Genomic DNA, 67867 nt, shown 5'->3' with positions numbered 1-67867 from the left:
TTGTGTTCTCCGTCTCTTGCTCTCCCGCCCTCGGTCCCTGGCATGCCCATCACACGCCCGTATCATGCACACCTCGGTTTGTACACTAAGCATGGTCTCATAGAGATGTAGAGAATACACTGAACACCACACTGAATGGCCTTTCAGTTGCTGTATCACGTGTGCTGTATTCTAATTAAGTTCAAGATACGGCTGAAAGTTAACTGCAGCATCCAACAACCAGCCAGCGCCACCCTTCGATGATTTTTTTTTCACTTCGATATTCACTTTTTCGATAAGCGTTAGATTTTTTTTTCTCCGTAGTATTCAATTGTGATTATATAAATCAACGACAAAATTAATTTTCCTCTACTGAACGTACCTCGATGCTTCCTTTGATTGTGTGTCAGTCGTAGGAAGGGAGGAGAACAATAAAATAGAGTAATGCATACTTACATAATTGCTGATCACTTAGATAGGTTTGCTGCCCCTCCTCCCCGCATCCCCGTCTCCTCCCTTTCACTACCCAAGTCCCCAAACTCGGTAAGTTTCACCAAGAGAACTTGCACAACTACTGCACTACGTATGTGTATGTTAGTATGCCGTTCATAAACAGTTTCGATGCTCTTCCTTTGTTCTGGTGGAGCAAGACGAAGGCCGGCGCCCCCACCACTCCAGTACCCCGGTGGCTGCTAAGCGGCGTGGGCTCTTCGACCTCGCCGGGTCACGCAGCGTACCTTACCGGCCGCGCCCATTGTCTACAGAATAAACATTAAAAGAAATCATCAAATAATACTGACATAGCAGTGTCCTCACTCTCGCGGACAAAGGAACGGGTCAACAAGCCCCTCCCGGGCCCCGACCACAACACCGTGCTAATGCCGCGCGAGGAAGTACATGGGAACATTTGCACTCTGACATGATGGCTCGTAAAAACCCGGCTGACGTACACCGGAGAAAACGCGGACATAAAAAGGAAGAACATGAGGGAAGAGTTACGCTTGAGGACGCCGCTGTGGGCCAAGACCCCGCTAGGCGGACCCGCCCCGCCCCTTGGAGTATCGCGCCGCCAATCACCCGACTCACGGCTATAATTAAGATAAATCCTGGCGTGGCGGCCCCGGGGGGGGGAGGGAGAAGTTGGAGGACAGGTGACGGGGGACCGGGCGGCAGTCAAGCCACGGCCGCCAAAGGGGTAGTCAAAGGGTTCGTGGAAAGGTAGGGACTCCATGGGTGGCTGGGGATGGTGGGAAGGAGATCGGCTGCACCCTCCGTCACGCTGGCAGTTACGTGTACTCCTCTTCCCAGACCCCCATTCCTCCCCCTTCTCCTCTTCTCCTTCTCTCTCGCTTTCCCGCACCCTCCTTTCTCCAACATTTCAATCTCCTAAAAGAAACAGACCCTGACAGCCGCGGTGTCACCGGCAGTGCCACACAACCCTTGTCCTCGTTGTCCACCAATGAGAATGTAAATTGAAAATTAGCCAACAAGTAGGCTGGGCCGCCCCGCCTCACCCACCACGCCAAGCCGGATTTGAATTTCGCGCCTGACCTGCCGTGACCCCTGGCGGGCCTTGCATATATTACCGGACAGGAGCGAGCATCCTTGTCCGAGAAATTCAGTTTTGTTCGGGTCACTCAGACCTGCTGCAATAATCTAATAGTTATATACGTCCGACGCACGCACTCAGGTAAGAGAGTGTACGAGTGTCTGGCCACCCTCTTAATGGCAGCCACCGGACGTATTTTCAAAACTGAGCTTCGAAAATCCTGAAGAAAACTGCCTCACTGACAATTCAACATCAAAGAATGAATTCGTGGCAGCGTCTTTTCACCCCAGAGTTTAGTGAGGGCTGGCGGCGTGCCTGCTTTTGGACCCGTGGCAGGTGCGTGGCCGGGAGTAGGTGGTCGAGACATCAGGATGTTGACTTAAGGAAGAAGAATGGTGAAAGCAAAAAGTTACAAATGTGAATGACTAAAGCGTAGAATTTTTGTTTATATTTGCTGTCTGATAATAAAATAATTAATAAAAAGTGTTAATAGCACAAAAACTGGCTGAAAAGTAAAGATAACGCCACATAAACACTTGCCTGCGCCACAACGGGCTGGGGCCGACCATCAGGCCCTACTATGAAGGCCTACCGGCGCCACAGGCCAAGACGTTAAAAAAAAAATCTATAATGCCATGTTGTAGGGTTTATCGGGGCTAACAAATGTTATTATACAGTGTCATGTCTACAAAGCATGGGTAAGCCAGGAAAACAACTTGAAGAGAACAACCACAAGAAGATGGGCAATCTGTTGATCGGCGTCAGCGACGCCGATAAAAAGTACAAATGACAAAATCAGTAACGAAAAATATAAATGATTACATTGCTGAAAAATGTCTTAGAAAGGGATTTCAATTCCTTTTGTTTCCTGCCGTGATGGCATTCTATTTTTTCCCCTTTTGACCGTATGATGCCAAAGCTGCAGCATAACCCACATGTCATAAATGAGCCCTTCGATGCATAAATAGTAACTAGGTCAAGATTAGTGTACGCCGTTGTTCACAGCTCGCCCCATAGTTGAAAGTTTGTTCAAAGTACCTCAGCTCTCACCATGCTTAAATGGCATGGTAATTACCCGAGATTAAACATTACCTAGAATATTTTGAGAGAGAGAGAGAGAGAGAGAGAGAGAGAGAGAGAGAGAGAGAGAGAGAGAGAGAGAGAGAGAGAGAGAGAGAGAGAGAGAGTTTTCTTTACAAAAAATTTAATTAGGAATTTCATCAGACGTCATTAAGATAAGAAAAAAATACTCTTTTCGGTACCGGTACCGGTACCGAACTAACGGTACCTGAGTTTTCAGCTCCGGTACTACCGGCACTCAAATTAACGGTATCTGCCCATCCCTATTTGAGGCTAAGTAGAATAACGTACCGGGCAACATTACCTAACCTGATGGCCTTTTCCGGCAACATTTGGTAAGGAATTTAGAGTGTTGCCATACCCATCTCTTCCCCCTCTATTAAATCCAAGTCACCGAGGTGTATTCAAATTTCTTGGGAAAGCTTAGAGGAGCTGTGCAGATGGTCTCGGCGTGTAAGTGGTGTAGATTAAACATATATGTCTAATGTCTGTCTGTCTTCGGGGTGTATGTGTTGGCTGTGATCGTGTGTGTGTGTGTGTGTGTGTGTGTGTGTGTGTGTGTGTGTGTGTGTGTGTCCCAGGGTCCCAGGGATACTACGCCCTTGTGCACTATACTCCCACCACCTGGATACTTTGTGCTTGACCTCTGCATGAACCTGTAAAGTAATGAGACTTAATTACACTTTGTTAATCTAACTTGTGTACTTGTTTTCTTCTGTGTTAACAAAGATCAAGGACCCTCATTAGCTATGCAACAGAGACTAGGGAGACCCAAGCCTAATGAGAAAATGAGAATTAACTTTAATATAATTCAAACATACCTTTAAATTTTCCTGAATATAAGCCCCAAGCTTGCATAATAAGCACCATTTTACTTATTTATTTTTATTTTTAACGTAACATAGTCTTCTTGTAAGACCCCCTCCACGCCGTGGCTTCCTGTCCTACACATTCCTGAACACTTCCCTCAGACTTCAACGCCATCCTTCAAGTCAATCAACAGGTAAGTCACATATACATTTCCCTGTACCATAACCATTGTACAAACCGTAATAAACAATGCAAATTTAAATTCACCAATTTTACGAGAGCATGAAGGTGAAGTAAACGGAAAACCATTATCTTATGTAGCCACGGTAAATCTTTAAGAAACATTTCTTGGAACACTACTTGGAATGCTTTGCTGGGACCTTCCCTGCATATTTAAATCATTCTTTTTTTTTCTTCTTCTTCTCTGCCATCACGCAACATCTTTTTCCTTTTATTATTTCGAAGGAATTCCAAACATGCTTTGTTCAATCGGTTTACTTAACATAATTTTTAGGAATATCCTTAGGAAATAATGTACGATCAAATGACTTATGTAATGGTTCCAGTTATTTGTGACAAGACGTTTTTCTCCAAACAAACTTCCACTCTTCTGTCTACTAATGCCTGCCTTTTACATTCTCACGGGCCTCATTTCTACATCAAATCATCAAGGAAAGATGCTGTCTCCCTTTCTGCCCTCAACGAGATACAGATTAATGCTCTCGTGTGGAGAAACTTTCCTGAAATTTGAATTAACATTTATGAGGCGGGGAAGGGACCTGGGGAAACGGCTAATTCAGGGTAGGAAGAGAAAGATGATTTGTTGCGTCGGATTTGATTGGATGCCAAGTTTTTATCATCATCACAGGGAAGAGGAAGTCAAGCAAAGATTGACTGATGCAGCTATGAGGGAGGAAGGGAACAAAAACTAAGATAAATGTATTCTGTGGAGGAAGGGGAAGTAGAGAGATGAAAATCGCAAGAAAAATATGAAAGAAGGAGGAAAGGACTTAAACAGAGGTTAAGGAATATAAAATAAGAAAGTGGAAGGGATTTTGACTGTAACTAAGTAGGTGAATATGGACACTAAAATTCGTAGTAGAATTGGTGTGGTAGACAACCTAAAGTTATCCTGTAGCCTTCGTTGACGGAATACATACGTAGGAAGTTCTGCAAAGATGGTTTAGTATAATGAAGGAGAAAATTTTGTTTCCTTAATAAAAACCTTCTAGACAGGGTAACGCTCACTCAACTTTGCGATGTGGTAGTTTTAAGAAGGTATTGTAACTGCCTAGCGGCATTTACGCATGTTTTTATGTGTGTCGAAGCTTGTTTTAGTCTGTCTTTCTCTTTCCTTTCTTCTTTCTTTATCCAATTGATATTTTCCATCCAAGTACCCACAATATGAAGAGACTAATAACAATTCTACCTATGTCAATATACGGACAGGTAATCTTAGTAATACAGCCAGAGCATTGCAACGCATCCCATCAGACATAATTCATCGTAAAAGTAGGTAAAGTTGTGGGCATACGCTGTAGCAGCGCGTGGCCTCGGTGCTCATCTCCGTAACATTGACCCTTGAGCTTGTGGTGGGAGGGAGCCCATTACCCCGGGACACAGGGCCAGTGTGACATCCGGGTTACCACTGTTTACCTTCCCCAGGTTTCCCCAGGTACCAATTTATCGACCAGCCCGAGAGGGAGGATGAACAGCTGGGTGAGCTGCACGCCGACTGCCCGGGTCGGGATTCGAACCCGGGCCTGCGGAGTAGAAGCCAGGCACGCTGACCACTAGACCATGGAGGCGAATACAATTCATCGTACATGACACAAAAATCTACGGTTCAAGCGCACCGTGCCTTACGCAAGCGAATCGTCCCCCCATCTCATTCCCATCACCCTCCTTCCCTCTTCCTCCTCCTCCTCCTCCGCCCCCTCCTTCTTCTTCACTCTAACTATCCTTTTTTTTTCCTCATCTATGACAACCACCGCGGGGGCCACTACGTCCACTACCTCTCCCACTTCCTACCACCACCACCATCACAACCACAAATACCGGAACATCGGTACACAAGACGCATTTTCAGTATTTTTTATTTTTATTTTGCTTACTTTTTCAACAACCGGTTCTCCATTATAAATTTCACGCCACTGTAATTAAGGCAAACACGAAGAGTAAGGAGGAGGAGGAGGAGGAGGAGGAGGAGGAGGAGGAGGAGGAGGAGGAGGAGGAGGAGAGGAGGAGGAAGAAGAGAAAGGAGGAGGAGAAAAAGAAGGAGGAGGAGAGGAGGAGGAAGAAGAGAAAGGAGGAGGAGAAGAAGAAGAAGAAGAAGGAGGAGGAGGAGGAGGAGGAGGAGGAGGAGGAGGAAGAGGAGGAAAAAGAGGAAAAGGAGAATGAGAAGGAGGAAAAGAGGGAAAGTTAGTAATGAGAAGATCAGGTTCTTATAATCTTTTTTTTTAACAATTACCATCATCATCACCCTGCACCACTACCAATATCACTACTACTAACAATTTGACAATAGGAATAAGTACCACAATATCAACAAATATATATATATATATATATATATATATATATATATATATATATATATATATATATATATATATATATATATATATATATATATATATATATATATATATATATATATATATATATATATATATATATATATATATATATATATATATATATATATATATATATATATATATATATATATATATATATATATATATATATATATATATATATATATATATATATATATATATATATATATATATATATATAGAGGTAGAGATAGACACACACACACACACACACACACACACACACACACACACACACATATAAGCAGACGAACAAGTTTTGTTTAATGCTAACATCCTGCCATCTTACTTACCTCCAACCTTCGAGGAGGAGAAGAGGCCATTAGAAAGGCGCCACTAATCACCTGGGCGGCCTTCCGGTGTGTCGCTCTTGTTTACACACCTCTCACGACACAACAAGCTTATCACAGACGAGGAGGGGGATCAAAGAGAAAAAGACCGAGGGGCTGCATGAAGCATATATAATAGCTGACCTGCTGAAACATGCTTGCGACGCCTTAAATGTCCGCGACGCACAGATCAGGTAACACAGGCAATGCGGCTCCATCACGCCCTAACGCAGTGTACTCGTTGGGGTTGGACTGATTCAGCTAAATCTGATGTTGCTTTGCCTAAAAATATATTTTGCCTTACTCGTAATCTCACCAGCAGCTGAAGCTGCTTATAATTCTCATATACAGGAGGTTCTTGCAGGAACTACTCAACCCCACAAATGGTGGGGTTCTCTTAAATCCTCCTTGTTTGGTGTCGATTCTAGCATGCCTCCATTACGCGAGTCTGATGGTACAATGTCCTTTGATTCGTTAAGAAAGGCTGATTTACTTTCTGATATTTTTTTATTAACAGTGTGATGATGAATTATCCCTACCTTTGACTTGTTTCCCCTTTCGAAAACTTGGCTCAGTTGCATTCAAACTGAAAAAGTACCTTTTGGGTCTTGATATATATGGTGGGACGGACCCATATGATTTTTTTCCTCTATTCTTTAAGAAGACTGCCACGTTTTTAGCACCAAAACTTTATGTTGTACTTAGGTTACTGCTGAAGTCTGGTAGTTTTCTGTTCTCCTTCTTGCTGGCGCAAGGTCAACATTACTCCCATCCCGAAGGGAGCCTCAGCTTCAACATTTCCTACTGAGTACCGCCCAATTTCCATTACTCCCATCCTTTCTCAGATGTTTGAGAGGCTTTTGGCTAAAAGGCTTTTCATATACTGTAATAAATTCAATCAGTTACCTGATTCTCAGTTCGGATTCTGTAAGGGTTTGGGAACATGTGACGCTCTCTTAACTCTGTCTCATGACCTGCAGTCTTCTTTGGATCGTGGGCATGAGTCTCGAGTTGTTGCTATTGCTTTTAGTTCTGCTTTTGATGTTGTGAATCATAGGGCTCTAATTTATAAACTACAACTTCTCGGTACTGGTGGAAGTCTTCTCAGTATTTTTGAAGAATTTTTAGCTAATCGATTACAGTGTGTGGTTGTTGATGGTGCTGCTCTGCTTCTCTGCCTGTTGTTTCTGGTGTTCCTCAGGGCAGTGTCCTTGGAACTTTTTTTTAACAACTTTATTTCTGACTTGGGCATTAACCTCGAAAATAAGCTTATTTCATATGCTGATGACGCAACTCTATACTCCTCTGTTCATTCTTCTAGCAAAAGAAGTGAAGTTGCTGCATCTCTGAATAGGGACTTGGCAATGATCACCGCTTGGTGTCGACTTTGGGGCATGAAGCGTAATGCTAATTAAACGCATTCCACTACCATCAGTAGATCCCGTACCTTGAATCCACCTCATCCTTGTTTGCATATTTTGGGTGAACAGATTAAGGATGTTTCTAGTATCCGTTTGTTGGGAGTCACTCTCGATTCTAATCTGACATTTGAGAACCACATCCGTTCCATGACTTCCACTATTGCACAGAAGACAGGCGCACTTCATAAGTGCTTCAAAACATTTGCTTGTGACTCAACTGTAATCAAATCTTTTTATGCATTCATTTTGCCCCACTATGAGTATTGTGCTCTTGTTTGGATGTCTGCTGCCAATAGGCGCACCTAACATCACCAAAGCCGATCCAGGATTCAGAACGTTTCCTAAGTATAAGAAGGTAATGTTATACTTGTATTTCGTAAAGAATCCTTATAACCAAAAACTAACTAAAATTATGAGTATTCTTTTTCTTCAACGCAACATTCAATAAACAACATAACAATAATATGAAAATACGTATAGCCACCGTTGCCAGATTGTCGTACTCAGAGCATAGTATTTAACGGTTTCTGACGCCTAACTATATTGCCTAGAAACATCAGGATCTTACTCTTTTAACGATAACTATAAATTAGTTTTGTTATTGGAGCCCAGAAGACAGTTTTGGGGCAGGAACTCGGGAAATATAAGCGGCTGAGTACAACAATCTGGCAATAATCTGTGGCCGAGGCAGCAGTAGCCTGCCATATTGCGGGTATCATGTAACTGAAATAGCGTACTTTTACTGCGCAAAACAGATGATGTCACTTATTGTGACTTCGTGAGCTTTCATATTTGTCTATTTGTGTATATTTCATGGTGGCAAAACTTAAATTACTAGTTTCATTTTTACCAGTGACACGAATTTGTGACTGTTTATCACACTAGAATTTCACTCTAAAAAGTGAAACAGACTCCACAAAAATATCACCAATGTGTGTATGAATTAATACAAAGATAAGCACATGATTTGGTTTAACTCTAGGATGTCTCGTGCATCATTATAAATAAAAACAAAATATCCGGCTAAGCTACTCTTTAGCCCTTACCTTTAATGGCGCCCAAAAAACAGTCCCTCCGCCAAGGTTGTAGCCCACATTTGGTGATGTTAGGTGCGCCTATTGCCATTTAAAAGTTACTTGACACAGCTATCAATTAAATTAAATTTATTTTTCCGGTACTTGTTCTTATCGGCGTCAAGTTGGTGTCCTTAGCATTTTATTTATTTTGTTTTTTTAAGAAAAATCGGCATCCCACAATACTTTGCCTGATCCTTTTACTCCTGCCCGGGTCACGAGGTTTGCTCTTAGTCAAAACGATCTTGCTTTTAATCCTATGAATTTTTATTGGACACAATTCTCACAATGTTTTCTTCCGTCGTTGACAAATTTATATAATCAGTTACCCAATGAGATTGCCCTTTCTGCAGACATTTCTACATTTAAATCTCGTGTGAATGTCTTTTTGAAACAGTAATTTTATTTTTCCCTTTGACTGGCCAGTTTCTTAACCATTCGTTGCCTTTGCTTCTCTCCAGTACCTTTTGGTATTTTGTGTGGTTCAACTTGTTGTATCTGCACCCTGGAGGAAGGCTTTGGTTGCTTATCATAATGATAATAATAATAATAATAATAACAACAACAACAACAACAACAACAACAACAACAACAACAACAACAATAATAATAATAATAATAATAATAATAATAATAAGAAGAAGAAGAAGAAGAAGAAGAAGAAGAAGAAAAAGAAGAAAAGGCATGGAAATGGACGATGATAGTGAGCCCTTATCATGGAAAAACTAAGTTAACAACAATATGATTCCAAGAACAGACTAAAACTTAACGGAGTTGCTTGGGCGTTTTAAATATTTACTAGAAGCAAATACATGAGAAAATCAACGATCCAAGACTTGTAACAATGTGCAGAGAAAAAAGTGATTTAAAAAATCGAAACACGATTCAGAACACTGAAATTTCCCGAAACACTCAACGTTAAAAAATATAGCTTCTAAGAACTTCATTTGCTGGAACTTCAGGACAACTACATGTTCCTGTCCCCGGGAAACTATGGTTGGCTGCTGGCGATAGTGCTTAAAATGTGGAAACTCTGCATTTGTGACATTGTTGGGATAGACGGCCGAGGGTGAGGCTGTGTAACGAGGAGAAACATCCGATACCTATGAAAAAAAGAAAATGTGCTGGACTTGTCAAAAAAAAACTGTGTAATGAGAAATATTTATGGACAGCGCATATGGGGAACAACACGGTATATTAATCTTTTTAGGGAGTGCAGTTTTGTGCAGAAGGAAGATGCCATTAATTACTTTGGGTCATAGAAAGGGAGATAAGGTCTCTCAAGCAAATAACTTTATACTTATTAACAAAATTTATTCAGATGGAAGCCATAATTTACAAGGTATGTCATAACTCCTTTTTTTTTTTTTTTTTTTTTTTTTTTTTTTTTTTTAAGTCGTTGCCTGATGCGCCGGTAGGCATCTTCCTGGTGGGACCTGATGGTCGGCCCAAGGCTTCTTCCAGGTGGGGCCTGATGGTCGACCCAGCCCGTTCTGGCGCAGGCGAGTGTTTATAGTGGCGCCATCTTGCATTAGCTCATGCTGCCCCCCGGAACTCGTTCTTGATTCGCTTGGACGGCTTCCTCTAGAGTCCGGGTTGATGGGTGGTCTTCAGGACAGCATGTGGGTAGTTTTAAGCCACTCGGCGGTGACTGAAAAATCCGAGTGGTAGCATGGGGATTCGAACTCGCGTCGTCCATCACGCGGTGAATGTGGGCCCAGACGTTAAAACATGTCTGCTTATATATATATATATATATATATATATATATATATATATATATATATATATATATATATATATATATATATATATATATATATATATATATACAATGTCCTGCTTTACACACACACACACACACACACACACACACACACACACACACACACACACACACACACACACACACACACACACACACACACACACACACACACACACACACACACACACACACACACACACACACACACACACACACACAAGCACACACAAACAAACACACACACACACACACACACACACACACACACACACACACATATATATATATATATATATATATATATATATATATATATATATATATATATATATATATATATATATATATATATATATATATATATATATATATATATATATATATATATATATATATATATATATATATATATATATATATATATATATATATATATATGGGAGGCGGTGGCTGAGTGGTTAGCATACGGGTCCCGCGAAGCGGGTTCGAATCTGCCGCTACCACTTGGAATTTTTCAGTCACCGCCGAGTGACCTAAGACTACCCACATGTTGTCCTGAAGACCATCTATCAACCCGGACTCTAGAAGAAGCTTTGCAGCGCAAGTGAAATCAAGACTGAGCTCTGGGGAACAGCATGAGCCAATAATAATGGCGCCACTATAAACAATTACCGGCGCCATGACGGACTTGGACCGACCATCAGGCCCCAACGTAATAGCCTACCGGCGCTATAGGCCACATGTAAAAAAAAAAAGAAAAAAAAAAAAAATATATATATATATATATATATATATATATATATATATATATATATATATATATATATATATATAGATAGATAGATAGATAGATAGATAGATAGATAGATAGATAGATATATTTAGCTGGAGTAGGTAGGAAGACACCTACCGAACGGGCGCAAGCCACTCCCGGTGAGGTATATATGGGATGTGAGGAGGGTGCTGAAGCCCTCCAAAGACCCTTCCCATTACCTCACTAACCGTTTACCTATTGTCTCATCAACACCAGAAAGTAGTTCAGCATGCTCTCTAAAGACAGATCCTCTTCTATCCACACATTCTTCTATCCACTACATTCACACAACACACATCTTTTCCCAAAATTCAAATTTCAAAATGACGTTCAACAACCAATCCTCGGAGTCCCCCCCTGGAGGGGGGTTGGCACAGATTCCCCCTGGGAGGACTACCCTTCTGGCTGCCGACCTGACAGGTGTCTTGATAACTCCTTGAGCCTTTTTCTTCGCAATTTCTGCAACATTCGCGGTCTTCCTTCTAATTTTCATTCTGTGGAACACCATTTCTCCTCCTCTAAATCTCACCTTCTCTTCCTCACCGAAACACATGTTTCTGAGGCTACTGACAGTAATCTCTACTCTGTTCCCTCCTACTATCTCTATCCTAGATTTCAATCCAAAGCTGGATGCTGCGTCTACGTGCGCAGCGACATCACTTGCTCTCGTGCCCACAACCTTGACTCTCCTAAATTTTCCACCATCTGGCTAAGACTTCATTGTCATTCTCTTACTAAATATATCTGTGCTGTTTATATCTCACCTAGCTCTACTAGCTATGTAGAATTCTTTGACTATTTGAACTCTAAAATGGAGACCCACTCTCCCTTTGCTGAAATCTCCATCTTGGGAGGTTTCAATGTTCACCACCAGCTTTGGCTTTCATCCTCTTTCACTGACCAGCCTGGTGAACAAGCCTACAACTTTGCTCTTCTCAACGACCTAGAGCAGTTGGTTCAGCACCATACAAGTATTCCCGACCGTCTTGGAGACAGACCTAACATACTAGACCTCTTCCTTACCTCTAACCCTTCTACTTACTCTGTCAAACTGTTCTCTCCGTTGGGCTTTTCCGATCACAACCTTATTTCTGTATCCTGTCCTATCGCTCCTGTACATCCTCTGGACCCACCGAAAAGGCGATGCTTTTGGCATTTTGCTTCAGCTGGGCGAGACGACCTGGGGATGTACTTTTCCGATTTCCCGTGGAATGATTACTGCTTCCAGGAGAGACCCCTCTGTGTGTGCCCAGCGCATCACAGAGGTGATTGTCTCTGGAATGAAGGCATACATTCCACGTAATTTCTCTACTCCTCATGCTAGAAAGCCTTTTTTTTTTTTTTTTTTTTTTTTTTTTTTTACGTCTTGGCCTATTGCGCCGGTAGGCTTCTTCCCGGTGGATCCTGATGGTCGGTCCAAGGCTTCTTCCCGGTGGGTCCTGATGGTCGGCCCAGCCCGTTCTGGCGCAGGCGAGTGTTTATAGTGGCGCCATCTTGCATTGGCTCATGCTGCCCTCCCGGAGCTCATTTTTAATCCTAGAATCTAGAGTCCGGGTTGATAGGTCGTCTTCTGGACAGCATGTGGGTAGTTTTAAGCCACTCGGCGGCGGCTGAAAAATCCCAGCTTGGTGGCACCGGTCGGGGATTGAACTCGCGTCCTCCTGAACGCAGGGCCGTCTTGCTATCTGTTCAGCCACCGCCTACCCTAACGGTTTAATCACGCTTGTTCTCGTGCTCTCAAAGATAGAGAGGCAGCTCACAAAAGATACAAGAACCTTCGAGCTCCCACTAGCCATGATCTTTACATTTCCGCCCGGAATCGTGCCAAATATATTCTCCGACTTACCAAAAACTCCTTCATCCATAGACAATGTCAAGACCTTGCTTTCTCTAATTATTCCTCTCCTCCAATTTCACTTCTTCCTCTTTCCCTCCTCTCCTTAACCCTGACGACAGCACTGCCAACTCATCTATCTCTAAGACTGAACTCTTCACGCAAACTTTCTGTAACAACTTGTAGTCGCCATTGTGACTGGAGCAGGATTAATCACACAAGACCTTGTCGCACACTCGCTTTAATGCGGTTTACCTGCGGGATGAGCGATACATTCACTTAATCATACAGCACACGACACAGCATAAAAGATAATTAATACAGACACATCGATTATACCAAATTTGTCACCTTATCCCAACAGATCATTAACAATGCACTCTTAAACTCACGACGTTGAGGGTCTAATGACAGCCTTTGAAGCTCTTCTCTCTCTCGTCAGCCGTGAGAGACGGGAACTCGGCCGCCCTCCCCTGACGCCGTCTCACTCCCGTCTCTTCTCCCTCCCGAGGCGAACCTCTCTATGGCCCCTCATTAGACCCTAGGGTCATCCATGAGGCCCTCCTTATCTATGCCTTTTAGGCACTGCAAACAACATGCCAGGGCGCCCCGACAACTCGCTCGGGGCGCCCCGCTCTATCTCTAATATTCTACATTCATACACTCCACACATTTGGCCTTCATAGGCGCGACAAACCATAGGCGCGACTACATACATTTGCCCTTCATCGCGACATACCATAGGCGCGACTACATACATTTGCCCTTCATAGGCGCGACATGACATAGACGCGACTACATACATTTGCCCTTCATCGCGACATACCATAGGTGCGACTACATACATTTGCCCTTCATAGGCGCGACATACCATAGGCGCGACTACAAACTCCACTCTAGACGATTCTGAGCATATTTCTCCTACTCATCCCACTTCTGACTCTTTCATGCCTGTTATTATGATTCTTAAGAATGCTGTCTTCTATGCCCTCTCTGGCCTCAACTCTCAGAAGGCTTATGGACCTGATGGAGTGCCTCCTATTATCAACATCTCCCTTTCCTTCCTGCTGAAAGTACGCCTTCGTACAGCCTGTGCCTAAGAAGGGTGACCGTTCCAATCCCTCAAACCACCGCCCTATAGCTTTACTTTCCTATCTATCAAAAGCTTTGGATTCAATCCTTAACTTGATGATTCAAAAGCATCTTTCCACTTTTAACCTTCTATCTGATCGCCAGTATGGGTTCCGCAAGGGGCGTTCTACTGGTGATCTTCTTGCTCTCTTAATGACTCTTGGTCATCTTCTCTTAGCCGTTTCGGTGAAACTTTCTCTGTTGCGCTAGACATATCGATAGCCTTCGATAGAGTCTGGCACAAGTCTTTGCTTTCTAAACTGCCCTCTTTCGGTTTATGTCCCTCTCTCTGTACTTTTATCTCCAGTTTCCTCTCCGGCCGTTCTATCTCTGCTGTGATAGACGGTCACTGTTCTTCTCCTAAACATATCAACAGTGGTGTTCCACCAGCTCTGTTCTATCACCCACTCTCTTTCTATTATTCATCAATGATCTTCTTTCTCTAACAAACTATCCTATCCACTCATACACTGATGACTCCACTCTGCATTATTCAAATTCTTTCAACAGAAGACACTCTCTACAGGAATTACATGACTCCAGGGTGGTGGCTGCATAACGCTTAATCTCAGACCTTGCTATCATTTCCGACTGAGGTAGAAGGAACCTTGTGTCCTTCAATGCCTCAAAAATTCAATTTCTCCACCTATCAACTCGACACAATCTTCCAAACACCTATCCCCTATTTTTGGACAACACCCTGGTGCCACCTTCTTCAACACTAAATATCCTCGGTCTATCCTTAACTCAAAATCTTAACTGGAAACTTCACATCTCCTCTCTCACTAAATCAGCTTCCTCGAGGTTGGGCGTTCTATATCGTCTCCACCAGTTCTTCTACCCCGCACAGTTGCTATCCATATACAGGGGCCTTGTCCACCCTCGTATGGAGTATGCATCTCACGTGTGGCGGAGCTCCACTCACACAGCTCTTCTGGGCAGAGTGGAGTCTAAGGCTCTTCGTCTCATCAGCTCTCCTCCTCTTACTGATAATCTTCTACCTCTCAAATTCCGCCGCCATGTTGCCTCCCTCTCTATCTTCTATCGATATTTTCACGCTGACTGCTCTTCTGAACTTGCTAACTGCATGCCTTACGTCCTAATGCGGCCCCGCCGCACACGACTTTCTACTCAAGCTCATCCCTTTACTGTCCAAATCCCTTACGCACGAGTTAACCAGCATATTTTTTTTTTTTTCCGTCGCGGCCTATAGCGCCGGTAGGCTTTTTCCCGGTGGGGCCTGATGGTCGGCCCAAGGCTTCTTCCCGGTGGGTCCTGATGGTCGGCCCAGCCCGTTCTGGCGCAGGCGAGTGTTTATAGTGGCGCCATCTTGCATTGGCTCATGCTGCCCTCCCGGAGCTCATCTTTAATCCTAGAATCTAGAGTCCGGGTTGATAGGTGGTCTTCTGGACAGCATGTGGGTAGTTTTAAGCCACTCGGCGGCGGCTGAAAAATCCCAGCTTGGTGGCACCGGTCGGGGATTGAACTCGCGTCCTCCTGAACGCGGTGGTGTTACTCTGTCGATTCAGCCACCGCCTCCCCGAATTTCATCCCTCACGCTGGTAATCTCTGGAACGATCTTCCTTCATCTGTATTTCCTCCTGCCTACGACTTGAACTCCTTCAAGAGGAAGGTATCAGGACACCTGTTCTCACGTAATTAACTGCTCTTTCGGCCACCTCTTCGGATTCCTTACAGAAGCAGCGAGTAGCTGGCTTTTTTTTATTGTTGTTTCCTTTTTTTGTGTCCTTGTGATGCCTTCTTTGCTGTAAAAAAAAAAAAAAAAATATATATATATATATATATATATATATATATATATATATATATATATATATATATATATATATACCACACACACACACACACACACACACACACACACAAACATATATATATATATATATATATATATATATATATATATATATATATATATATATATATATATATATATATATATATTTTTTATTTTATTTATTTATTTATTTATTTATTTTTTTTTTTTTTTACGTCGTGGGCTGTTGCGCCAGTAGGCATCTTCCCGGTGGATCCTGAATTCCTGATAGTCGGCCCAAGGCTTCTTTCCGGTGGGGCCTGATGGTCATACCCAGCCCGTTCTGGCGCAGGCGAGTGTTTATAGTGGTGCCATCTTGCATTGGCTCATGCTGGCCTCCCGGAGCTCATCTTTAATCCTCGAATCTAGAGTCCGGGTTGATAGGTTGATAGCGGGGGCTGAAAATTTCCAGCTTGGTGGCACCGGTCGGGGATTCAGCTGGCGTCGTCCCGAACGCGGGGCCGTCGCGCTATCCATTCAGCCACCGGCTCCCTCCTCCTCTCTCTCTCTCTCTCTCTCTCTCTCTCTCTCTCTCTCTCTCTCTCTCTCTCTATATATATATATATATAGAGAGAGAGAGAGAGAGAGAGAGAGAGAGAGAGAGAGAGAGAGAGAGAGAGAGAGAGAGAGAGAGATTCTTCTCAGTACTAAACTTTTATTGAATTTGTATTAATAACGGTGTTGCCGGCCCATGACGGTCCCGTGCAGGTCCGGGCCGTTTACGTGCTGGTGTAGTGTGAATACACATGCTGTTGCCGGTCAGTTACGGCCCCGTTCAGGTAGGGTCACGCCCCGTAAACGTGGTGGTGTAGTGTGAATCGGCCTGATTCACACTATACGTAAAGTGACCGGAACGGAACGTACCGCTCCGGACCGACAAAGTATTCTTCAATGGGAAACCTATTGTTGTGTCCGCACCAGGGTTAGAGTGATTGTAATTGTAATTTAATTGAAATGTAATTGATTAGTTTTTTTGTAATTGTGATTGTAATTATAGTTGAAAATGCAATTGTAGTAAGTAATTGTAATTGTAATTAATTAAAGGCAGAGGTAATTTTTAATGTAATTGTAATTATTAAATGCAAGTGGTACTGGTCGGGCTCCATTATAAGTGATAGGGGCCGCTCCGCCACAAGGAGCAGTAGCGCGCGTGATGGACACGTCCAGTTCCTGACCGCGTCTTGTAGCTAACGTGTATAAAACGAGAAACAGACAATCTATTGCTGCTACTGCCTTCTGCGACGTAATTCAGGTCACTTCCTTCAAAACCTGGTAATTATTGGGAATCACTACGCGCCTCCAAAATACGATATTACGCCTCCATATTATACTTAAGGGACGAAATATATGTCCCTTAACTATAATATGAAGGCGGAAAAACTTAAAAGTAAAGAAAAAGTGGTAAAGGTAGTGAAAATACATGACATATTATACATACGCGCGCTTTGTCTTGGTGGCGGCCATTGGGAAGTGAGCAGTGTTGCCAGCGATCCGGTTAGCGAAGGTGCGCTACGTTAGCGATGATACGTTTAGTTAGCCATTAGCCCACGCATGTGAGACCAGGTCCACCACGCGTGGTTATTTTTTTTTTTTTTTTTTTTTTAGAACACGCACCTTTACCCAAAGGGTTTTGTGAAGGTTTGTCCCGGGTATAGCATTAGGTAAAGGTGCGTGTTTAAAAAAAAATAATAAATAACCACGCGTGATGGACCTGGTCTCACATGCGTGGGCTAATGGCTAACTAAGCGTACCATCGCTAACCTAGCGTACCAATGCTAACCGGATCGTTGGCAACACTGCTCACTTCCCAATGGCCGCCATCAAAACAAAGCAGCGCGCGTATGTATAATTTGTCTTCTCGCTACCTCTACCACTTTTTCTTTACTTTTAAGTTTTTCCGCCCTCATATTATGGTTAAGGGACATGTATTTCGTCCCTTAACTATAATACGGAGCCGTAATATCGTATTTTGGAGGCGCGTAGTGATTCTCAATAATTACCCAAAACCTTCCTACAGTGAGGTTCAGTGACTTCAGTCCTGTAGACTCCTACAATTATACTGGCTGCTTACACGATAAGCTTCATCATAAGATACGTCAGACGATTCTGGGCATATTCCTCCTACTCATCCCTCCTCTGACTCCTTTATGCCTGTAATTAAAATCCTTAAGAATGATGCTTTCTATGCCCTCTCCGCGGCCTCGTCCCTCAGAAGGCTTATGGGCTTGATGGAGTGCCTCCTATTGTCCTCAAAAACTGTGCTTCCGTGCTGTCACCCTGCCTGGTCAAACTCTTTCGCCTCTGCCTGTCAACATCTATCTTTCCTTCCTGCTGGAAGTACACCATATATCCTGTGCCTAAGAAGGGTGACCGTTCCAATCCCTCAAACAACCACCCTATAGCTTTACTTTCATGTCTATCTAACGCTTTTGAATCAGTCCTTAACCAGAAGATTCAAAACCACCTCTCCACTTCTGATCTTCTATCTGATCGCCAGTTTGGGTTCCGCGTTCTACTGGGGATCTTGCTCTCTTAACTGACTCTTGGTCATCCTCTCTTAGCCGTTTCGGTGAAACTTTCTCAGTTGCGCTAGACATATCGAAAGCTTTCGATAGTCTGGCACAGATCTTTGCTTTCTAAACTGCCCTCTTTCGGATTCTATCCTTCTCTCTGTTTCTTTATCTCTAGTTTCCTTTCCGTCTGTTCTATCTCCGATGTGGTAGACGGTCACTGTTCTTCCCTTAAACTTTTCAACAGTGGTGTTCCACAGCGCTCTGTCCTATCACCCACTCTCCTCCTGTTATTCATCAATGATCTTCTTTCCATAACAAACTGTCCTATCCACTCATACGCTGACGACTCCACTCTGCATTATTCAACTTCTTTCAACAGAAGACCTTCTCAACAGGAATCACGATACTCCAGACTGGAGGGTACAGAACGCTTAACATCAGACCTTGCTATCATTTCCGATTGGAGTAAAAGGAACCTTGTGTCCTTCAATGTCTCAAAAACTCAATTTCTCCACCTATCAACTCGACACAATCTTCCAAACACCTATCCCCTATTCTTCGACAACACTCAGCTGTCACCTTCAACAACAAATATCCTCGGTCTATCCTTAACTCAAAATCTCTACCGGAAACTTCACATCTCTCTCGCTGAATCAGCTTCCTCGAGGTTGGGCGTTTTGTATCGTCTCCGCCATTTCACCCCCGCACAGATGTTTTCCATGTATAAGGGACTTGTCCGCCCTCGTACGGAGTATGCATCTCACGTGTGGGGGGGCTCCACTCACACAGCTCTCCTGGACAGAGTGGATTCTAAGGCTCTTCGTCTCATCAGCTCTCGTCCTATTACTGACAGTCTTCTACCTCTTAAATTCCGCCACCATGTTGCATCTCTTTCTATCTTATATCTATATTTTCATGCTGACTGCTCTTCTGAACTTGCTAATTGCATGCCTCCCCCCTCACGCGGCCCAGCTGCACACGACTTTCTACTCATGCTCATCCCTATACTGTCCAAACCCCTTATGTAAGAGTTTGCTAGCATCTCCATTCGTTCATCGCCTTCACTGGTAAACTCTGGAGCAGCCTTCCTTCGTCTGTATTTCAACCTGCCTATGACTTGACCTTTTACAAGAAGAGTGTATTAATACACCTCTCCATCCGAAATTGACCTTTTTTGGCCAATCTATTATCGCTATGAGAGCAACAGTTAGGTTTTTGTTTTTGTTTTACATTTTCTTTTTGTTGCCCTTGAGTTGCTCTGCTGTAAAAGAAAATGAAGTGATATGTAGCATACGGGTGATGTTCATTATGTAATTGTAACTGAATTTGTTTTGAAGAAATTGTAATTGTAATGTAATTGCTATTTCCAAATGTAATTATAATTATAATTGTAATTCAAATTTTATGAAAGTAATCGTAATTGTAATTGACTTTTTCAAAGTGTAATTACTCCATCCCTGGTTCACACTGCTACGGACCTGCACGTCTCCGGCGCGGACCTTCACCAGCACTTGCCGGTCGGGATTGTCGGCGATAATATTTTACAGGTCCGTGCCGGTACGGAACGGTCCGTAGCCTGTCAGCGATAGAAAGTGCAAACACGCTTCCGTCACCGACTGGCACCAGCACAGCAGACAGGCGTGGCCTCGGGGAGCGTAGCACCGCATTCATTCATTCATTCATTCTCTCTCTCTCTCTCTCTCTCTCTCTCTCTCTCTCTCTCTCTCTCTCTCTCTCTTCCTGTGTGTGTGTGTGTGTGTGTGTGTGTGTGTGTGTGTGTGTGTGTGTGTGTGTGTGTGAACGCCGAGAGGATTAATAATCCAACAAACAGACACCCCCACCCACACACTGGTGGGTGGAGTCAGGTCAATCCTCTCTCTCCACTCCCGCTAATTATGTTTCAAATCCCGCTCCACCCAGACACACATACATACATACATATGTAAATACATACATACATACATACATACATACATACATACATACATACAGATGCCTTTCTGAAGTTCCCGATACAGTTATCCTTATTTTCACCAGTTGTAATTCTACACATATGGCTTTGCGCTGATTTGAATATATATATATATATATATATATATATATATATATATATATAATATATATATATATATATATATATATATATATATATATATATATATATATATATATATATATATATATATATATATATATATATATATATATATATATATATATATATATATATATATATATATATATATATATATATATATATATATATATATATATATATATATATATAAAGAGAGATTCTTCTCAGTACTAGACTTTTATTGAATTTGTATTAGTAACGGTGTTGCCGGCCCCTGACGGTCCCGTGCAGGTCCAGACCGTTTACGTGCTGGTGTAGTGTGAATACACATGATGTTCCCGGTCAGTTACGGTCACGTGCTGGTGTAGCGTGAATGGGCCTTAATGCGGTTCCATCACGCTCTAACGAAGTAGAATCGATGGGGTTTAGCTGATTAGCCTAAATCTGGTGTTTTATCATTATTATTATTATTATTATTATTATTATTATTATTATTATTATTATTATTATTATTATTATTATTATTATTATTATTATTGTTATCATTATTACCTCCGCCAACAAAGTTGGAAGGAGGTTATATTTTCGGTCCGGTCGGTATGTTTATTTATTTGTTTGTTTGTTTGTTCGTGAGGGAAGCTTCGTGTCCATCCAGAATAGAACCCATTAAATTTTTTATGTCAAAGGTCAAAGGTCAAGGTCAAGATCGCACAAAAAGTCAGATTGGCCATAACTTCGTTTCTCTTCATCATATGGACTTCAGACTTGGTTCATATTTTAGCTCATGGAGAGATGCACCTTACATGCCCTTGACCTTGACCTTTGACCGTGACCTCGAAGAGTTCGCCCAAGGTCAAAGTTAAAAAAAAACAATTTCATCAATTTCAAAACAAATGTTTCCATATGATCCACCTTGCATGGCCTTGACCTTGACCTTTGACCTTGATCTCAAAAAGTTCGCCCAAGGTCAAAGTTTCCAAAAAAAATAGAAATTCATCAAATTTCGAAACAAATACTTCCATATGATGCGTAGAATCACAGATGATGCCCATACCAATTTTCAGGACGCTCTTTGTTGTTGTTGTTTTTATTATTATTATTATTATTATTATTATTATTATTATTATTATTATTATTATTATTATTATTATTATTACTATTATTATTACTATCATTGCGATCATAATTATTATTTTTATTACTGTTGTTATTATTATTATTATTATTATTATTATTATTATTATTATTATTATTATTATTAATATTATTATTATTATTATTATTATTATTATTATTATTATTATTATTATTATTATTATTATTATTATTATTATTATTATTATTATTACTATTATAATTATTCTTATTATTATAATTTTTATCATTATTATTATTATTATTCTTGTTGTTGTTGTTCTTGCTGTTATTGTTATTATTACTGTGCGAGTGGTTAGCGTGCGAGCGTGGTGAGCCCGAGGACCTAGTTTGAACTAGGTTTGAGTCCCAACTGAAAAACGCCGATTTGTCAAGTCATCGCAGAGTGGCGAAATATTACCCACATCCCGTCAGGATCTTCAGTCAACCTCAACTTTGGCTTTTTTTTTTTTTTTTTCAAGAGAAGCACCGGTGTCAAGAACGGGCCAAGCAAGAGTTAGACATCACGGAATCTACTACAAATGAAATTAGCCTGCGCCACTAATGGGCTGGGACCATACATAAGGCGCCTCAAGACATCCTAACAATAATATAAAAATAATAATAGTTACAATAATAATAATAATAATAATAATAATAATAATAATAATAATAATAATAATAATAATAATAATAATAATAATAATAATAATAATAATAATAATAATAATAATAATAATAATAATAATAATAATAATAATAATAATAATAGTAATAATAATAATAATAATAATAATAATAATAATAATAATAATAATAATAATAATAATAATAATAATAATAATAATAATAATGATAATAATAATAATAATAATAATAATAATAATAATAATAATAATAATAATAATAATAATAATAATACTTTGACCTTGACCTTTGACCTTTGACATTCTATTCTGGATGAACACAAATCTTCCTTGAAAAATTGGTTGAGATATCCGCAAAATTGTGCACAGGAGACTGTGACCTTGACCTTGACCTTTGTTCTTTGACATCAAAAATTTAATGGTTTCTATTCTGGATGGACACAAAGCTTCCCTGAAAATTTGGTTGAGATATCCGCAAAATTGTGCACAGTAGACTGCTCACGAACAAACAAATAAGCAAATAAATATATAAATAAATAAATAAATAAACATACCGACCCGACCGAAAGTATAACCTCCTCCAACTTCGTTGGCGGAGGTATTTATACGATTTAACTTTTTTTTTGTACTTTCGGTTTATAGCGCCAGTAGGTTTCTTTGATGAGGCTTGCTGTTCTTCCCCAGCTCGTAGTGACGCAGGCAAGTGTTTTATTTGTGGCTCCTTCCTGATGGGCTTGAAATCAGGTTGTCCACGACACCGCGCCTGCACCCTCCTCCTCCTCCCCTACTCCTCCTCCTCCGAATGTAACTACTACTATTGCTATCCCTACTGCTCCTATTGGTACTACTGCTGTTGCTGCTACTACTACTGCGGTGTTGCTGTGAATACTTTGTCAATCTATCTGAATGTCATCATAGGTCATGGATGGCCGTGGATGGAAGCTAGGAGATATATTGTTTAACAATATTTTTTTTACAGATAATTTTGACAGTAATTAATATTATTTGTAAAAAGATAATAATGTAAGAGATTATTATCTCTGAACATCGACAGTAAATTATTTACATTTTATATACCGCTGAAGGTGGTAAAATCGACCCAAGTGAGATGGTGAAGTGACATCACCAAATAACGGAAATCAACGGAAATCAAATAAAGTTCCTCAACGACCTAGAGCAGTTGGTTCAGCACCCTACACGTATTACCGATCGTCTTGGGGACAGGCCCAACATTCTAGACCTCTTCCTTACCTCTAATCCTTCTCCTTACTCTGTCAAACTGTTCTCTCCGTTGGGCTCCTCCGATCATAACCTTATTTATGTTTCCTGTCCTATCGCTTCTACACATCCTCTGGATCCACCAAAGAGGCGATGCTTCTGGTATTTTGCTTCAGCTCGGTGGGACGACTTGAGGATGTACTTTTCCGATTTCCCGTGGAATGATTACTGCTTCCAGGAGAGAGACCACTCTGGGTGTGCCCAGCGCATCTCAGAGGTGATTGTCTCTGTAATGGAAGCATACATTCCACGTTCTTTCTCTACTCCTCATGCTAAAAAGCCTTGGTTTAATCATGCTTGTTCTCGTGCTATTAAAGATAGAGAGGCAGCTTACATAAGGTTCCAGAGCCTTCGAACTCCCGCTAACTATGACCTTTACATTTCAGCCCGGAATCGTGCCAAATCTATTCTCCGACTTACCAAAACGTCTTTTATCAATAGATAATGTCAACACCATGCTTCTTCTAATTCTTCCCGTGACTTCTGGCACCTAGCCAAAAATATCTCCTCCAATTTCACTTTCCCTCCTCTCTTAACCCTGATGGCAGCACTGCCGTCTCATCTGTCTCAGAGGCTGAACTCTTCGCTCAAACTTTCTGTAAGAACTCCACCCTGGATGATTCTGGGCATATTCCTCCTACTCATCCCCCCTCTGACTCTTTTATGCCTGTTATTAAGATTCTTAAGAATGATGTTTTCTATGCCCTCTCTGGCCTCAACTCTTATGGCTTATGGACCTGATGGAGTGCCTCCTATTGTCCTTAAAAACTGTGCTTCCGTGCTGACACCCTGCCTGGTCAAACTTGTCTCTGCCTATCAACATCTACCGTTCCTTCCTGCTGGAGGTATGCCTTTTTACAGCCTGTGCCTAAGAAGGGTGACCGTTCCAATCCCTCAAGCTACCGCCCTATAGGTTTACTTTCATGTCTATCTAAAGCTTTTGAATCAATCCTTAACCGGAAGATTCAAAAGCACCTTTCCACTTCTAACCTTCTGTCTGATCGCCAGTATGGGTTCCGCAAGGGGCGTTCTACTGGCGATCTTCTTGCTCTCTTGACTGACTCTTGGTCATCCTCTCTTAGCCGTTTCGGTGAAACTTTCTCTGTTGCGCTAGACATATCGAAAGCCTTCGATAGAGTCTGGCACAAGTCTATGTTTTCTAAACTACCCTCTTTCGGATTCTATCCCTCTCTCTGTTCCTTTATCTCCAGTTTCCTTTCCGGCCGTTCTATCTCTGCGGTGGTAGACGGTCACTGTTCTTCCCCTAAACCTATCAACAGTGGTGTTCCACAGGGCTCTGTCCTATCACCCACTCTCTTCCTGTTATTCATCAATAATCTTCTTTCCATAACAAACTGTCCTGTCCACTCATACGCCGACGACTCCACTCTGAATTATTCAACTTCTTTCAATAGAAGACCATCACAACAGGAAGTACACGACTCCAGACTGGAGGCTGCAGAACGCTTAACCTCCGACCTTGCTATCAGTTCCGATTGGGGAAGAAGGAACCTTGTGTCCTTCAATGCCTCAAAAAATCAATTTCTCCACCTATCAACTCGACACAATCTTCCAAACACCTATCCCCTATTCTTCGACAACACTCAGCTATCACCATCTTCAACACTAAACATCCTCGATCTATCCTTAACTCAAAATCTCAACTGTGGAAACTTCACATCTCCTCTCTCACTAAATCAGCTTCCTCGAGGTTGGGCGTTCTGTATCGTCTCCGCCAGTTCTTCTCCCCCGCGCAGTTGCTATCCATATACAGGGGCCTTGTCCGCCCTCGTATGGAGTATGCATCTCACGTGTGGGGGTGCTCCACTCACACAGCTCTTCTGGAGAGAATGGAGTCTAAGGTTCTTCGTCTCATCAGCTCTCCTCCTCCTACTGATAGTCTTCTACCTCTTAAATTCCGTCGCGATGTTGCCTCTCTTTCTATCTTCTATCGATATTTCCACGCTGACTGCTCTTCTGAACTTGCTAACTGCATGCATCTCCCCCTCCCGCGGCCCCGCTGCACACGACTTTCTACTCATACTCATCCCTATACTGTCCAAACCCCTTATGCAAGAGTTAACCAGCATCTTCACTCTTTCATCCCTCACGTTGGTAAACTCTGGAACCATCTTCCTTCATCTATATTTCCTCCTGCCTACGACTTGAACTCTTTCAAAAGAAAGGTATCAGGACACCTCTCCTCTCGAAATTGACCTCTCTTTCGGCCACCTCTTTTGATTCTTTTTTAGGAGCAGCGAATAGCGGGCTTTTTTTTATTTATTATTGTTTCCTTTTTTTGTGCCCTTGAGTGGTCTCCTTTGTTGTCAAAAAAAAATATATGTCAAGGACGTGTCGCGCAGTCACTCGCCATCTCCATCGTTTACGGTCCTCCAGAGCAAGGCTGCACGCAATTACTCTTTCCATTCTAAGCTCCTGACAGCAGGATCGATCAACTTATCTCAACCATATGTTGCGAGGGCGTTGCCTTGGTTTTCTTCACTTGTCTCGTACAAAGAAGCATGCCACATGTCCAGACAGATGACTTTGCTTTCTGTGACTAAACTGGTAACAGGCCTCGATTCACTTTCATTAAGTATTCGCTGGTTCGACACATAACAGGAATAAAAGGAATACCCCATGACCCAGCGAAGGCACTTAGTACAATATGTATTGGGTCTATAACACCGTGGACCAAGCCAATCCGTCGAGTGCCTTCCTAGAACACTCAACATGAGTCAAAGACAATGAATGGTGACTTGGAGAGGCGTGTCAATGCATTTGGTACCAATAATAGGCTGTCACCCTGCCTGGTCAAACTCTTTCGCCTCTGCCTGTCAACATCTACCTTTCCTTCTTGCTGGAAGTATGCCTTCATACAGCCTGTACCTAAGAAGGGTGACCGCTCCAATCCCTCAAACTACCGTCCTATTGCTTTACTTTCTTGTCTATCTAAAGCTTTTGAATCAATCCTTAACCGGAAGATTCAAAAGCACCTTTCCACTTCTGACCTTCTATCTGATCGCCAGTATGGGTTCCGCAAGGGGCGTTCTACTGGTGATCTCCTAGCCTTCTTAACTGACTCTTGGTCATCCTCTCTTAGCCGTTTCGGTGAAACTTTTGCCATTGCGCTGGACATATCAAAAGCTTTTGATAGGGTCTGGCACAAATCTTTGCTTTCTAAACTACCCTCCTACGGTTTCTATCCTTCTCTGTACCTTTATCTCCAGTTTCCTTTCTGACCGTTCTATTTCTGCCGTGGTAGACGGTCACTGTTCTTCCCCTAAATCTATTAACAGTGGTGTCCCACAGGGTTCTGTACTATCTCCCACTCTTTTTCTGTTGTTCATTGATGATCTTCTTTCCAAAACGAACTGTCCTATCCATTCCTACGCCGATGATTCCACTCTGCATTATTCAACTTCTTTTAATAGAAGACCCACCCTTCAGGAACTTAACGACTCAAGGCTGGAGGCTGCAGAACGCTTAGCCTCAGACCTTACTATTATTTCCGATTGGGGCAAGAAGAACCTGGTGTCCTTCAACGCCTCAAAAACACAGTTTCTCCACCTATCCACTCGACACAATCTTCCAAACAACTATCCCCTATTCTTTGACAACACCCAGCTATCACCCTCCTCAACACTAAACATCCTCGGTCTATCCTTAACTCAAAATCTCAACTGGAAACTTCATATCTCATCTCTTACTAAATCATCTTCCTCGAGGCTGGGCGTTCTGTACCGTCTCCGCCAGTTCTTCTCCCCTGCACAATTGTTGTCCATATACAGGGGCCTTGTCCGCCCTCGTATGGAGTATACATCTCATGTGTGGGGCTCCACCACAGCTCTTCTGGACAGAGTGGAGGCTAAGGCTCTTCGTCTCATCAGCTCTCCTCCTCATACTGATAGTCTTCTACCTCTTAAATTCCGCCGCAATGTTGCCTCTCTTTCTATCTTCTATCGATATTTCCACGCTGACTGCTCTTCTGAACTTGCTAACTGCATGCCTCCCCCTCTCCCGCGGCCCCGCTGCACTCGACTTTCTACTCATGCTCATCCCTATACTGTCCAAACCCCTTATGCAAGAGTTAACCAGCATCTTCACTCTTTCATCCCTCACGCTGGTAAACTCTGGAACAATCTTCCTTCATCTGTATTTCCTCCTGCCTACGACTTGAACTCTTTCAAGAGGAGAGTATCAGGACACCTCTCCTCCCGAAATTAACCTCTGATTTGGACACTCCTTTAACCTCTGTCCGGGAGCAGTGAGTAGCGGGCCTTTTTTTCTTTTTTTTTCTTTGCGCCCTTGAGCTGTCTCCTTAGCTGTAAAAAAAAAAAATATATATATATATATATATATATATATATATATATATATATATATATATATATATATATATATATATATATATATATGTTGGTGGTAGCGAGTGTTCTCAAATGCTAATTGGTTCCCGGATAGAGAAACTCAATATCCGTCAGGGTTAATTTATTTGCAAAACAAGACACTAAGAAAAGGTGTTTGTGTGGGTATGCGTTTGTGTGAATGTTGTGAAGTGTGGATGACATTTAAGTGTTGGTGTATGTGTATAACAATGTGTAACGGTGGACAACAAAAGGACATAGACGGACAGTCAAAGCTAAACGAGTACAAGAAAAGTTAAACATTGAAGACACGACGCGGACTGGGACAAGTACTGACGATGAACATTTAACATGAAAACACTTATAATCTTAGTCTGTGTTTACGGCGCCCCATTTTCTTATTGTCACTGAGGGGAAGGAGCACTGAATTTGAGCGATGACTGCTACATATATATATATATATATATATATATATATATATATATATATATATATATATATATATATATATATATATATATATGGCTGAACAGATAGCGAGGCGGCCCCGCGTTCAGGAGGACGCGAATTCAGCCGCCGCCGAGTGATTTAAAAATACCCACATGCTGTCCAGAAGACCACCTATCAACCCGGACTCTAGATTCTAGGATTAAAGATGAGCTCCGGGAGGGCAGCATGAGCCAATGCAAGAAGGCGCCACTATAAACACTCGCCTGCGCCAGAACGGGCTGGGCTGACCATCAGGCCCCACCGGGAAGAAGCCTTGGACCGACCATCAGGATCCACCGGGAAGAAGCGTACCGGCGCAATAGGCCAAGACGTAAAAAAAATAAATATATATATATATATATATATATATATATATATATATATATATATATATATATATATATATATATATATATATATATGTGTGTGTGTATGAAATGGTGCAAATATGGGCTACCATTTTTTTTCTCCAAATTTATTTGAGTTTTAACGGCGGTTAAAGAAACTAATATCAGACATACAAAATATGTTATGTTTACTGTACGATAAGCTTTCAACGTCCTTAAAAATCATTAATGTTTTCTGTAAGAAAAAAAAAAACAATTGCTCAGAATCACTGTTTGTTAAATGGTGGTGCAAGTATCGGCTACTTATATAGAAAATATCTAATGGTGTTTGTAAACGGGTTAAAGGTAGAAAAAAACTGAATGCCACAGGTGCTTTTAATTAATTTATTTGTCATTCACAGCCGTAAGTAATCACAGATGAAAGAAAACTTATTCCTTTTCAGTATTGTAATACAATATTTTTCGTATTATTTTGTTATATGAAAAAAATGTTTGACAAAAAAAAAGCTTTTAACTTTTAATTATTTACAACAGGGGGCTGTATTACAAGTCCAATCCGATTAGTTTTGGGGCCCTACATAATTATTCATCACGAACTTCCAAAAACTTCTCGGATTGGACTTGCAGTACGGCCCCTAAACCGACCTCTGTAGGGACCCGAAACTTCTCGGGTTTTACTTGAAATACGGCCCAGGGACACGCATATGCATACATCTCAGCTCCTGCACATTCATTGCGTGTCCATAGTTAACACATCATACAGTGAACCCCCAGTTCAGTGGCGCAGATTTCTTATTATGACCGGGGTGGATGGCTCTTCACGATAAGATGGCGAGCGTAGCGAGTACAAGCAGCTTTTTTTTTGTATAATTAATAACATTTAGGTGTATTCTGAGGCCTATGTCTTACTAAAATTCATATATATCAGTAATAAGATTATGATCAAAATAGTCTTTCACCGTGTATCAATTCATAAAGTGTGTGTGTTGTGTGCGTGTGTGTGTGTGTGTGTGTGTGTGTGTGTGTGTGTGCAGAGATCGATACCTAACTCATTACATAGATATTTGAACTGCAAGTAAGGCATCCACACTTTAACTAATAGCATGTGTGTAGCGATGATAGCGAGCGGTTAGTTTGTGCATCTGTCCACACCTGTCAATTCACCTTATCTCAGTCCCAGGACAGCCAAACACGGTTATTCCACTGTGATGTTTATTTGAGGAGAAACTAAGGCACAGTTAAGCACACGAGATCATAGAGTTAGTCACAGTCACACGAAAACACGTATTACACGAGTAGCAGGTGTCTCACCCAAGTACTCTCCTCACACATCTACCACGTACAATTACTCAAATTTACTCTGTCGCAGTAGCCTAGCCGCAGGTGGACTATACCATGTATTAACAATATATGGTCACTCAACAGTCAACACAGGGAGGAGACCTAGAGGAGGAGTAAACAGAAGGAGAATTACCACTCATTATGACTCATACCCCGAAAGACGCCAGTAGCCCACGCTCAGCTGATCTCTGCCTGACACGCTCCTCCCCTTGGACCCCTCCCCTCTCCCCTCACATCCGCCGCATTCCAAGCGCACATACACATTGTGATTGATTGATTGGTTGATTGATTGATTGATTATTGTTGCATGGAAACAACAAAGGAGAAGGGAGGAACATGCCATCGCAACATCCAGGCAGTACATAATCTGATTATGCAACTAGTAGTACATGTGGAGGTACCGCCATGAAACGAAAAAGATACAATGGTAGGAATTAACGTACAGCAAGGAAGGCCTCCCCCTAGACCAGTGTTTCCCAAACTGGGGGCCATATAACAGAATGCAGGAGGCCATATTCTGAGGCTATGTACAGATAAAACCAAAGGAGTTTAGCGGGTAGGCAGCTAGTGGAGGGAACTCACAGGTTCAGCTCCGGTTTGTGCAATATCTTGCTGCCAGGCACGTGAGTAATGCGTCTCATTTTTTTGTCTGTGTTATTACCTTATTTTATCTGATTCTGTGTTCTTGACATAAAACAAGACATGCAGATGTTTTAGGGTAGTAGATAATTGTAACTCAACATAGTTTTAAGGCTTCCTAAGCTATGGATTATGTACGATAACCTGGACTTGATTCTTGAGTATCACCAAGGATGTTCAAATTATTCAGTTATCCACACATTCACAGTTGCAACATTGACCACCGTGTGTACCTCCCCATATAATTAGTTTGACCCCACCTGTGAATACTTCAGTGTTATATGAACTTAAGCCAACATCAGCACCCCTTTAATTTTAAGCTCTGCATAATTACAGGAAATGCTTGAGTTTTTTATATGGACCTAATGAGTGTAGGAATGTAGACAGTCACTGTAGTCACGGGTTATGGTTGGGGAGGGGAGGCATGGACAAAGATCATGTATGAAAAGTGGGTAACGACCAGAAAAAGTTTGGGAACACTGCCCTAGACAATAAGAAAACAAAATGAGGGGACGGAGAAGTACATTGTGTAACATTCATGCAAATACATATTTCTATGATTGTAACAATATCTACCGCCAAGCTAAAGAAAACCATAAATAGTAGGGTAACTATTTATTGTTTTTAGTTATTGGTGACTGGGCCGTTATAATAAAAAATCATAAGCTATGATTACTTTCAATTATAATAGTATCTGTAGTGGAGAAGAACGACCTAATTCCTGACTGAATTATGGGGGGGGATCATTACATTTAGGGGATCCCCCCCAACCCAAATGAAGGGGGGGATTAATCCCCCCTATCACCCCCAGGATCTACGCCCATGCCCCAGTTCACCAGTTTATTACCACTATCTCTCTCTCGTCACGCATACAACACGTGACCATTGAGCGTCGCCAATTACGTCTAACGTGTATCACCAGATACGTTAACACAACTCATCAATGATCACTGAGCGTCATCAACCACCTTTCAACAATCACATCCAACTCATACCACCAGATGCGTTTAACACAACTTATCAACAGTCATTCGCATACCTTAACTGCGCGTCTTATTTTGTTAGCCTTTTTGTTAGCTGCTTTTTTTGTGTTTTTGATTAAGGCGCGAACTATTATCTCACGTCAGGTCCGGTGTACCGTTGCCTGCTTTCTCCAGTTGATAGAAGTCGTGAGACAACACAATAGCCTTTTAGTTAAGTGATGTGGGTTATGTGTTGGCCGAGCGGAGCCGTTAAGTTCACTTTGAGTTCACTTAATTTACTCTCTCTCTCTCTCTCTCTCTCTCTCTCTCTCTCTCTCTCTCTCTCTCTCTCTCTCTCTCTCTGGTTGATTAAATGGTTGTATTGGCTTTTTAAATATATTCACAGAATAGCTACAGTATTTTGTGGACGAGTCGTAAGTCGTACGCACACTCCGAGAAGTCCTCTGCTCTCGCTCGCCGCCCGCTCTCCTCTCCGGCGTCTCCCGGGACAGGAGCGGCCAGCGGCACCATGCTTGCTGAATCAACACCGTTCCCACGGCAAGGAGCACCTCCTAAGCGTCTGTGTGTAACGTCCTGGCGCCGCTGGGCCATGGCGATACGACATACATTCACACTTTCACATGTATGTTATAATATACACATTACATCGCTCGGTCACGGAAAAAGTCGCGACCTCGCGGCTCACCCGACCCTTAAAATCAGTGTACCTAACCATGTTACAGTCGCACAATGTGTACTAGTTAAACGAGGGCCTATTATGGTTGCATGTAAAAAAAAATATATACAAGTCAGAGCCCGCCTAACGATACAACATCGGGAAATACCAATGACAATAAGCATAATCATGGAAGTAACAATAAATGGGTAAAGTACATACAGGGCGAGGTAAACAGGGCTAGAGTCGTGGACGTGGAAACTCAGCACTATTCCGAGAAAACAAAATAATAGCTCAAACTGTGATTTACAAGATATATCCTAGAAAAATAAATTGACTAAATGGTCATTAGGATACATGGTAATGGAGCTGTTTGGAACAGTAAAAAGAAAAGGAAAAATCCTTGAAGAAGATTTGATACAAACTGAATCTTCGAGTCACAATGAGTACGAACTCAGCGCGGTGGGGCAACTCTTGCCTGAAGATGGTTGTACAAAGTCAAAGCCCGCTTAACAAGGTAGAATAGGGGGATGACAATGATGATAAAAAAAAAAAACACCGGTAAGATCAGTGATTGGTCATGGACAGCTGACTCCAATTCCGAGAAATTTGAAAAGGTTAGCTCGGAAAGGCTATTTGTCACATACTTCATCCTAGAAAAGGTGAGATTCACTAAACTGTCAATAGGATAGATTGGGATGGCATTTGTGGTCGCAAATCCATGATGGAGCTTCTCCGGAAAGGTCGTCAAATTGACAGAACGTAGGGAACAAACCACCCGTACCGCCAGGTGAGCTGCAACCTCTCTATAAGTTGAACCTTCAGGACAGACCACTGTCCCAAACACTGGTAGTGTGAAAAAGAAGTAGTGAAATCCGGAGAACCTCCTGTGGAAAAGCGATTTAGGGACGACGTGACGATAGGGGCAAGTCTCTAGAGCTTTAGAAGCATCTGACTGGGTTAGCACCACTAACTCCTGATACTCCATTTTTCAGGTCTACAGCACTACTAAAGAAAATCCTGTCACCTAGTTGTGAAATCACCGTTGTAACAAATCTCACTGAAGTATATAAATCCAGTATAAATAGTTAAAGTAATTCCAGCAGTAATAAATATCAAATTAAAAAGACAAAGTTCCATCTATCCTCCGACCGGAACGAACGTGAATGACTAACATCTTTGATGTCAAAAATAATTCCCGTAACGGTTAACAGAGGTATGTCAAGGAAAAGGTAAGTAAGTAAGACTTGTCTGCATACTTCCAAAGCTGACAGGTATTCACATGCTGGTTACAATAAAAGTTAGGGACAGCATCTGCCAAAAGTAGTTAAGTCTGTCTTTGCAGAGAAAAATGTCTGTTTCCAAGCAGAAGCACATGAGGTTCAAGGTTAAAAAGTACCTATCTCTATGTTAGTCTACACCCTCGACTATTACGGTCCCAACAACTAAGGAGACTGACTGCCTTGCATCAACTCAGCAATAAAAAGAAAATAGTGGGTAAGAGTGAAAAATATTACTCAAGCACTCCCCTCTCGCATGAAAAAGATGCAGGCAAAAGCTCAGGAACCAAACATAAATTAGTAATTGCGAGGACGCAGGTTATAGTCGTGTATTGGAAAGATAGACAAAGCATCGTCAGGCTGAGGCAAACAGGCGGTTCTCGCTGGTTCAACTAAAGTCGAATCGATGACCTCAGGCTGGGCGTTTGTCTTTTTGAGGCGATCACTATGCACAATTTCATATGAATTAAAAATGAGATCATAAAGCTCAAATTTGTGACCACCTAGTTGCCTAACTATCTGGCGTGGGCCCACGAATTTAGGGGACAACTTTGAATGTCTCTCTGGGACTCGAATCATAACAAAGTCACCCACTTTCAAGGAAACAGGGGCGGCACGCTTGTGTTGCTGCAAGCACATAGCCTCAGATGTAGCCTGTAGTCTCTTTCTGACCTCTCTATGAATATCTGTGAAAACCTTGAGTTGAACCTTAGAATAATCGTCTACATTATATACAGGTGAATGAGAACTACTAAGCAGGTCATACGGGAGTCTCTTCTCAACCCCAAAAATTATGTAGTGGGGAGATTGTCCCGTTGACTCACAAACACTGCTGTTTATGCTTGCTGCAACATATGCTAGCCAGTCCTCCCAGGTATGCTGAAGTCCGCTAACGACCGGGCGCAAGACATCTAAAATCTTCCTATTCGCGCGCTCAACAAGGCCGTTGCTGGCTGGGTGATAACTGACTGTAAAATATTGTGTAATGGCAAACTGTTTGCATATTTCTGCTAAAAGTTGATTTCGAAACTCGGTTCCATTATCACTTAACAACACTCTAGGTGTGTAATACGGACAAATGAGATGAGTTATCAGGGCATGAGCAATGGACTTAGCAGATTTATCTTGCACTGGGGCTAAAACAACGTACCGAGACAAGTAATCTACACAAACTAAGAGGTACCTAGAGCCCTGGTGGCTGGCGGGGAGCTGTAGCAAGTCAATAGAAACTACATCCCAAGGCCGGGCAGGGGGCGGGTATTCTTAGATCGGCGCAGGCCTAGGCACCGTCCCTTTATGTTGGGCACACTTGACACACTTAGCCACATACACGTCAATATCTACACGCATAGTTGGCCAAAAATAGACCGCTCGGGCCGCTGTTAGTGTGCGCTCCCTCCCCGGGTGACCAGCAATGACCGCGTCATGAACTAAGTTCAGCACCGCCGGTACATAACACTCCGGTATCACAAACTGTGCTACAGACTCCTTTTTGCGGGGCCAGTAGCGGCACAGGACACCGTCCTGTGACAAGAAAAATTGTGAAAAAGACACAGGTAGTGGCGGGAGACTTGTTTCGTCACCCGACTCCAGAGCGTATATTACCTTACCTCAAACGTCATGGCGACGCTGGGCTGCTGCTAAATCCTTAAGACTGAAATTTTGAATTTCAGTAAGCGCTTCTGCCACTGAGCCAACAGGTACGTTCCAAGACAGTGAATCCGCGACGACATTCGCGCGGCCAGGTAAATACTTAAGGGTTGGCCCAAACTCCTGGATAGTCAGGTACCACCGGGCGAGGCGACCGGTGAGGTTTCTACCCTTAAAAAGCTTGGTGACTGGCGCGTGGTCCGTAAAGACAGTGATAGGATAGCTAAGGATAATATCCCTAAAATGTTTAAGAGCCCAAACAACCGCTAGGGTTTCCTGGTGGGTCACTGAATAGTTCGACTCAGCCTGGTTTAAAGTACGACTTGCGTACGCAATAGCGCGATTTTTACCTCGAGCGTCCGGTTGCATCAAAACGTGGCCGCGTGCAGTCAGCCTGAAATTATGGCGCTTAAAGTTAAGCTGGGTCCGCTACAAGCGTCATTTGCGGTCGACACCGGCGCTGCGGTTAATGTGTTGTCTGAAAGGACATACATAGCTTTGAAACGCGCGTCGCGGGGAGGCCGCTACCAGCTACGACCCTCGGACCTGAGCCTTTGCGGTGTCACCGCCGACAGGCTTAACATCCTTGGGTTGGTGAGTTTGCCAGTGAGTTTGGAACGAAACACCCCTGTCATGCGTTTGGATTTTTACGTGACGTCAAACTTTTCCCTGCCGTCTGACGGTCTTCTTGGGTTGTCGTCACTGAGGTCGAACCACATGGTAATACTTCCAGATAGTAACACAGTAAGGTTTCAAGGGAGGTGTTTCAAGGCCATGGATCAACCTGTGCGCCTCGCTTCTCCCTGAGAAAGAAAAGAAATACCCAGCAAGGGTCAGGAAAGTGTTTCTCCTGAGTCGGTAGTGCATACCGTTCCGACTCTTTCCACGGTGCCGGTACATGGCGCGGGCACCACCTCACTTCATCGTCAACCACCAACACCGGCTGACGTTTGCAGGGGATGGAAAAATGTCAATGCGATAGTTGTGGGGAATCACGAAATCCCTCAACGAACTGCAATGCACGTCCCCGTGTCAGTCCCTAACGCCAACGTAGGTTGTGACATCTGCCTAGAAGGGCCTAGTCGTGTCAACACGCTAGCGATAGAGTCCACCCTTAACACGATGCGCGAGGAAGGTAGGATCGTAGCTTTAGTGGTTAGTGCCACTGGCGGTCCAGTTAAACTCAGAAATGGAGTCATTTTGTGTCGCGCTTTAGCGTTCGACGGACAGGTGTCCCCAGACCCTTTAGAGTTAAAGCGGCCTTGTGTCGGCGCGGTGGGTCAACCCGCCGCCGGCGACACATCTTGTCAGGCCTCATCTGTCGATTCTTTACTCAAAGTGGTCGATTATCCCTAGCTTAAGGGCCCGCTTCTGAAGCTTTTACATCAGTATCGTGATGTCATTGCCCTGCCCGGTGAACCTTTAGGTGCGACTGCTACGACAGAACACAAGATTAGGGTTAAACCCGACACCAAACCGGTGTACATTCCTGCATACAGACTCCCACACAGTCAAAGGCAGATTGTAGATGAACAGGTTAAAGATATGTTGGACCAGGGTATTATTCAGCATTCCCGATCTCCGTGGAACTCGCCCTTGTTTCTAGTCCCTAAAAAGGACGGAAGTTTCAGGCCTGTCATCGATTTTAGGAAAGTAAATGAGGTGACTGAGGATGATAGGTACCCTCTGCCTGTTTTAGGTGACTTGTTAATGTCCCTGGGGCAAGGGAATACTATTTTCAGTAGTCTTGACCTTTTAAGTGGGTACTGGCAGGTGCCGATGGCAGCTGAATCCAGAGAGATTACAGCCTTCAGTACCCCTAGCGGTCATTTTGAATGGTTAGGATGCCATTCGGCCTCAAAACCGCACCCATTACTTTTCAGAGGATGATCAACACATTGATCTCAGACATGATAGACAAAGAAGTCTATGCATATTTAGATGATTTAATCATCTGCAGCAAGGATGGCGCCAGTCACCTAGCTAAACTAGAAGCGGTTCTGCTTAAACTCAGAGGCGCTGGCCTTAAGGCCAAGCTGACTAAATGTGAATTTTTAAAGGCGAAAATCACCTTTTTAGGCCACACTGTTGATGGAGATGGTATCCACACGATGGACGATAAAATATCGGCCATAAAGAATTTTCCGCAACCCCAAACCGTCGAAAACGTTCGGTCTTTCCTTGGGTTGTCCGGCTACTATAGGCCTTTCATACAAGGTTTTGCCAAAATTGCTTCGCCTCTAACGCAACTTTTAAAGAAAGAGGTACCTTTTCATTGGAATGCCCCACAACACAAGAGTTTTACAGACTTGAAGTCAGCGTTAATCAACGCTCCAGCCTTGGCATTCCCGGACTACAACGTCCCTTTTACACTTTTTACAGATGCCTCAGCCCTGGGTCTTGGTGCTGTTTTGATGCAACCGGACGCTCACGGTAAAAATCGCGCAATTGCTTACGCAAGTCGTACTTTAAACCAGGCTGAGTCGAACTATTCAGTGACCCACCAGGAAACCCTAGCGGTTGTTTGGGCTCTTAAACATTTTAGGGATATTATCCTTGGCTATCCTATCACTGTCTTTACGGACCACGCGCCAGTCACCGAGCTTTTTAAGGGTAGAAACCTCACCGGTCGCCTCGCCCGGTGGTACCTGACTATCCAGGAGTTTGGGCCAACCTTCAAGTATTTACCTGGCCGCGCGAATGTCGTCGCGGATTCACTATCTAGGAACATACCTGTTGGCTCAGTGGCAGAAGCGCTTACTGAAATTCAAAATTTCAGTCTTAAGGATTTAGCAGCAGCCCAGCGTCGCCATGACGTTTGGGGTAAGGTAATATACGCTCTGGAGTCGGGTGACGAAACAAGTCTCCCGCCACTACCTGTGTCTTTTTCACAATTTTTCTTGTCACAGGACGGTGTCCTGTGCCGCTACTGGCCCCGCAAAAAGGAGTCTGTCGCACAGTTTGTAATACCGGAGTGTTATGTACCGGCGGTGCTGAACTTAGTTCATGACGCGGTCATTGCTGGTCACCCGGGGAGGGAGCGCACACTAACAGCGGCCCGAGCGGTCTATTTTTGGCCAACTATGCATGTAGATATTGACGTGTATGTGGCTAAGTGTGTCAAGTGTGCCCAACATACTAGGCCTGCGCCGATCCTAGAATTCCCGCCCCCTGCCCATGCTTGGATTCAAACCTAGGCCGGCAGATTGGTAGCCAAGCGTGGTAGCCACTACACCACAGAGTGATTGGTTAGGCGATGAAAAACTCCTCCATCTGTCGCTGGTGACGTTACTGAAGGTTAGACACACTAAGGGCTTTCGGCAATCAAGAATTAAGATAACTGTCATTTAGTTAACTGACATGACGCCACATGTATTTAAGAGAAGCTTTAAATCTGAAGGCTAATTTACACACCTACTACGTTTTTTTTCTTTATAGCTTAGGAGTGTTATACGTACATAAAATGCATGTACCTAAGAGTAAAAGGTATTGGCTCCCCCGAGAACACGGCCACCTTGACCATGTACCCGGGGACGTCACATTCAAACCGCCAGACACTGTACCATAAAAATGACAGTATTGCAGGCTCGTTCCATGTACCCGCAACTTGTCTAACCACTTAATTCTGAATTTATGAGGCACCAGGATACATGTTGTCTTCAGGGACTCAATTATGAAAGCCTGACAGAAAGACCTCCTCGCTCCCAGGGGGAAAGTTAGCGAGGCTGACCGACGCCCCGCCATGAGTTAACGACCCTCGCCTAATTTTCTTCCTCCGGAAGGCTCAAGATCAGGAAGGCGCCCTAGCACACCCTGGTGACCCCTGACCCAATACCTAGACCCACCGGAACACTGCCGGCAAAACTTGAACCATTAGTGTCATTCTCTCGCACCAAAGACTTCTTGCAACCCAATTACGACACACAATAGCCAGGTCCTTCTCCTCCTCCTCCTCTTCCTCCTCCTTCTCCTATTCCTACTCCTCCTCCACTCATTCCTCTCCTTCCTCCTCCTCCTCCTCCTCCTCCTCCTCCTATTACTCCTCCTCTTCCCTCTCCTCCTCCTCCTCCTCCTCCTACTACTACTACTACTACAACTACTACTACTACTCCTTCTCCTCGTTCTGACCCTCCTCCCCTGTTCCTACCTTAATCTTCTCCTTCCCCTTTACTGCCCTATTCCAACTCCTCTTATGCACCGTCCCTCTTCTTCCTACCACGCCATGTGTTCACCCTGCTTTTTCTTTTTACGTTTTTTTTTTTCCTATTTTTGGTCCCTTCTCGGCCTTCGCATGTAATATTCGTACCCACCCATCTCGGCACTTATTTCTCTTTCCTCTTCACCCCTTTTAGTCTTCCTCCTAATACCCTCTATTCCTCCTCCCACATCTACGTTACCAAAATTACAGGTTATAATCGGGTGATCATTCCGAGCTCTTAACCGCCGTGGCTAATTTGAGGCTGTGGTCCCTATGGCTAATTCGAGACCTTGATGAATGAGACTAATTACCGACCACGGGCCCCGCGCCCCTAATGGCTGACCTTGACCACTGTGCTCTATGGAACGGCCTCGCCGACGGGTCACACGGGTCTGTTCCTTCCTGTTGCCTCAATACTGCTCCTGCCGCGGTAGTTACTACTGCGGCTGGTTATTCTAGCACTTTGTGTTATCCATTCCATATTTAATTTCATCAACGTCATCCTCATTCTTATCATCTCTCTCTCTCTCTCTCTCTCTCTCTCTCTCTCTCTCTCTCTCTCTCTCTCTCTCTCTCTCTCTCTCTCTCTCTCTCTCTCTCTCTCTCTCTCTCTCTCTCTCTCATGGAATAATGATGGCGAGACAGCTTATTTTGTATTGCAATGAATACAAAATATTATAAAATACGGAAGTAGGAAAAATATTAATTAAATTGTATACAACGACAGATTCTGTAATAATTCAAAATAACAAACACTTTTCCTGCTTTATGTATTTTATATTATTCAACGATGTAAAGTAATATATGCTATCATTAATAATGGATTTCTAGTTACGGTTCCATTTTGTTACTAATGCAGTAGATTCACTGATAAATAACCATTCATTGTAACCAAGAACTTTTAGGTAAAAGTTTTTATTTATTCATGCAGCATATAACAAGCTAGATAACATTATTATATTGAAATCTCTAGCTTACTACGTCCAATCCCTCCATTCCCAGGGAGTAGGTAGAAAGACACCTACCGAAGCGGGCGTAAGCCACTCTCGGTGAGGTATATATGGGGAGCAAGGAGGGTGCTGCAAGCCTTTCAGAGACCCTTCATGTGTCCTCATTTTCCGTTTCCCTATCGTCTCATCAACACCAGAGAGTAGTTCAGCATGCTCTCTAAAGACAAATCCTCTTTCTTCCCACACCACACTACAAACATGCAACATACACACCATTTCCCCATTTTTTTCAGATTCAAAATGGCTAACTAAAAAAAAAGCCTTGGAGTCCACGCCGGGAGGGGGACCACAAACTCCCTCAGAGAGGACTACCCTTTTGGGTGCCGATTTGAGAGGTGTCTTGATAATTCCTCACACATTGGCGGTCTTCGTTTCAATTTCCATTCTGTGGAGCACCATCTCTCCTTCTCCAAACCTCACCTTCTCTTTCTCACCGATACACAGGTCTCGGAGGCTACTGACAGCAACCTCTACTCTGTTCCCTTCTACTATCTCGACCCTAAATTTCAAGCCAAAGCTGGATGTTGCGCCTACGTGCGTAACAACATCACTTGCATTCGTGCCCACAATCTTGACTCCTGAATTTTCCACCATCTGGCTAAGATTTATTTGTCACTCTATAACTAAATACGTCTTTGCTGTTTATCTCTCACCTAACTCTACCAACTATGTAAAATTCTTTGACTATTTGAACTCTAAAGTGGTGCACATATTGACTCATTTTCCCCTCGCTGAAATCTCCATCCTAGGAGATTTCAATGTTCACCACCAGCTTTGGCTTTCATCCTCTTTCACCAACCAGCCTGGTGAACAAGCCTACAACTTTGCTATCCTCAATGATCTAGAGCAGTTGGTTCAGCACCCTCCACGTGTTCCCGACCGCCTTGGAGATACGCCCAGCATTCCAGATCTCTTTCTAACCTCTGATCCTTCAACATACTCTATCAAACTGTTCTTTCTGTTGGGCTCCTATACGATCACAGCTTTATATGTGCATTCTGTTCCATCGCTTCTGTACAGCCTCAGGACACACCGAAGAGGCAATGCTTCCGGAAGGTTGCTTCAGCTCGGTGGGCCGACCTGATGATGTATTTTTCCGATTTCTCGTGGAATGATTACTACTTCCAGGAAAAAAGACCCCTCTGTGTGTGTTTAGCTCATCACTGAGGTGATTGTCTCTGGAATGGAAGCAAATATTCCACGTACTTTTTCTACACCTCATGCTAAAAAGCCATGGTTCAATCACGCTTGCTCTCATGCTGCTAAAGATAGAGAGACAGCTCACAAAAGGTACCAGAGCTTTCATACTGCAGCCAATCATGATCTTTACATTTCCGCCCGGAATCGTGGCAGATTTATTCTCCGAATTATCAAAAAAATATTTTATAAATAGAACGTGCCGCAACCTTGCTTTTTTTCTAATTCTTCCAGAGACTTCTGGCACCTAGCCAAAAACATCTCCAATTTCATTTCTTCATCTTTCCCTCCTCTCCTTATCCCAGACGGAAGCACCACCGTCACATCTGTCTCTAAGGCTGAACTCTTCCCTCAAACTTTCTCTAAAAACTCTACTCTGGATGATTCTGGTCATATTCCTCCAACTCATCCCCCCTCTGACGCCTTTATGCCTGTTATAAAGATTCTTAAGAGTGATGTTTTCTATGCCCACTCTGGCCTCAATCCACAGAAGGCTTATGGGCCTGAGGGAGTGCCTCCTCTTGCCCTGAAAAAGTATGCTTCCGTGCTGACATTCTGCCTGCTCAAGCTCTTTCACCTCTGCCTGTCAACATCTACCTTTCCTTCCTGCTGGAAGTACGCCTACATACAGCCTGTGCCTAAGAAGGGTGACCCTGACTTGATTGACTCCTGACGTTGACAGTAGTGAGCTTTTCCCTCCCCCCTCTAGTATGACCGTTTTTCGTAAGGACCGCCGGACAGATCTTCGCAAAGGTGGCAGTGTTATCATCGCCACCAAGCCGGGTCTTTGTGTTACGCATAGGCCTGATCTTGACACAGACTGCGAAATCACATGGGTCCAGTTACAAACCTTCAACTGTAAATCTCTTCTTATTGCTGCTTTCTACAGACCACCTTCTACTAATACAGACTATTTACACAATCTTCAAATTTCTCTTTCACGCATCAGGCAGACAAACACATCTGGATCACAGGTGATTTCAACCTCCCCGACATTGACTGGACTGCAATTTCCCTTTTTGACCCTCCCGATGCTGACGCCCCAACCCCATTATTCCCCACACAAACAGACGCCAACTACACGACACATTCATTGACATCATTCATACATTTTCACTCTCACAAACAGTACTCCAGCCAAAACGAACACACACTGTAACGCGCCCCGCTGGCCACGGTGGCCCTTTGACCAGAGCACAGACACTTGACCTTTTTCTCACCAACAATATTCTTAACATAACAAACACTCAGGTTGTTCCAGGACTTAGTGGCCATGACATACTCATCATTGACGCTGACCTCCAACCGATTAGACATAAACAGAGACCCAGACAGATATACCTTTATTCAAGGGCTGACTTAGACATGATCAAACAAGACTTAACTGCCCTCAGCACTGGCTTGTTTGCGACAGACCCACACACAAGACCTCCTTCCGCCAATTGGAACAACCTGAAACACGCCTTACACGACTCTATGAACAGACACATACCACAAAAAACACTTTCGAGTAGGTACACACTCCCCCGGTTTTCCAGGAATCTACGCAGACAACATCGTAAGAAACAAAGACTCTACAGACGCGCGCAGACATACAACACAACAGATAATTGGACCGCCTACAAAAATCACCAAAAGACATTTGCCAAAAACATAAAAGTAGCGGAACGCAAACACATAGCAACTTACCTCGCAGACAACATAAGAAATAACAATTGTTTTTTTTTCTTCAAATTCTTTAAGGCGTCCAAACATGACACCAACACGATTTCATCACTGAAAGACAACAATAACACCTTGGTAACCAGCCCACAACACAAAGCACAAATCCTCAACACACAGTTCCAATCATTGTACACACAAGAACACAACCTGACACCAAACATGCCACACAGACCCTTCCCCCCGATACCCCGCCTTGACATTACGACTAACGGAATACAGAAATTACTGGAAACATGGAAACATGGAAGTGCAGGCAACAGAAAGCCTATTGGTTCATTACGAGGTTGCCCGCTTTGGTGATTTAATCTACTCGATAGCCACTTGGGGCCTGAAGAGCAGATGAAAGCACCTCGACATTGAGGAGCAGATGAAAAGCACCTCGATATTGAGGAGCAGATGAAAGCACCTCAATATTCAGTTTACTCCTAACGCAGCGAAGTGACGGTCGATTTTATATTTGAAGGAGTTGATGGTATTCGCATTTACTACTTCTGAAGAAAAATTGCTCCAGTGACGGATGACTCGGTTTGAAAAAAACTCCTTCCGATGTCTGTGTTACATCGACTAGACTGAATGGGTAAACCGTTATTTCTAGTTCTTAGGTTGGTTTGCAGTTCAAAGAATTTGGAATAATCGACGTTATTGAATTTTTTCAGATACTTGAAGACTTGAATCATATTCCCTCACAGGCGTCTTTTCTCCAATGTAAAGAGATTGAGTCGCTTGAGTCGTTCCTCGTACGGTTGAGCCCTTAAGGTTGGTATCATCTCCGTGGCGCGTCGTTGAATCCTTTCCAGTTAATCAATGTCCTTTCTGTAATTAGGAGACCAGAACTGTACTGAATACTCGAGGTGCGGTCTTACCATGGAATTATACAAGGATAGCATCACGTCTGGCGTTTTACACTCGAAGTTCCTCGCTATGAACCCGAGCATAGTGTTGGCTTTGTTGTAGGCTTTTTTAGTGATTCGCGTGTTTCAGGTCACTGCTGATAGTGACTCCAAGATCCTTTTCCTCCTGCATCGCTTGCAGAGGTTTCCCATTCATGATGTATGTGTGGTCACTATTTATGGACCCAATGTGCATGACTTTGCATTTGTCAACATTAAAGGACATTTGCCATTTTTCCGACCATTCGATAATGTGATTGAAGTCTTTCTGAATGATTTCGCAGTCGGTCTTTGTGAGGGCCTTTCTACCCACCTTGGTGTCATCAGCAAATTTCGATATTGTTGATATCAGTCCTGCTTCGAGGTCGATGATATATATGATGAAGAGAATGGGTCCCAGCACTGACCCTTGAGGCACTGCACTAGTGACTGGAAGCCAATCGGAAGGCTGTCCGTTTAGTAGTACTCGTTGTTTTCTGCCGGTGAGCCAATCTCTTATCCACGCGATCAGATTGGCTCCAATGCCCGCCGAATGCAGTTTCTTAAGGAATCGCTCGTGCGATACCTTGTCGAAGGCTTTCTGAAAGTCTAGGTATATAACATCACTGGGGATGTGGGCATCCCAGTTCTTATATGTACCTTGGAAGAAGTCTAATAAATTCGTTAGGCCGAAGCGCTTGTTTCTGAAGCCATGCTGGGTGTCGGAGATGATATTATTGTCTTCTCGAAATTTGATAAGTTTGTGTCTAATAATCTTTTCGAGTATTTTTCATGCCACTGATGTCAAACTTATGGGCCTGTAGTTTAATGCAACGCTTTTGCCAACTTTTTTGAAAATCGGTGTTACGTTCACCATCTTCCAGTCTTCTAGGACCTTGTTCAGTTGAACAGACTGGTTGAATATGTTAGTGAGTGGCTGAAGTATTTGTTGTTTAAGCTCTATTAATAACCGCGGGGACAAACCGTCGGGTCCCGTTGACTTGTACGTGTCGAGTTTATCCAAATACTTTTTCACTTCTTGGTCGCATATTGAGTCAATTTTCAGCGGCGTGATTTCCCTCGGCGGGTCAGGGCTCTCGGGAATGGTTTCGATGTCCTCGACTGTGAATACGGATGCGAAGTTACTGTTGAGGATTCTGGCCATCTGTTTACTGTCGTGAGTTACAGATCCAGTCTCATCTGTCAGGGGACCGATCTGATGTATGTGAAGAATTTTTTTGAGTTTGTTTTGATGTCACGCGCTCTTTGTTTTTCGTAGTTGCGTTTACTACTCCGAATAAGGGTGCGACAAGCTCTGAGGCTGTTGTGGTACTGAGTACGGGCTTCGGCCGTGTCATTTTCTTTCATCAGGTTATAATTCCTTTTTTTAAGTTTACCGCCCTTTTTATTTCTATGGTCATCCACGGTGGATCCACGGTACCATTTGCTCGCCTGGGTTTCGTAGGCACTGTAGCCTTCTCTACCTGCAAAAGTTTATCTTTGAAGTTGTTCCACACGGTGTCGATTGTATTGTCGGTTAGGTGAAGTTGGTCCCAGGTCGCAGAGGGAAGCAGCTCACGGGCTAGGTTGAATTTTGTTGTTGTTGTTGTTGTTGTCTGGTATCACTGGCGGATTGTCTACGAGTTTGTGACTTATGTTGACATTGAAACGGATTAAGTGGTGATCGCAACCGTTAATTTTTTACCAACTTCACAGTCGCGAATGAGGTCGGGGTCGCTTACTAATACCAGATCCAGCAGATTAGTTTCTCTTGTCGGTTGAGTTACAACTTGAGTGAGGAACGAATCCTCCACCATTTCTATAAGCCTGTTACCCTCTTGATCTCCAGTCATCAATCCCCAGTCAATGTTAGGGCAATTAAAGTCCCCAATTATTATTGCTTCTTTGCTTTGTGTTAAAGAGTGAAGCTCTTCGTACAGGGCAGTGTCGTCGGCTGCCTGTTGTTTTGGAGGCCTGTATACGGTCGCAAGTGTTAGTTTCTTATTATTCGCGGTTATTTCCACATAGACGGAGTCGTAATTCTCTGCGTCTTGTTTGTCTATTTTTATGGCAGGGAGCGTACTTTTTACGTAGCAAATTACTCCTCCTCCTTTCTTGTGCAATCGATTTTTTTGGAAGCTTTCGTACCCGGGAAATGACAGTTCAGATACTAGATGTGCAGAGTTGGCCCAAGTCTCTGTGATGGCTACCACATCTGGTTTCTCAGTTGCAATATACGCCCTAATTTCGTCCTTTTTGGGTAATAGACTGCGTGCATTTGTGTACAAAATGGAAATGTGACTCCTGGTTTGGCCGCGTCGTGTTGAATGAGTTTGCTTGTCGGGGGCGTCGTTGGTTACACAGTTTCTTGCAAGCCGCATCGACGCTACGGACTTGACACAACTAAATCCACTGGCCCCGACAACATTCCTGCCTTCATACTTAAATCCTTTGCCCCCATCCTTGCCCATCCTTCAAGCCATCTTCACTTAATCCCTATCATCCACCTCATCACTCTCTGACTGACTTTTGGCAAACATTAATCCACTGTTCAAGACATTTTTTTTTTTTTTTTTTTTACGCCGTTGCCTGTTGCGCCGGGAGGCATCTTCTGGTGGGGCCTGATGGTCGGAACCAAGGCTTCTTCCAGGTGGGGCCTGCTGATGGTTGGCCCAGCCCGTTCTGGCGCAGGCGAGTGTTTATAGTGGCGCCATCTTGCATTGGCTCATGTTGCCCCCCGGAACTCGTTCTTGATTCGCTTGGACGGCTTCCTCTAGAGTCCGGGTTGATGGGTGGTCTTCAGGACAGCATGTGGGTAGTTTTAAGCCACTCGGCGGTGACTGAAAAATCCGAGTGGTAGCGTGGGGATTCGAACCCGCGTCGTCCATCACGCGGTGAATGTGGGCCCAGTACGCTACTAGTTCGGCCACCGCCTACCCTTAGGTGACCGGACTGACCCATCCAATTATCGCCCCATCTCACTAACATCGATTCCATGTAAAATTTTCGAACACATAATACATAAACACATAATGAATCACCTTGACACAAACAACATCCTTACTGACACAACACGGCTTTCGACCCAAACACTTATGTGAATCGCATCTCATTACTACATTTCAGGACATTACGAGGCTACTCGACCGACGTGACATTAAACAAATTGACACTATTGTTTTAGATTTTGCCAAAGCCTTTGCAAAGTCCCGCACAAAAGACTGGCATTAAAATTGAAATACTACGGTATTTCAGGACCTATTATTCACTGCATCACTGCATTTCTTACTAACAGGACTCAACGCGTTCTTCTTGACGGATCTTCCTCTGACACTGTCCCTGTTTTTTCAGGTGTCCCACAAGGCATCGTTCTAGGTACCCTTATTTTCCTCCTGTACATTAACGATCTTCCACTCTCAACACCTAACTCTTCCACTAGACTATTTGCCGACGATAGTTTGCTGTTTAGAGCAGTAAAGACTACTGACGACTGAAGACTACTATAAAAAGACTTGGTCGCCCTCGAGCGGTGGGAGCGCACCTGGCAGATGCAGTTCCGACCAGACAAATGTAAGCCAAAGCTTACAACCCCATCCATCACACTTACACTCGCCATAATTCCGACCTAGAATCAGTCCACACACATAAGTATCTTGGTGTCCACCTCTCCACTAAACTAAAGTTCAACACTCACATAGACCACATCAGTGTCGCAGCCAACCGACCACTGGGGTTCTTGAGGAGGAATTTACATAACTGCACACCTGACATTAAACACGTAGCTTATGACACACTTGTGAGACCAACACTGGAATACTACTCCACGGTGTGGGATCCTTACACACACAGAAACACTGATAGGTTAGAACAAATCAACACCAAGGCGGCTAGGTTCATTACAAACAATTACACTCGAACGCCTGGAATCACAACACGGATCAAACAACAGGTAAACATGGAACCTCTTCACATACGCAGACAAACACACAGACTTACACTTATGTACAATATCACAAACACTCACATTGACATTGACCCACACACATACTTACACAACGCAAACAGTCAACGTACTCGTAACACACACATCCATAAACACCAAATATATCACACTAACATTGACGCATACAAGCACTCATACTTTCCACGTACCATACGTAACTGGAACAGCCTCCCTCAACAGATTTTAGACTGCGGTACAATAGATTCAATAAGAAAACAAATCCACACTCACCTGTCACCACAACACACCAACACTAACAACACTTGATTCACTTCCCTCCCTTGTACACTCGTCTACCCCGTCCCCCAACAGCCAACACAAGTATGCGTGTTATGCACCTGAAAGGTGCCCTGCGTATTATATATCCATATCCAGATCCAAACCGTTCCAATCCCTCAGTTTATTGCTTTACTTACTTGTCTTTCAGAAGCTTTTGGATCTATTCTTAACCGGAAAATTCATAACCATCTATCCACTTTTGATCTTCTATCTGATCACCAGTATGGGTTCCGCAAGGGGCGTTCCACTGGTGATCTTCTTGCTTTCCTAACTGACTCTTGGTCATCCTCTCTCAGCCGTTTCGGTGAAACTTTCACCGTTGCGCTAGACATTTCGAAAGCATTCGACAAGGTCTGGCACAAGTCTTCGCTTTCTAAACTTCCCTCTTACGTTTTCTATCCCTCTTTCTGTACTTTTATCTCCAGTTTCCTTTCCTGCCGTTCCATCTCTGCTGTGGTAGACGGTCATTGTTCTACCCCTAAAACAATCAACAGTGGTGTCCCACAGGGTTCTGTCCTATCTCCCACTCACTTTTTGTTGTTCACTGATGATCTACTTTCAATAACAAACTGTCCTATCCACTACTCTGCTTGTGACTCTACTCTGCATGCATTATTCAACACCATTTAACAGAAGACAGTCCCCACAGGAATTATGTGATTCCAGGCTGAAAGCTGCAGAATGCTTGACCTCAGATCTTGCTTCTATTTACGAATGGGACAAAAGAAACCTGGTGTTCTTTAATCCCTAACAACTCAATGTTTTCACCTATCAACTCGACACAATCTTACAAACACCCATCACTTATTCTTCGATAACACTCAGCAATCACGTTCTACGCTAAACATCCTCGGTCTCGGTCTCAAAATCTTAACTTGAAACTTCACATCTCTTCTCTCGCTAAATCAGCTTCCTCGAGGTTGGGCGTTCTGTGTCGTCTCCGCCAGTTCTTCTCCCCAACACAGATGCTGTCCATATACATGGGCCTTGTCCATCCTCGTATGGAGTATGCATCTCATGTGTGGGGGGTTTCCACACACACAGCCCTAGTAGACAGGGTGGAGTCAAAGGCTCTTCGTTTCATGAACTCTCCTCTTCTTACTAGCAGTTTTCTACCTCTTAAATTCCGTCGCAATGTTGCCTCTCTCTCTATTTTCTATCGAAATTTTTATGCCTACTGCTCTTCTGAACTTGGTAACTACATGCCTCGTCCTATCCCGCTGCCCCGCTGCACTCGACGTTCTACTCTAGCTCATCCCTATGCTGTCCAAACACCTTACGCAAGAGTTAACCAGCATTTTCAGTCTTTCATCCCATTCACTGGTAAACTCTGGAGCACCCTTACTTCATCTGTATTTTCTACTGCCTATGACTTGACCTCTTTCAAGAGAAGAGTATCAAAACACCTCTCCACCCGAAATTGGCCTCTCTTCTGGCCACTCCTTACTTTTATCTTTTTAGGAGAAGCGTTTGGTGTTTTTTCTCTGACACTTTTTTTATGCCCTTTCCTTTCCTGAAAAAAAAAGTAAAACATGCCTCTCCTACACATTTTTTCGCGAACACATGAAAATTCACACTCATAACTTTCTGCCTTGCCACGTGTTCTCGCTGCACCTGCTGTTTCCTCACCAAGCGACTGTGAGGAGTCATAAAGGAATTAATTGTTGGTTGCTTTCGTCTTATCTGCTCAGTAATTGATATTAGAAGTCTGTAATTGAGCAAAACATCCTCTGCACAGTCCACACAAAGCCGGGAACTGATTAACAGGTAAGAGAGGAGTGGAAAGGGACTTTCAATGATGAAAGAAATGAGAAGGATGAGGAGACAAAGGAGGATACAGAGTTAGAGAGACGGAGTTAGGAATAAAAGGATGGTTTTTGAAGAGGGATACGGGCGGAGAGGAATAGATGTAAAGAGGAAAGACTTGGAAGAGAAATTGGTAACTGGGACAGAAAGAAAGGTAAAAAGGAGATGAGGAGAGAGTTAATGGGAAAAGTATGACGATGAAAGAAGATCCGAAAAAGTACAGAGTTGAAGAAAGGGACAATCATTAAAAATATGTAAATAAATAAATAAATAAATAAATAAATATATATATATATATATATATATATATATATATATATATATATATATATATATATATATATATATATATATATATATATATATATATATATATATATATATATATATATATATATATATATATATATATATATATATATATATATATATATATATACACACACACATACAAACATCCACATATATATATATATATATATATATATATATATATATATATATATATATATATATATATATATATATATATATATATATATATATATATATATATATATATATATATATATATATATATATATATATATATATATATATATATATATATATATATATATATATATATATATATATATATATATATATATATATATATATATATATATATATATATATATATATATATATATATATATATATAAAATCGGTTTATTTCGCAGATGGCAGCCGTTAGGCTGAAAATGTGCATATTAAAATTACAAAGTGTAACTATATAAAAAAAATACAGTATGAAAGGGGTGTGGGGGTAGGTAATTTACATTAACGGAGGGAACGTTGTGGTGCTGCTTGAGTGGTGAGTGGTAGTGGAGTGCGGTGTGGTAGAGCGATGAGGCGGGAAGGTAATCCTCTTCTGGAAGGCGAGTAGGTGTTAATCCGAGGTCATCCCCAGGTCAAAAAATGCTGGGTCAGTGGCCTGGGAGCAGGTAGAGGCGGTATCGGTGGTCACTCAGAAAGGGGCTTAGCGGTGAAGTGCTAATCCAATACAGGTGGCGAGACAGATGTGAAGACTCGCTGCTGTTCCTGGGAACAGACTGCACAGCCTGGTCCTGAGCAGACTGAACATTGGCCCCACCTGAGTGACGAAGCCTCCACTGCACTGCACCTGACCAGACTTCAACAGCCTTACCTCTCTCCTCTCCACGCCCTGGACTCCCGTTACTGCCGTGAACCTGACGCCCCTTTTTCTCCTGCGCCTCCCTCGTCTACCACGTCTACATCAATTCAAGGACGAAGCTGTGCTGCCTCCTGTGCCTCCTTAGCAGCAATGCGACAGAAAGCCTTATCTGGACACGTCGACAAAGCACGGAACGGGTCATCCTTCCAGTACCTGTATCTCAACGGTCCTCTCAACAGGAAGTGCCTCACCTCCCAGCGTTCCAACAAGGTAGGCCAACAGTGTCTAGTTGTGCCAAGCGATTGCCGTCAGGTCATCCTCTCCGTGGCCCATGAAAGTCCCTTGGCCGGACATTTCTCTCACCGTAAGACGGAGATGAAGATTTTTTGGTCAGGCATGGGAGCTGACATCTGTGCCTACTGCCGTTCTTGTGACAAGTGCCAACGGATGTATGCGAAAGGTCGGGTGCGTCCTGTCCCCCTCCAACCCTTGCCTGTCATCACCGAACCCTTTTCCCGAGTCACCATCGACCTCGTTGGACTCCTATCTCCACCATCTTCCGAGGGCCATAGACACATCCTTACCTTGATGGACTTCGCAACCGGATTTCCAGAGGCCCTGCCACTCATGGACATCGACTCCGTGTCAGTTGCCGAAGCGTTACTGGTAATATTTGCCTGTGTTGGAGTTCATAGGGAAATTCTTTCTGATCGAGGGACCCAGTTCACTTCTAATCTAGTGTCGGAACTACATAGGTTGCTTGGTGTTAAGCCCATTTTTACCACTCCTTTCCACCCCAGCGGGAATGGGCGCATCGAAAGACTTCATGGACCCCTTATGGCAGCTCTCCGAAAACTCTGTGCCGACAAGACAAGGGAATGGCACCGCTACCTCATTCCTACTTTGTTTTCCATTAGGGAAATCCCCAGTGACATGACCGGCTTCTCCCCCTTCGAACTGTTGTATGGACGCTCTGTTCGAGGACCTCTCACAGTGCTGAAGGACTTATGGGAAGATCAGAACATCCACGGAGAAGAACGGACCAGCTTCCAATACGTTCTGGAACTTCGAGACAAGCTGTTGGAGTGTGCCCAGCTTGCTGCCCAAACAGCCGAAGTGAGTACTGCCCGCTACAAGTCTTACTTTGATACCAAATCTCAAGACAGGCAGTTTAAGCCTGGCGATGAAATTTTAGTACTTCTCCCCAGCCACACCGGCTAGTTACTTGTCGCGTGGAGCGGTCCATACAAGGTCCTTGAGAGGCGGGGTAACATGGATTACCTTATAGAGGAGCCTCGAGGACCTAAACTTTACCATGCTAACCTGCTGAAGATAAGTTTCTTAATAGTAACATATGGCAATCTTTCTAAGGAACGTAGATGAGGAGCTTTGAGTGATTTTTATTTGTTAGGCTACTCTGACGAGAGAAAAAAAATCAGTTTTCTCGGTGTAACTCGGGAACTAATAGACGTATGAGGAATTTGAAGATACCATAAGAATTCCCACTAAATTCCGCTTCGGAACATATATTCGGCTAATAAAGTTGGCCCACAAAATTTCGAGCTAGCCGCAGATTTCTCAAGAATCAGAGGGGAATGGAACACACACACACACACACACACACACACACACACACGCATGATCCCTTTTTCACGGAAAAAGGTAAACTCGATGCGGCAACGTCTAAGGTCATATGACAACGAAGAGCAGGCAGAAAATATAAAGAAATGCAAGTTGAGAAAAGAAATAAGAAGAAAGAAGTTAAGAAATGAGATATAAGACATTAATTAATGCAACATCAGAAAAAAAGACTTGGTGCTGCAGTGTTTAGGGTTAGATGGACCAAATAACCAGGTATATATATATATATATATATATATATATATATATATATATATATATATATATATATATATATATATATATATATATATATATATATATATATATAAGTTGAGGAAAGAAATAAGAAGAAACAAGTTGAGAAATGAGAAATAAGAAGATAATGATACAATACACCAAGCAAAAACTTAAATAATTTACCGAGTCTGCCGTTCAATGGCGATTTTTTATTTTATTTTCGGACTTGCACAAGACAATAAATTCATATTCCAGCCTGGTCATTAACCTAATGTCTTTAACCTTTTCCGTGATTATAATCTCGTGGTCATTCGAGCCCAAGATCTTATCTTAACCCTTCAAGTACCCCCTCTCCCGACACCCCTCCCTCCCTGCTGGGCACCCCCACTCCCGTCACCCTCCCGCTTCCGTACGCTAGCCCGAGAGAGGTGGGGGTGGGGTGAGGGTGTGATGAGTAAAAAAGAGAAGGGGGCCCAGATGTCCCCTCTTCCGTAGCCCCCCCGCTGACCCCCCCAACCCCGACTTCCAGTCCCCCCCCGTTGAGGCTACCCCCACTTCCGTACATTTGTTACTACTTCCATTTATCTTGTTTATTGTTATCCCTTCCGATTACAGCAACCAACTCTGAAACGTTGACAGAGAGAGAGAGAGAGAGAGAGAGAGAGAGAGAGAGAGAGAGAGAGAGAGAGAGAGAGAGAGAGAGAGAGAGAGAAGGAATGATGAGTGGAGATGGTAGTAAAGGCTAATAAATGAGCAGGAAAATGAACATTTTAGTTATGTAGTAAAGGATAAGCAGTCGGGGAACACAGCAAGATATGTTGGAAAGGGAGAGAAAAAGATAAATTAATAAGATGACCTAAAGTGTAAAAAATATGAAATGCAAAAAAGGACCAGGTTGGAGAGGCAGAAGAGAATGTGAAATACAAAAAGATAAGGAAGACATATATTGTGAAGGGAAAAAGAGAGAGACAGAACGAGATGAGAGCGATGGAAGAGGAGTGACACAAGGTGAGGTGTAATCGATTGTGCCGCGAAGTGATCAATCGGTGCAAGTAATTACCTGTCGGATAGCGTCCTCGAGGAAATTGTCGCCCGGCTAAATTGGTTATCAGGACCTGGCCGGCGGCTAGGGAAAGGTGCGAGGGGGAAGAGGAGATTCAGATAGTCATTTGTGTTAGAAGGTCATGCTAGGTCAGACTGGTAAGAGTTATTGTTGGAGAAAAAAAATGGTCCTGTATTTATTATATTATTTTTGTTTGCAGTTTTGTGATTACTTTAATTTAACGCCATTATTCCTATTGGTAATGGTACCATTGATGTTGGCATTACTTGTGCTGATGCTGGTGGTGACAGTAGAAATAAAAAAAAAAGTGAGAAGGGTAATACGGATAACACGTAGAATAAAAAGTGAGTAAGAAAAAAGTGACTGCAGTGTCATTGAGAAAAAAAAAGAAAAAAGATCATGCGCTCCAGGAAATCTTCCTTCTATTTTTTCCACTATTTTTTTTCTGCTCTTTCTTGTCCTCTTCCCCCTCCTCATGCTCCTCCTCCTCCTTCTCTACTAACCTTTCCCACGGAGCATACTCGCAGTACCTGCAACTCTTCTCCATCAACTGTTTTCAGATTCGGCTTTTGCTTTCACGAATATCCCCTTCCCCCCTCTCCAAGTCTCTCTCTCTCTCTCTCTCTCTCTCTCTCTCTCTCTCTCTCTCTCTCTCTCTCTCTCTCTCTCTCGCACGTGTTCCTTCTAGCTTTGACGGTCTCGTGTTTGTTCCCTGTGAGTCATCTTTTATACGCACATTTTTCCAGGTACATTTTGCGGACGACTAGAGGAAGAGGGAGGGAAGGAGGGAAGGAGGGAGGGGGTGTCACGCTTTTCCTCGGTTCGTCTCGCGTCGTTCGTGTCGAAGTCAAAGTTTCCTCACGGGAGGTGTTTCATGCGTCGCTAAACATGTAAAGTCCTGTGATCCGAGTTTGTAAGCATTTTTTGTCTCGTCTACTTAACGTCCGAGGAATGAAAAAAAAAAAGAATTTTTCACTTCAACAGTTTTTATTTTTATTTTCATTCTTTCTCTCGGAGGAGCCTTTCATGAGACAGCTGATCCAGGACAAGGCCGGAAGAAATATATATCGTCGTGAGTGGGTTTAGTGTGAGTTTGGAGCAATAAAAGAAAATAATATACTGACAGAACAGAGACAAATCAGGAATAAAATAGTGATCGAAATAGCAGTGTTGGGCGTAGCGGCACTACTAGTAGCGCCGCTAAGTAGCGAAGCTACTTTTTTAGTAGCTGTAGCGGTAGTGGCACTCTTTTTTAGAAAGAGCGGCAAAAACGGTAGCGGCGCTACATTTTTAGGTAGGGTTAATCACTACCAACTACGTACGTGATGAAAACGTGAATGAAACGTGTAAAGTTCAGTGGGCTGTACCGCGGCCCGTCACTCTTGTCAGTCACCTAACGCTCGCTCACAGTAGTGAATCTGCGACTGGAGGTGTGGCTGGCTGCCTACCTATAGACAGTAAGTGTATAGTCACTCGTGGATATTCCTGATCACGGCTCACGAAGCCTTGGAAACTGGTAAAAACTGCGTGAGTCAACTAGCACAGCCGAGGGAGGTGAGTGAATCTTCTAGCCCCACATAAAGGAAGTGTAAAGTGACTTACTCAGTACTCTATCAAGGACGTGGAACGTAACAATATGTATAAAATAGAATTATGTTTTTTTCAATACTTATTGTTCACAAGTAGCGGTAGCGGCAGTAGTAGCGGTAGCGCACTACATTTAGAAATGAGTAGCTGCAGCGGTAGTGCCACTACAATTTAACTGAAGTAGTGGTAGAGGTAGTGCCACTACTTTTAGCAGGTAGTGCGCACAACACTGCGAAACAGTAAATAAAACCAATACGAAAGAGTAAACTCATCCAAAGCAAGGCCGATAATGAATAAGCTTGATGGCTTGAAGTGGATTTATGACGAAATGGTAAATTAGAAAAGAACTACTATAGCTGAAAATCATATTATAATATTTTCCACAGACATTAAAAAAAAATCTTTATTTTCTTCAGTTCAGTTCAGTTGAAGGTCAGGGAGTTAGCCCTTGCAATGACCTCCCCTTTGCCTCCTCTTGTCTATTCTTGGATGGTTGTAGTCCGCTTCTTTACCCTTTTCTTCCAGAACTCATACAGAAGTCGCTTCACTTCTTCTTTGTCAATGTGGTCTTCATAAAGCAGGTCAGCAGTCCAGTTTTCTTTGTATGGTTTTTGGAACAGAGCTTGGGTTTTTTTATCTTAATGTCACTGTATAGAGGACAATAAAGGACAAAATGTTCTAAATTTTCATAATCCTCACTAAACCCTATGCACTTTGTATAATTTCCAGTGAATCTGTTTCTGTCATTCAGTTGTAGTGTATTGCTTCTGCATCTGAAAAGAATCGCCGATGATAGTTTATTGTCATACAGGTGTGATTCTTATTTGATTGCTGTCTTATATCCCACATACATGTGAACACTTTTTTGTTCTGTAGACTGTTTTTTTCCAGTTGTGTGTCCCAGTCTTGTATTAACTTTTCTATTTGATCTTTTTTTTTTTTTTTCATTTTCTGTACGCTATAGTTAATTAGGCCTGTTTTCTCAGTTTTATACTGAATGTCCCTCACCCACTTCTCTCCCTTATAGTTTTCTTGTAACACTCCAGATGTTTTCCACCAGTGTGTCTTGCTTGCTGAGTATGTATTCTAATTAGTTTTTTTTTCCTCCATGGAGGAGACGCCCACTTCCCCTCTCAGCACCTCCACTGGGGTGTAATTGGGTGCTCAGCTTTTGCTTATGATTGAAGTGACTTGATTTGCTATAGTTTGTGCCTTCCTGGTAATGTTTGTGATGTGTGCTTTGAAACTTTTTGTTGTCATTAACAGTGACTCCCAAATACTTTATTTCTTTTACAACTTTAATTCATTCCATCTCACTTGTTTTTTTCTTTCATGTTAAAGATTAGGACATTGCTCTTAGCTAGATTAATTTCTAGTCGATACTCTTGGCCTATGGTGGTGATGTGCCGTATGCACTGCTTAGCATCTTCAATTGATTGTGCCAGGCTCAGCTTGTCGTCTGCATAAAATAAGTGTTTAGTGTGAAGTGCTCGTCTTAAAAGTCTGTGCAGAGTGCATTGAGTTCGTTGATGATGATGTATGTGACCAGTTTGAAGAGTGTAGTGGATACTGTGCAGCCTTGTTTGATGCCTGTGGTTATGTTGATCTTTTATTGCATGTTTTATTTTACTGTAGGGTGGTCTTGTCTTGTCGTATAATTTTGCTATTATGTCTATGATCAATGGGTGAATTTTGTATTGGATCAAAGTTTTTATTAGTTTGTCCCTTTTTACAGAGTCGAATGACTTTTTAAAACCAATGACTGTTACTATGAGTGATTTTTTGTTTTGTTTTTGTTTGTTTGTTTCTGAAGCTGCTGAGGATGCAATATCTCAAGGCAAATAGGTTGTCCTCAATTATGTTACCTTTTATGAAGCCTGACTGAGTGTCTATCATTAAGTTGTTATCTTTGATGTGGTCATCTATCTTGTCCCGGATTATGCTCATGGGCCCGGATCCACAAAGGTTTAGTGCGTAGTTTTGGGCCCTTAGTTCGTAGTTTTGAGAACATCGAGATTCACCAAGCTCTCGCGGCCTTAACTACCAACTAATCGATGACGTCACGGGTTAGCGCACGGATCTACAAACGTTTACCGCGCTCTGTGTGACGTTAAATGTTTTGTTAAATAACTACTGCCTCGGAGCTGACGGTAACGCTAACAATATTATCAAATTTACGTATAAATGCTTATAAATCGCGTTTTTCAACTTGAAATATAACTTTGCGAGTAGAGGAGGCCCATTTCTTTATAAAATGATGAGATATGCACCCTTTGAGAGGTATATGATAAGTGTGGGCGGTATGGCAACACCCGGCCGGGGGATTGCCAGACCTCCCTCCTCTGCCTGCCGTGGAGGATGGCTTGGCGACGAGGAATAGTTGCCGAACTTTATGTAATTTCTGATTTACTAGGGATAATTTTGCGTTTTCCTTCTATATGTAGATACAGAAAGCGTTAATTTATCCATACATGTCAACAGAACGATCTTACAATATATAATAGCGAAGAAATCTGAGGCATATAGATGCCCAGGCTCAATTCTGCCCGAGGCTCAATTTTGTCGATGACAGGGGCCTATATTTTTCCTTCCCCTGTCATTATTAATGAATCTCAGGTGTCGCAACTTGGTGTGAACATGCCCAAAGTATTCACTTGTGGAAATATATTGATGTATATGTGATTGGTATCCTATTTTCTGAGAAAAATGGATGTGCGATCATGGGTATCGGAGCGCTGCTGGAGGATGGCTTGGCGACGAGGAAAAGCTGCCGATCTTTATGTACTTTCTTATTTAATGAGGCAAATTTTGACAAGTTCTTTGTCATCATAATAAAGAATGATGATCATGCTAGTTCTAGACGCCATATCAGTCGAAAAGAACCCCACATACACGAGCTTGAGCTAAGATAACAGAGGCATGTGGATGCCCGGGCTTAATTTTGCCCGAGGCTCAATTTTACCCGTGACACCGCCCCCATCCGTGGAGGGACCATGGACCTTCGTCAGGTGACAGCTGGCCCATGTGTTGGGCTGCAGATATGGCAAGACAGTCTTAATTTTCCCTATTCCTTCCTTCAGTCCTTCGTTCTGTCTGCCTCGATATCTGTCCCATATTTATATGCAGAGTTACCTTGACGTAAATGTGCAGCAAACAACGAAATAATTGAATTCGTATATTACGATTTAGTACAGTTTGCCTTGAAAGGAAGAAAAATGGGAAAAGAGAATGGGTGTCTTGAACCAGCAGCTGGAGGGGGCTCCCTAGGATTGGCTGACGGTTCTGTAAACGTGCTTGCGATTCGCTGCAAGGCCAATGACGTCATCAACCAATCAGCGGCCTCGCTGACTTAGTGCGCCTCTAACTACAATCTAAGGTTTGCTTTGTGAATCTGAAGCTAACGTCGGTAGCTAAATCAATAGTGCATAGTTATGTTAGTTCGTAGTTATTGAGTCTGTGAATTCGGGCCATGAACATTTTATAAGGTATGTTAGTCAGGGCTATGGGTCTGACGTCTTTTGCAGTTGGGCTTTTTACTTTTTGTATGAGTGTGGTGTCATCCAGTTGTTTCGTATAGGTGTTTTTTCCTCTAGTATAATGTTGAGGCAGATTGTTATCATCTTTTTGCATAGTGGACCTGTGTTTAGAAGTTTGTACACATTTGATCGGAAGTTATTTGGTCCTGCTGCTTTATTATTATTTAGGTTTGTAAGATATTTTGTGATTTCATTTATAGTTACCTTAGGGTGTGTCATACTGTGGAAGCTTTCTTTTACTTTGAAAGTCAGGTCAAAATGTTCTCTTACTAATGTTGGAACTTGGAATTGCATTGTCTCATCAGTTATACTATTGAAGTTCAGTTTCCAAGAGATGTTCAAGATATCGGTTAAGATTCGTTTTATTAACGTGCCAGTATTTCATTACCTACCTTATGAAACATCACTAGCTCTTCATATATCTTTTCTACAAACGGTCAACAATCATGGAAACACTTTTTAAATCAAATTCAAGGACTATCTTTTTATTGTTAAAAATAGGGGATAATATTCACGAAAGCGTAGCCTTCTCTGGCGGCGGACGCGGCGGCGGTCCAGCCGGTGTTGCGAGAAATACCTCCTCGCAGATATGAGTCGCATATACATCGCCCCCGTTTTAAGTGGGGGGAACATATTCAAATTACTCCAACCGAACTTTACATAACCTAACCGTTAGGTTATGTAAAGTTCGGTTGGAGTAATTTGAATATGTTCCCCCCACTTAAAACCCCCGATTTCCCACGGGTCCCCTAAGTTGAACTTCTCTGCGAGCTATTTTGCTGCTGCGGCGGCGGGTCCACAAAAGGCATTGAAAAGTCAATCATTTAGTGATTTTCGGAGAAAAATACTATCTACATGTTAAAAAGCACCAAAAAATACCCAGAATTAAAATGTTCTTGTCCAAGTTTGAGCAACGTTAATAAAACGAATCTTTACCAAGATATATACTCCTGCCGTCATTGTTCTTTCTCTCTCTCACTCTCTTTCTGTGTCCTTTTCATCCCCAAACTCAATGTACAGCTGTTCCTCTCTCCTTGGTATCTCTTTCCTTTTTTTTTTTTTATTGTGTCCCAAATCTTTTTGTTTGTCCTGTCCTCTTTGATCTCTTTCATCAGTTTGTACTCGTGTTGTTCTTGTGATGCTTTTTATCATTATCTGCACTTTTTTTGGTTTTTGGGTGTTGCATGCCTTTAGCAACTGCTCTTTGAACCCTCTATTATTTTCTTTCCTTTTTTTTTCTTCTATTCAGCTCCATCCTCTTTTTTTTTTATTTCACCTCTAATGTTCTCAGTCATCCATACTTGTTCTTTAATATTGTCAGTATCATTGGTCTTTACTCTTAACTGTCTTTTAATTGTCTGCTGGCAATATCTAGATAATTTTGTCCAATACTACAATGTCATCCACAATGCTGTCTTTTATTTATTTTTTCTAGGGCAATTATAAAATTTGTCTGCGTTATGGGGTCAGTTTCAAAATATTCCCTTGCCTCCCATTTATATTGGTTGAAAATACTGCGAGTATTAGTTTTCAGTTCAGAGTTTACCGTTCTTAGGTTGTGGTCTGATAGGTCAAAAAATTATTTGGTTTCATCAATACTTATGTTATAAATATCTCGTGTAGCTTTGTGTTTATCAATACATAGTCTATGATGTTTCTCTAGTCTCTTTCTGTCCAGGTATATATATGTGCCTTCACATTCTAAGGTATCATTTAACAATATAAAGTTATATTTCTCCATCCATCCTAGCAGTGACATCTCATGTAATGGACGGCGGACTCTTGATTTTGCGGCGCCCTTGTCATTAAGCCACGAATTTTGGAAATCAACCGCTTTGGTGCGAATCGTCACAACTCCCTTATTTCTGGGGATTACAGAAATGTTTTTGGTATCAATCAACGGCAAAATGAATAGGCTATATTTTTTAATAAGCGATCGGTCTCTAAAACCGACTCGAAAGCGTAAAACATCGAATAAATTCTCAAAAAAACGGCTCTGAAAAAAACTTATTTTTGAGTTCCCAACCTTGAAACACACTCATTTTTTTAAGACTTTCAAAAAATGTATTTAACAAATACTTTAGCCCTACCAATGTGCTTTCCAATATGATGCATAACATTTCTCTAGATGAATATGTCATCTATGTAGCGGCAGTATATATCTGGTTTGTCGAGCTTCTTGAATGGGCTGCGTCGAAGAAGAAGTATTCAAGAAGCTCGACAAACCAGATATATACTGCCGCTACATAGATGACATATTCATCAAGACCGAGAACGACGACGACGCCGAGCGGCTCAGACTTTGCCTACAGGAAGTTTCCGGCCTCAAGCTGACAATAGAAAAGAGCGTCAACAACTCCATCCCATTCCTGGACATACTCGTAAAGCAAGAAGAGCAATCCTTCAACACAGAAGTATTCGTCAAGCCCACAAACCCCGGACACTGCCTCAATGGAAGGAGTGAGTGTCCACAAAGATACAAAGACTCGACAATCGGCGCATATGTCAGAAGGGCACTCACTCACTGCAGCACATGGCAACAAGTACACAACGAAATAGAGCGCTCAACACAAGTTCTACTCAATAACGGCTTCAGCGAGATTGAAATCAACCGCCACACCAAGAAGATCATGGATAGCTGGCACAAACCAAAAACAACAGAAAAGAAGCAAGAAATTACCATCTTCTACAGAGCATTCTTCTCGACATCACACAAGGAAGAAGAAAGGATCATGAGGCAGATAGTGCACCGCAACCTGAAACCCACAAACCAGGAGAAGAAGATCAGCCTCCGAATATACTACAAAAACAAGAAAACAAGCCACCTCCTACTGAAAAACAATACTCGCCCGGATAAAGAGACAACCCAGAAGTCTGATGTCATATACAGGTTCAACTGCACAAGAGGAAACTGCGAAGTCCTCTCCTCCTCGTATATCGGCATGACGACAATGAGGCTGTCTCGGCGACTTACATTCCATCTATCTGCCGGAGCCCCCAAAAAACACCTTTGAGAAGAACACGGAGATACAATAACAGGAAGCACCCTGGAAGAAACAGAAATTCTGGATACCTGCCAGGATAGGCGACGACTTTCAATATTGGAGGCCTTGTACATACAAGAACTCAAGCCAAAACTCAACATCCAGGCTGAGCAAAGACTATAGAAGAAAGATGGGAAAGCTTCTATCTAAAAGCGATAAAAGATTTTCATACCTTCAGCGCCATCTCTATTTTACACACACACACACATCACACACACACACACACACACACACTTATATATATATATATATATATATAGATCTTTTTGACATTATGTATATATATATATATTTATATCCTTCATATATATGTTATATATATATATATATATATATATATATATATATATATATATATATATATATATATATATATATATATATATATATATATATATATATATATATATATATATATATATATATATATATATATATATATATATATATATATATATATATATATATATATATATATATATATATATATATATATATATATATATATATATATATATATATATATATATATATATATATATATATATGTGTGTGTGTGTGTGTGTGTGTGTGTGTAAAAATACACCATGAACTATGGTCCTCGCAGTTACCACCCACCACTGATGAAAAATTGCATATAATAATCATATAACACATAATGAATGATGAAAAAATAAATATTGTTCATACATAATGTCAAAAAAAAGATCTACGCATATGATACAAACTACAAAGCGATAAGGTCACAAGAAGATGAAGAGGAGACCGTACACCTGCAGACGACGTACTTGATATAGTTTGGCGTCGGCCCAAGAGATGGCGCTGCTGGTCTATATCTGCCTCACATTTTCTTTATCGCTTTTAGATAGAAGCTTTCCCATCTTTCTTCTATAGTCTTTGAGGCTGAGGACCTACAGGCCCTACCGAGCATGCGCCGACAAACAGGCAGCCATGAATCTTCGATGCGCGCGCACGAGGGACGCGGGACGAGCCAATCAGCGTCCCGCCCAGAGGAGAGTAGCAGCGAGGCTCCAGCTTAAAAGGAGCCTCGCGCCAATGGCTTCCCGGACCTGGCAGCGTGTACACCTCTCCGCTACCTTCTAGCAACAGCTCTCGCGGGCGAACGATTGAGCTGCTCTGCTACTGCCAGGCTGCGAGTCACCGTGTCAGTGCTCCCAGTTCACGCGTCACTCCCCGGAGTTGCCAGCCTTTACCAGGCGCCTTCCACCTTGCGCACGCCGACTCCCTGCCCCGCGCTGCACACTTCACCCTGCTCCGCGCTCTGCCGTGCCAGTTTACACCGTCTACGTGTCACTGGTCACGCGTCGCCAGTCACACGCGACTGCAGCCTTCCTGCTGCTCTGTGCTTGTGCTTTTTTTTTGTCTTTTGTTTGTGTGTGTGAGCCTTTAGACCCTGGTTTAGTACGATGCCGAACCCCGAGGGCAGTGCCACGAGGGGGCCCCTTAGGATAAAGGGGTGGTTAAAGGAAACACCAGGGTTATTGTTAGGTCCCCCAAGACCCGCAAGGGGCGACAGCGGCGCCTGCCGAGCCCTTTAGAGGGTGGGGGGGCTGTAGCCCTCCGCTCCCGTAGGTTAGCCGGCTCTCCGTAGGCTAGATTTTGTTACTTTTTTATTTTATTTTTTGTTATATGTCTAGCTGTGGTCCAGCCCCCGGGCTGTCTTGTCCTTAGGATGTCCACGGACAAGCGTGTCCGCCCCGCTAGCGACTCGGAGAGCTTCGACTCCGAGTCGCCTGCGGATAAGCAGCTACGCCTTGAGTCGGGGAGTGAGAGCGATGAGGCGGCCCTTATCCCGCTCCCCGACTCTTATGATGAGGATTGGGTGGTAGTGGGGAAGGTGCGTGACCGTAACCACCGCTCCAACCCACCTCCGCCACCTTCGCCTTCCCGCTCCCGCTCGCCACTTGGCACCTCTGCTACCCCCACCCTGCCCACCCTGCCCGACGCCGTTCCCCCGTACTACTGCTGCTGCCCCCACTGCTGCCACCTCACCTGCCAAGCTGCCCGCCAAGCTGCTGCGGCTCCTGCCAGACCCAAAGTTGTCGTCCCTCCTACACCGGGATTCGAGACTGCCCTCGATCTGGCGGAGGCCCTGGAGGAGGAACTCGGGCTCCGCTTCCAGATGAGATTCCTGGAGAACGGCAGCGTGCTGGTAACCCCGCCTACCGAGGAAGCCCTCCGCGCCCTCCTGGACACCACGGCGGTGCACGGGAAGGTGGTGCAGCTGCGGCTGATGGGCGACGCAACCACCAAGGGGGTGATAACATCTTACCCGGTAGCCATGCCTCTCAAGGCTCTCCTCCGCCACCCGAGCGTCGTCACGGCGGAGAGGTGCCTGACGCGGGACAACCTGGCCACGAGGCAGGTCCTCATCTCGGTGAGGGGCCCTCTGCCGGGTATGCTCGACCTAGGGAGTTGGGGCGTGTTCTACACGCGCCCCTTCAACACCGAGCCCCTCCGGTGCTATCGCTGCCAGCAGTACGGCCACCATCGCTCCCGCTGCAATCGCCAGGCAGTGTGCGGCATGTGCTCGGGGCCGCACATGACGGAGGCCTGCCTTGCGAAATACAAGGCCGGCGAGAAAATGACCGCCCTCTGCCCCAACTGCCGCCAGCTTCACAACGCGTGGGGCCGGCGCTGCCCCTCCCGGTTGACCATAGTGGACCGGAGAATCCAGCGGCAGGAGGAGTGGCGTGCGGCGCACAACCCCTCTCGGCCGGCGCTCGAGGTCCCAGCGTCAGCCCGCCCCACCCGGCCAGACAACGCTCGCCTCCCAAGAGCACTTCCCGGCCCTCCCACCACCGGGCGCATCTCGCGGCAACGCTGCTCCGGCTGTACCACCGCCCGCCACGCCTCCTCCACCGCCTGCCACGCCTCCCCACCCGGCCCCCACCTCCACGCCCGGTGTCCACCTCGGGCCCCTCCGTGCAGCAGGAGGAACGTACTCCCGCACTGCCTCCGCCGGCCCTCCCCCAGCGCGTGAGGCGTCGGAGGAACCGCGGGCCGCGCCCCCCCCTGAGCGCGCCAGCTGCACCCTTGGTCCCTCCTCCCAGCCATGTCCTGGTCACCAGGGCTGCGCTAGAGGGGATGCTGGCGAGCTTCGCTCTGGCGTTGACCGGCCTCCTACAGCTCACGCCGGACGAGGCGGCGCTGCGAGTCATTGCGAAGACGACGGTGGAGGAGTGCTTCCCCACCGTCGCCAGTCCGGCCGCGTCTCCCGCCACCCCGCTGCAAACTCCAGTGGCTGCGCCTCCAACTACGCAGACCCGGGCCCGCGGGGACGCTCCACCTCCCGCGATGGAGGCTCGCATGGAGGTCGACGCGCCCTCCCGATCCTCCCAGCCAGCGGTGGCGCCCGCCGTGGCGGTGGCCCAGCCGGTGCCGGCAACCCAGACCGCCAAGCCCCGCTCACACATTCCAGTGCGGGCGGCTCCAACCCGCTCCCGTATCCCGCAGCTCAAGCGCATGGTGACTCCGAAGCGCCGGGGGCCGGCCCCCTCGCGCGCGACGGCCCCTGTGACCACCCCGGGGGCCTCCTCGGCGACCGGCCCCTAAGTGTAATGCAGTGGAACGTGTGCGGCGTGCGCGGCAAGGTTAACCTCCTGCGAGCCGCGATCGGCACCGACGGCTTTGACGTCATCCTATTACAGGAGACGCTCCTTCGGGAGGGCCAGTCGGTGCCTTTCAAGGGCTACAGGGCCTTTTACCTCCCTGCCGTCGCCTGTTCGACGCGTGGGTGTTGTATCTTGGTCAGGGATGTACTTCCCTGTTCTCGAGTGCATCGCCCCGTGCTGTGCGGTGCCGGTGTGGAGGTATTGGCAGTCAAGGTGACCTTGCCGAGCGCGTGTGTCACGTTCTACTGCGTGTATAGCGGGCCACGTGCCGAGCCCGACTTCACCGAGGGTTCATCGGGGGCGACTTCAACGCCCACCATGAAAGGTGGGGGAGCAGGGGGAGGAACCGCGCCGGGCGCCACCTTGCCACGGCTTTGGAGGACGTGCCTGGGGTCGCTCTCCTCAACACCGGGGTGCCCACGCACGAGGCTGGTGGTGTCCTGGACCTCAGCTTTGTCTCGCAGCCGCTTGCAGTCGGTGCAACGTGGGCCCTCCACGCGCACCTTGCGAGCGACCATTTCGCCTCCGTTGTTGCACTCCCTGTCCCGCCGCCTGTGTTACCACAGCGGCCTCCGCGCTGGAACCTGCGCCGGGCTGACAGGCCTCAGTTCCGCGGGGCCGTCGCCCGTCGTCTGGCCGCCACCATCCAGTCTGACGACCTCGAGGCGGCGGACGCGCGCCTGGTTGACGCCTTCACAGCGGCGGCTGATGAGGCGATCCCCCTCCTCCGGCCTGTGGCGGTGTCCCACCGCGACAGGTGGTACTACACCGAGGAGGTGAGGGAGGCGAACCACCGAGTCAACCAGGCCCGCAAGCTCAACAGGAGAGTGAACACCGAGGCGACGCGGGGCTTGCTGCGCGCTGCTGTCCGTCACGCCAGGGAAACCGCCGACCGGGTGGAGGAGGAGCACTGGTTGGCGTGGTGCGAGGGACTTGACGGCTGCGCGTCCGTTGCGGTCCTATGGCGAAAGCTGAGGGCCGTCGCGAGGGGTGCGGTGGCACGCCCTGCATTACACCCACAGCCCCAGGTCGAGGTGGAGCGGCTAGTTACCACCTTCTCCTCCCGTGCCGCTTCCGCCCGACTTCCGGCCCACACCCGCGACCTGCTGAGGGAGGCAAATTCCGGGAGAGCAGCCGCCTTCAGGGAGGCCTGCCTACAGGTGCATCCCGCTGACGCGCGAATAGAGATGTGGGAGCTGGGGCGGGCCATCCCCGGGAAGGACACCGCCACC

General features: G+C 43.9%; 2 protein-coding genes across 2 annotated transcripts; both read left to right on the top strand.

Annotated features, from left to right (window-relative positions):
- Nucleotides 1–11548: 11548 nt before the first annotated feature.
- Nucleotides 11549–16139, top strand: LOC126998326 (uncharacterized). The gene is made up of 2 exons (XM_050859812.1): nt 11549–13006; nt 15808–16139. Exon 1 carries the CDS (start codon nt 11674–11676, stop codon nt 12745–12747), a length of 1074 nt encoding a protein of 357 aa, XP_050715769.1. The 5' UTR covers nt 11549–11673; the 3' UTR covers nt 12748–13006; nt 15808–16139.
- A 49969-nt stretch (nt 16140–66108) lies between these two features.
- Nucleotides 66109–66576, top strand: LOC126998303 (uncharacterized). The gene has a single exon (XM_050859790.1). It carries the CDS (start codon nt 66109–66111, stop codon nt 66574–66576), a length of 468 nt encoding a protein of 155 aa, XP_050715747.1.
- Nucleotides 66577–67867: the final 1291 nt, after the last annotated feature.

The sequence above is a fragment of the Eriocheir sinensis genome, chromosome 14 (genome assembly GCF_024679095.1).
Source record: "Eriocheir sinensis breed Jianghai 21 chromosome 14, ASM2467909v1, whole genome shotgun sequence".
NCBI lineage: Eukaryota > Metazoa > Arthropoda > Malacostraca > Decapoda > Varunidae > Eriocheir > Eriocheir sinensis.
Note: the sequence above shows the minus strand (reverse complement) of the source record. Positions and strands in the feature narration are given on the sequence as shown.

Coding starts and splice junctions, on each gene's coding strand:
- LOC126998326 (XM_050859812.1), top strand. CDS start 11,674: ATGCTCTCTAAAGACAGATCCTCTTCTATCCACACATTCTTCTATCCA.
- LOC126998303 (XM_050859790.1), top strand. CDS start 66,109: ATGCTGGCGAGCTTCGCTCTGGCGTTGACCGGCCTCCTACAGCTCACG.